The sequence below is a fragment of the Dromiciops gliroides genome, chromosome 5, assembly GCF_019393635.1.
Source record: "Dromiciops gliroides isolate mDroGli1 chromosome 5, mDroGli1.pri, whole genome shotgun sequence".
Taxonomy (NCBI): Eukaryota; Metazoa; Chordata; class Mammalia; order Microbiotheria; family Microbiotheriidae; genus Dromiciops; species Dromiciops gliroides.
This window is the reverse complement of record NC_057865.1, coordinates 144,744,430-144,816,518: the sequence shown is the minus strand read 5'-3', so window position 1 is coordinate 144,816,518 and position 72,089 is coordinate 144,744,430. Positions and strand designations below refer to the sequence as shown.

General features: G+C 38.0%; 1 protein-coding gene and 1 pseudogene across 1 annotated transcript; one reads left to right on the top strand and one right to left on the bottom strand.

Annotated features, from left to right (window-relative positions):
- Window positions 1–39,535: 39,535 nt before the first annotated feature.
- Window positions 39,536–40,050, bottom strand: LOC122729836 (60S ribosomal protein L21-like). Its single transcript, XM_043968926.1, has one exon. It carries the CDS (start codon window positions 40,016–40,018, stop codon window positions 39,536–39,538), a length of 483 nt encoding a protein of 160 aa, XP_043824861.1. The 5' UTR covers window positions 40,019–40,050.
- A 30,857-nt stretch (window positions 40,051–70,907) lies between these two features.
- On the top strand, window positions 70,908–71,345 carry LOC122728835 (annotated as a pseudogene).
- The last annotated feature ends 744 nt before the right edge of the window (window positions 71,346–72,089 follow it).

The following is a 72,089-nucleotide window of genomic DNA, read 5'->3' as shown; positions in this document are numbered from 1 at the left end:
TGCATTGTCCCTTGGGGTTTGGGGGTGGGACTGTAATTTCATTGACATAGGGAACTCCCAGTGAGGATTCTCCCTCTAGCAAGGAAGCCTGGCACCTCTTCTGTAATCTGTAATTTTAGAGGATTGCCTGAAGCATTGAGAAAGTTGATTTGCCCAAATGTCACAGTTGGCGTGTGTCAGACAGGCAAGAATTTAAACCAGGTCATCCTGATACCAAGGAGGAATTTTTATCCACTATGCTATATATTGCATGTAGTAGGCAATTAATAAATGTTTGCTCGGTTGAATTAATTGTAACTCTCTTGCTATCGTGCGGCCTCTTTATTTACTGCCCAGGACCCATTCATTTTTCCCCAATCTATGAACTTCCATTGATTCTTTTTTTTTTTTTTTTTAGTCTTACTTGGAATCCCTTTTGTCAAATGGTAAACCACATTCTCTTCTGGTTTCTAAAACACTTGTGGACTTCATCCCCAAGAGGTCATTAAATACATTACCCAGCCAGATTCTTTCCTCTCCTGTGAGCAAATAGGGTGGTATCAACCCCCTCTGTCATTTGCCTCTCCATCTCCTTCCCCTTTTTGAGCAAACACCATTTCATTTATGCCTCGTAGTAATTGTCTCATTGTTCCTGTGCCTTCTTGCGTGTAGCCAGGAGGTGGAAGATATATCAAGTCCTGCTCACAAAGCAGAGGTGGGGGAGGGGTAGTAGGCTTGTGGCCATCTGCACACCAGGGGAGCCAAAGAGGAAAGTGACTTCCTGTAAAGGACTAGTGACTTGTTCCTTTAAGGTTACTTTTGAAAAGGAAGCTTTGCATTCACTGATACAAATAGATCCATGTCTTTTTTATTTTTCATATGCACTGGATAAGGCAATATCTGCTCAGGGTAATTTTTATAGCTTTAGTTTTTAAGGAGATTGGTGTATATTGAGAGAGATTTGATGGGTTGATATGCATGCATATGTATTTATGTAAACAAGAATTCTTCAAATGTGAAGACACTACCTAGGGATGTGGATGTGTGTGCATGTATGCCCGGGCACTGTCTTCCAATATTTTAGGGTAGATTTTATATTTGAATGGACTCTTCACTATCCTATTATGAATGATGCTAACTAAGAAAAGTCTTTGAGAAAGGAAAGAGCATTTCTGGACACTGGATATAACAGAACAAGATGGAGATGCAACCCTCCATGCCAAATTTAGAAACTTATTCTTACAAATCTAAATTTTAAAATTATTAAGGACTATCATCATTCCTTATTTAATATATAACTATCCTTAAATAATAACAATATTTAATGACCCTTGACCCAGATGGCACAACCTGAAATGGCTTGTCACTAAATCAATTCAATTCAACAAAAATTTATTAACTGTCTACTCTTGGAGAGAGGAAACAGTCATGGATTTGGAATAGAGAGATCTGGGTTCAGATCTCAACTCTGCTCACTTTACTATGTGAACTTAAGGAAGTCACTTTACCTCTCACTTTTCTCATCTGTAGGATGAGAAGGTACTGAGTCATCTGAGTCACCAAGGTCACTTCTAGCTGAAAATTCTTGGTGCTATAAGCAAGATATATAGATATATCACAAAGTAAAAGCAAGAACAGTGCTAGGACCTGGGGGAATCACACAAGATTTTGCATAGGAAATGGTACCTGAGCTGAGACTTGAAGGTAAAGATTATAAGATGTGGTTGAGGAAGGAGAGCATTTCAGGCCTTTGCCTATATAAAGGAACAGAGACTATAGAGTATAGAGAACAGCTAGTAAGAGGTTAATTTGGTTGATGCATATGAATGTGTGAAGAAAAATAATTTGAAGTAACCCCTTCTGGGTTAGCATATCTCAATGAAACTATGATCTGTGCTGTGCAGGGTTACCCAAGATGAGCAAGTCATAATGGAGAGTTCTGACAGAAGGTGATCTACTGGAGAAGGAAATGGCAAAGCACTCTAGTATCTTTGCCAAGAAAACCCCATGGACAGTATTAAAATGCACAACATCAGAAGATAAGCCCCTCAGATTGAGGACCTGGTGTGCTATGATCCATGAGGTCATAAAGAGCCAAACAGGACTGAACAACTGAACAAAAATAAATACAAAAGTCTAGAACAAGGGTTCTCAACTTCTTGTGTGTCACAGACTCTTTGGGAATGTGATAAAACCTATGGAACCCTTAGAATAACACTTGTAAATACCTAAAGTAAAATACATAGGATTAAAAGGAAGCCAATTATATTGGAACATATTCTGTAGACAAGAACACTTCTACTCTAGCAGTGATCCTAATAACCATAGTAATTTCAAAATACTGATAAGCATAAACAACATTTTTGAGTTGTCTGCAACAACTCTAATATGTGAAAATAACTCTAATTTCTATTGGTGATGAAGTCATAGGTACTAATAACACTACTGTAGTTTATTGCCTACATTTACATTTGAAAAAGCATTCTAAATTTTAGTTAGTAGTTAGTGAAAACAAAGATGCAATTTTTTTTCCATCCAAGTTTGCTAATCGTTCCTTGATATAAAGTATTTGTGGACCCCAGGTTAAGAACCCTTCATCTGTAACGATTGGAATGACGCCACCTGCTGGAGACTTACTGTAGAAGAGTTCCGCCCATGAAGTGAAGGTCTTTGAGGGCAAGACCAGGAGTCTTTTCTTTGGCATCAGGAAGTGACGTTGGGTAGTGGGAGGAAGAAGGAAGAGACTAGCGCTCGGTCTGACTCTCTTTCCTGAGGACGCTGGTGGAGAGGGGAGCTAGAAATGTGCTCTCCCTTTAATAGATAGGAATCTAGGCCTTTCTCTCTCTCTTTACCAAATTCTTATTCTCCTTAATAAATGCTTAAAAGTCTAACTCTTGCTAAAGCTTATAATTTATTGGTGACCACTCATTAGATATTTTAGACAGACTAGCTAGAATTTTAGCCCTTAACACATCTAAAAGATTTGGTTGGAGCCAAGTTGTGTATGTGTTTCATATGTGTGTGTGATGTATTATATATGTGCATAAATATACATATATGAATATACACCTACACTGTGCCACCTAGCTGCCCTACATATACCCATATGTCTTATGTATGTAATGTGTGTATCTGTGTGTGTAGTACTGATCCATGTGTGTGTGTGTGTGTGTGTGTGTGTGTGTGTGTGTACTTTATATACATATAAGCTTTGATCTTTAGAACACAGATTTGGAGTTAAAGGAGACATCAGAGGTCATTTTAGTCTATCCTCATGTTACAGATTAGGACCCTGATACTCAAAGAATTTAATTTCATTGGTTACCCCATCTTGCCCAAGGTCACCCAGGTAGTAAGTAGTAGAGGCCACTGGACAAAAATAAAGGTACTAAATTATAACCTTTTTAAAGAACCCATTTATCTCCTTGACTCTGTTTCTACTCCAACCATCTATCATAATGCATTGCTCATAATAAGAAATTGGTAAATATTGTTTGACTTAATACATTTAGAAAAAAAACCAAAACAAACAACTTGCTCTTTCTAAATTTATTGTTGCCCATACCACTGAAAACCTTCTTAAAGGTTATAATGATCTAGCTTAAACTCCTTAGGATAGTTTTGATCATTTCTAGAATCCCTCTTTGAGAATGGTACTCCATAGCACCAATACCATTTTAGGTCTTAGCACCATGCTAGATCTTGCTTGTTTCAAATCATTACCTTATTTGTAAAGTAAACATTTAGTCTAATATCTGAGAGAAGACCATCAAGTCAAATGTAAGGCTGAGAACAGAAGGGAGAACAAGTATGTTAACTGATCATGTTCTGAAAGTAAGACCAGGAAATCCACAAAAAACAAAACAAAACAAAAGAATGTAGGGCAGGGCAAGAAAAGGAAGTCAAAGGAGTAGACACAAAGCATCAAGAACTAGGATCTTCTGAGGCAACTTTCTACCCCAGTCAGAAAGTTTGTTAATACAGTTTCTACTTAACTAACCCCAAGGCTTGAATGATCTATGAAAAGCTACTGGAATTTCACAATTTCTTATCCATCCTTCACCAGTCTGATCAACTATTTTGCATCTCTAACTACTCATTGGCACTGATATTTAATATACTCTTATTAACTAAAGATAACTATCTAGGAAAACATGAAGATCAAGGGAAAGTGAACTTAGATGATTCTAGTAGTTCAAAGCTTGTGAATAATGAGATTAGCATCTCTTGTAGGAAGGGTTTGGTGTTACCATTAATCTGGCCAGATGAATAGTCCCTTTCTTCTCTTTATTTTCTTTCTAAGACCAAGTTAAGTTATATATAATATTTTCCATATGAGTCTCTAGTGGCTAAATAGAAGTAACTTTAAAATAAGACAAATACTCTTCCTTATCACCCAATAATTCAAGAATTGTAAATGTGTCATTTATTAATTTTTTTTCCTTCCAAAAGATCCCTTAATTTTAAATAGGTTTGAAAACATAACCCTTAAAGGAAGATTTTTTTTTCATTCTGTGGAAAAACCTTATAATCTTATAATCCTTAAAAGAAGATTTTTTTTTCATTTACTGTGGAAAAACTAATACAAAGCTCTGTTGAAAACTTGGCTGTGCTCTTTTTAAATGTTTCAAAATGTCCAAAGGAAAGGGGACTTTTAAGAATTCAATTATTAAATTGGTGCCAATGGAGCTTAACTGAAGCTGTAACATATTTCCTAAACTACAGAAAATCTCAGCAATCATGTGTCTGTTGCAGGGCAACAGGGAACTATAAGCATAAGTTCTTATTAATGGAGCAATACTTCTCACATGGATATTGTTCTGTCATGCACAACAAAGAGAGGCTACCATCCTATCAACCTCCACACCTGGTACCCTAGGAAAAATAATTACCTATCTGAACTCATTCTTCCTTGATTAACACAATCCCACCCCTTCATACCCTTCCCATCTCAGATTCTAAACCTCCCAACTATCATTGTAAAAATGCTATTTTCCATCCTCCACTGCCTACCTCCTTATTCCTGTCCCCTTCAACCCAAGCTCTACAAAGTCCCAATCAATATCTACCCACCCCCTCCACTGTGCTCTATGGAATGCCTACTCCAGAGGTAACAAACTTTCTTTCATCTTTTTGTTTTGGTTTGGTTTTTTGAGGGGCAATGAGGGTTAAGTGACTTGCCCAGGGTCACACAGCTAGTAAGTGTCAAGTGTCCGAGGCTGGATTTGAACTCAGATCCTCCTGAATCCAGAGCCGGTGCTTTATCCACTGTGCCACCTAGCTGCCCCTTTCTTTCATCTTTAAAAGCTCTTTTTTTCTTGCTCCTATCTTCTGGCTCTCACTGAGACCTGGCTCCCTCCCAATAGCACAGATTCCCAGGCCATCCTTTCCATCATTGGTTGCACTTTCACTCATGCCCCTCACCTATTCACTGTACATAATAGTGGGGTTAGAATACTCCTTGATCACCATTGCCAATTCCATACTCTCCCCCTACCACTATCACTTAGGAACCTCTCCTTTGAGGTTCATTCAATTTATGTTTTTCACTAATCAAGATTCTGGGACATATTACCTACTGACTTCTAGGATAATCTGCTTCTTTCCTCAATGAGTTTTACTGCTTGGTTCATAGTTTTTCTGTGTTGTTGTTGTTGCTGAGTCATTTTCAGTCATGTCTCATTCTTTATGACCCCATTTGAGGTTTTCTTGGCAAAGATACTGAAATGGTTTGCCATAGAGGTTGGGTGACTTGTCCAAGGTCACACTGCTAGTAAGTATGTGAGGCTGGATTTGAATGGAGGTTTTCCTGACTAAAGGTTCAGTGCTCTATTCACTGAACCATGACCTGCCTCAGAACCAGGAAAATAATTCATACTTTAACAACAATATTGCAAAAATGAGCAACTCTGAAAGACTTTAAATTTTGATCAACAACAAAATCAACCATGATTCTAGAGAGTTGATGTTGGGATTCTAGCTTTACAACATCTCTCCTATTCATCCTCTTCAATCTCTTGTGATACCGCCCATCTCCTAACAAAGAGATGATGGACTAATTTGCAAAAACTAGATGTGGGTTAGAGGGTGTTGAATTAATTTTCTGAGTAATTTGTTGAATTCATGGATGAATTCTCTCACACTGACCTTGATAAACATCAATGAGTCTTGAAAGTGACAGTTCAATTGAATTCAATTATAGAAAAATTTATGAGATAAGTAATATGTTAAAAGCTTGGAGTGAGGATGGAGGAGAGATTCAGGAAAGACTTCATGGGGGATGGGCTATGGAGCTAGGACTTGAAGAAAGCAAATAAATTTTAAAAGTTAGAGATTTGACAAAAGTATATTTCAGGCATAGATGATGGCCTAGGCAGATGCAAGAAGTCATGGAAGGACAGGACAATATTGGAGGAATAGCTAGAAATCTAGTTTGACTAAATATAACATATGAAAAGTAATTATCATGATATAAGACTGGAGCTAGATCATGAAAGGCCTTAAATGCTGGACTAAAGAGTCTGTATTTTATCTCATAGGCAATAGGGAGGTCAAACCTGTTCATTAAAACTTATCTGTCAGTTATCAGTAAGATGAATTAGAAAGGAGAAAGACAGCCATAAGGAGATAATGACAATATTCCAGTCAAGAAATAATGATGGCGGGACAGCTAGGTGGCACAGTGGATAGAGCACTGGCCCTGGAGTCAGGAGGACCTGAGTTCAAATCCAGCCTCAGACACTTAATACTAGCTGTGTGACCCTGGGCAAGTCACTTAACCCCAACTGCCTCACCAAAAAAAAAAAAAATCATCTAAAATAATGAAGGCCTGAACCACAGTGACTAGATTGATGTTTTGGAGATAAAAAATTTTGTAGGGCTTAGGAAAATTCAAAGGCAATAGCATAGATTTGAGACTGATGATAGATAGAAAATAGGAGAATGGTAGAAATAATAGAAATAGTAGGAGAGGCAGATTTAGAGGAGAAAAGATAGATTTGCTGAATTTAAGGTGATAGATGACTTCCAAGTGACAGGATTGTGAGAAATAATTATAACCAATATCTTAAGGAAGACTTAGTGATTCTTCCCCTTCTTTCTTAGTCATTTCTTCCCACCTACCTCCTACTCCAAGGTCCAGTTCTCCTCGAAAGTAGTATTCATATGGGTTGAGGAGTCTTAGATGGAGACAAATCCATTTATCTAGATGGCTAAAGGACTTTTTACTGATGAAATTTAGCCTGTACCAAACCACACTAAGGTGGAAACCATTGTGTCCCCATCAGCTTGGGCAGGGTCTGCATTCTTTATATGATGTCTTTTTTATTACAAAAATTTGAGTGACCTAAGTCACATATCCCCAGACTTCATTTTAATATAACATACCTCCAATTATGTCAACCAATTAGATTTGATCTCTATATAGTTAGGAGGGTATATAAACTGTGACCCCATTGCCATTAGGGATTTTTGGTCTGAGAAAGATGGCCATAGACCACCCTTTTATTAATAACCTGCTGGCCTATTAATAAAATGATTAAATTACACAGAAACTATGTCTCTCATATTTTTAATCATTACAGGATCTAAAAGCCATTGATGACTGGTTTCCCTCTAAAATAGAGATCAAACTTATGATGAAATAAAATAGTGAAGAATTCTGGAAAGAAAATTATCAGGATATAGAAAGCTATTCTTTCCTTTAAGTCAGCAGGGACAAGATATCACCAAGGCTGGGGAATTATTAGGTAACTACAGTCTCCTTGGACATTAAGACCAACTATACCAGTTTGTCAGGTTTGCATTACTCAGATGTGAAATAACAAGTTAGAGGTGATGTAATGTGAGAATACCAGAGAGATAAATAATACAATAAACTTGAGAGCACTTTGAAAAGTTAAAAGCATTATGCAAATAGATTAGGGGAAGGGAAGGAAATAAGTCTTTATATAGTACCTACCATGTTCCAGGCACTGTGCTAAGTGCTTTTTACAAATATTATCTCAATTGGAAAATAGAATTGTATATCTAGAAGATATAGTAGAGATCATATAACTTGTTTGATAGATGTGGAAACTGATTACTAGAAAGTTGAAGCAATTTGCCTCATCTTGCACAACTACTTAGCAGAGTTGGGTTCAGTGTTCTTTCTATTATGCCATATGAGGTATAGGTATGGTCAGGGAGATCTCATTGTAAAGAGGAGGGAATAAATGAGAAAGATTTGATCAATAGAAGTTCTTGTAATGATTGGAATGACGCCACCTACTGGAGACTTGCTGTGGGAAAGCTCCACCATGAGGAAAATGCCTCAGAGGCATTGTGGCTTTTCCTTGGCATCAAGAAATGACGTTTGCTCCTGGGTGCTGTCTATCAAGGCTACCAGCCAATCCACTTGAGGAGCCTCCTATTTTCTGGGAGGGGACAGGAAGGAGGAAAGAGGGCCTGTGCCTGCATGGAGAGCTCGGTCTCTTTTGGGTTCCTGACTTGATGGTGGTGGTGGCGGCAGAGGACTTCACAAGAAATTTGAGGAAAGATAGGAATGCCAGGCTGTTGGAATTCTGTTCTCAATCTTTCTCTTTCTATTTTTCAATAAACCCATAAAAACCTAAACTTGTTTTTATCAGTGATTTTTAGTCAGTTTCCCCAAACTGGGGGAACAGATTAGAATCCACATTTAGAATCTTAAATTACACATTCTTTATATCATTCTAGAACAGCAGTTCCAAACTTTTTTGGTCTCAGGATTCCTTTATACTTTCTTTTGTTAATTTGATTTTTTTTGAGTCAAATTACAGTTATATAATTTTTCTGGAACTCATATTTTGCACCTATGCTATATTATTATTTTTTTAATTTTATATACTTTTTCCAATCGTATGTGTGATGTTTAAAATCTAAATGTGTGGTTGCCTTAAATTAGAAGCTTTACCATCAGTCTTTGGGCATTAAGCATTTATTAAAGCATACTAGGTATTAGAAACAAAAAAGAACACATGGAGTTAAGAAAAGGCCTATCTAGCCTAGAGTTCCAGCCTGGTCTGGTTCTTCCTCAAGTCCTCCTCCATGAGCCTGCTTCAACCAGGAACTCCTCTTAAACTGAGTGTGGAAGCTTTTTACAGGTCTGGAGCAGAGGCGGTTCTTACATTCTGCTTCAAGCTGATTGGTAGGCGTCATCCAAATCCATTGGTTCACTGGACTTGAAGGTGGTCTTGAGTTGAGTTCAAAGTCCTTAGCTTCTGAGAATAGTACCTTCTTAAGGGCTAGCAATGTATGGTTACAATCTAATCAACTTGAAGTAGGCTAATCGTGAAAGTAAATCACTCTCACTTAATTCAATCAGTTTAGATTAATCTCCAGGTGAGTCTTTGAGTATCTGCCAAATCCCATTATTTTCACACACATGTAATAACAATTTTTAACATTTGGGGTTTTTTTATTGAGTTCCAAATTCTCTTCCTCCTCCTCCATCCTTAAGAAGGCAAGCAATTTGATGTAAATTATATATGTGCAATAATGAAAAAAACATATTTCCATATTAGTTATGTTACAAAAGAAAACATATACCAAATTTTTTAAAGTATGTTTCAATTTGCATTCAGACTCCATCAGTTCTTTTTCTGGAAATGGATAGCATTTTTCATCATAAGTTCTTCAGAATTGTCTTGATTTATTGTATTGATCAGAGTAACTAAGTCATTCACTATTGAACATTGCACAATGTTTCTGTTACTGTGTTCAGTGTTCTCCTGGTTCTGCTGATTTCATTTTGTATTAGTTCATATAAGTCTTCTTGGGTTTTTCCAAAACCATCCTGCTCATCATTTCTTATAGCACAATAGTATTCTATTATATTCATATATCACAACTTGTTCAACCATTCCCCAATTGATGCACATTCTCTCAATTTCTAATTCTTTGCCACTACAAACTCCTTTATACTCTTACATATTACTGATGACCTGTGCCTCTAAGACTTTGTTTGTATCTGCTGATATTTACATCAGGATTTAAAATATCTTAGTATTATTATGAACATGGCTTTGATCTCAAAGATTCTCTAAAAGAATCTCAGAAATCCCTGAGAGCTGCTGCATTAGAGTTCAGGGATTATCAAACTAATTCTTTTTTTTTTTTTTGGCAGGGAGTTAAGTGACTTGCTTGAGGTCACACAGCTAGTGTCAAGTGTCTGAGTCCTGACTTAAACTCAGGTTCTCCTGAATCCAGGGCCAGTGCTTTATCCACTGAGCCACCCAGCTGCCCCCCAAACTAACTCTTGATTGTATAATTAATAGCTATGGGAGCCACTTCACAGGACATCACTGATAAAGAAAAAACAGGGTAGTGATCTCAATGATCTCTCAGGTTCTATTCAGTTCAAACTTTCTCTGTGAATTGATGGAACATGGTAACTGACTGAATATGAGAAGAAAGAGAGTCCTGGAGAAGTTAAAGGTTTCAAACATGGGAAACTAGATGAATGGTGGTTCCACTAACAGAAAGAATGCAATTGGAAGGAGGAATAGCTTTAAGACAAAATAATGATAATAAAAATAACTCAAATTTATATAATGCTTTAATGCTTACAAAGTGCTTTCCTAACAAGGAAAAGTTTATAGTACAATAATTATCCCATGTTATAAATGAAGAAACTGAGGTTCAGAGAGGTTATTTAACCCACAGGTTTATAGAGATAGTTAAATGGCACAGTGGATAGAGCACTGGGTCTCCATGAGGAAGACCTGAGTTCAAATCTAGCCTCAAATACTAGCTTCATGACCCCAGGCAAGTCACTTAAGCCTCAATTTCCCCAACTGTAATGAAATATATTTATGAGGTGCTTAGCATGCATAGTTCCTGGCACATAGTCAACACTTAATAGCTTGTTTCCTTCCTTCATAGAACATCAAGTGTTAAGAGTCAACATCTATAGTGGAAAGAGCCCTAAATCTGTAATCAGATTTGAATCTTGCCTTCCCTCCCCCACCAAAAATGTCAGCAAAGTAACCGTAGACAAGTCAACTAACCCTGCTAGTCTTGGTTTCCTCTTATTTAAAATGGGAACAAAAGTACCTTTAGTTCCTGCCTCACAGGGCCAGTGGAACAGATAAGATGTGTGTGAAGCATTATACAAAACTTAAAACATGACATCAAGATTAATTATTAAGTCTTGTAGACCAATTTTTAAATCCATGTCAAGATTTTTTAAAAAAGATATTGACAAGTAGAACAATGGGCTAAATGAAATAAGAAATTCAATAAAGAAAATGTAAAGTCCCACGCATGGGTACAAAAGTCAGCTCCAGGGGGCAGCTAGATGGCACAGTGAATAGAGCACCAGCCCTGGATTCAGGAGTACCTGAGTTCAAATCCGGCCTCAGACACTTAACACTTACTAGCTGTGTGACCCTGGGCAAGTCACTTAACCCCAATTGCCTTACTAAAAAAAAAAAAAGTCAGCTCTACAAGATACCGGAGGCATGGATAACCATTTGTTGGGGATTTTCTAAAAGGGAGTCCTAGTCGGGACTGAGTTTGACTAGATGACTGTTGAAGTCCCTTCCAACTTTGAAATTCTGTGATTCTATATATTCAGCCATATAGCCTCCAATTAAACATGTCCAATTCAACACTTATACAAAAATGCAAATCTCTGGGAATACAATGTCAAAAACTAAACTTCATCCTCCACAAGATGACATTCAACTGAAATTGTTATAAGAAAATATTATGGTGTCTAAGGTTCCTTCTAGATTTAAATTTATACCTTCCTATAGTTATGTGATCTACTTTATCATGATTTGATTTAAGGAAACTCAGGTGGTTTTAAGGAAGGCATTGCAAAAAAAAAATCATAGGAATTGTTTATAAAGTCATAGAGAGGTTGTGATACATGTGACACATATTAGTGTTGGAAGTTCCTATGTAGAATACCCCACATTGATAAAAATAATGGATTGTTTGCATATTTGCATATTGCAGGGTAAGGCATTATGTTCAAATAAGATTTAACCATAAAAAAAAATTGGATATAACCCCAGAGGGAAGGCACTAACAACGAGAAGAACCAGGAAAAGCTTCCTGAAGAAGGTGGGATTTCTCTGAGACTTGAAGGGGAGTAGTGAGAAGGGATAGAATTTCACATGTGGGGGACAGCCAGTAAAAATGCACAGTCAGGAGATGGAGTATCTTATGAGAAGAACAACAAGGAGACTAGAGTCCTTAAATCATAGAATAAGTGAAAGGGAGTAAGTGTAAGAGGATTAATCATTCAATCAACTAATAAACATTTATTAAGTGCCTACCATGTACCAGGCATTCCACCAAGCATGGAGATACAAAAAGAGGCAAAAGATAATCCTTGTCCTCAAGGAGCTTAGAATCTAATGGGGAAGACAACATACAAACAAATATATACAAAGCTGAATGCATATATATCACATGGCTGATAAGTGTCCAAGGTGGGATTTGAATCCAGGTCTTCTCTGATTTCCTTCATCTTCTATATTATGATGATTCTCTGGACTTTGTGATAGTGTAGAAAAAAGGGTGACAATATTTATCACACTGTGGAAGGCAAATAGAGATGATGAAAGAATTGATTTATTCATTCATTTGTGCCATAGACATTTATTTAACACCTACTGTGTGCAGAGCAAGCTCTCAACACTTAGAATCATTGTTGTTTTAGTTAAATATAGTTATCTGGTGATAAATTCCTATATTATTCAAATGGTTATTCTCCAAACTCCTGAGTTCAAAGTCTCAGACATTTACTAGCAGTGTGACCCTGGGCAAACCACTTAACCTGTTGGCTTCAATTTCTTCATCTGTAAAATGGGGATAATCATGGCACTTACCTCCCAATGAGGTTGTGAGAATCAAATGAGATATTTCTAAAAGGCTTTAGTGCAGTGCCTGGTACATAATAGGTAATTAATAAATACTAGTTTTGGGTGGCAGCTAGATGGCACAGTGGATAAAGCACTGTCTCTGGATTCAGGAGCACCTGAGTTCAAATGCGGCTTCAGACATTTGACACTTACTAGCTGTGTGACCCTAGACAAGTCACTTAATCCTTATTGCCCTGCAAAAAAAAAAATTAAAAATAAATGCTGGTTTTCTTCCCTTTCTTGATTCTTAAGACTAGTGCCTTCCCTCTGAAACTACCCCCAATTTATCCTAAATATATCTTGGTTAGACATATTTATTTGCATGTTGTCTTTCCCCATTAAATTATAAGCTCCCTGTTTTTTGCCTTTCTTTTTATTCCCTGCTCTTAACACAGTGCCTGGTATATAGTAGGTACTTGATAAATTCTGGTTGACTATGACTATGACTATGACAAGGATACATGGAAGTTTAGAGGGAGAAGGGCAGACAAATAATACAAGACAATTTTCACAATTGCATGGGGGGGAATCATCAGGATTAGCAGGAAAGAATGGATGAGGAAGAGAGGGCTGTAGACATCACAGATTCACTCTGGTTTTGATAGTCCCATCTCATTGTGAGAATGGTATCATGGTGTATGGCAGCATGTAGTTAATATCAAGCTGGAATTGGAGGCAGGAAGACCTGGGTTCAAATCTCTCCTCTTTTGTTTGTTTTTTTGTTTGTTTGTTTGGTGAGGCAATTGGGGTTAAGTGACTTGCCCAGGGTCACACAGCTAGTAAGTGTGTAAAGTGTCTAATGCTGGATTTGAACTCAGGTCCTCCTGAATCCAGGGCCGGTGCTCTATCCACTGTACCACCTAGCTGCCCCCTCTTATATTTGTTAATGTATGACCATGGATAAATCACTTAATCTCACTAAGCCTCAATTTTTTCATTTATAAAATAAGGAGTTTTTACTAGATGACCTCTCAGGTCTCTTCCAGCTTCAAATCTATGACCTTATGCTCCTTCTACTGAACCCTGTCTCCTCTCTACTCCCAGAAAGTTGATTTCACTATTCCTGCTTCCTTATTGTGGGCAGCTTGGTGGGGAAGTGGATAGAGTATTGGGCCTAGAGTCAGGAAGATTCATCTTCCTGAGTTCAAATTTGGCTTCAGACACTTACTAGCTGTGTGACCCTAGGCAAGTCACTTAACCCTGTTTGCCTCAGTTTCCTCATCTATATAATGAACTGGAAAAGAAAATGGAATACCATTCCTGTATCTTTACCAAGAAAACCCCAAATGAGGTGATAAAGAATCAGACATGACTGAAACAACACAACAACCTCCCTACTAAAGGTTTACCCTGATCTTTGTTATGGACTTTCTCCATTTTTCTTACTACATTTTCTCTTTTGATAATTTTAACAGCTCCCATGGATTTAACTATCATCACTTTGAAGATGACTCCCAGATTCATATATACATTTGTAAGGTTGAGAACCTATCTGCCTCTCAATTAATCACAGAAGGTCCAGACATCTTAATTGACTCAATCAATCAAAAGTGAACTGAATATGAATAAATTATTAATCAATTTTAAAGGATCATAGGGGATTTGAGCCTTTGGATAACTCCACATGAGAAATATATTATGATTAATTGAAGAAAATAATGTGGCGGTAAAGTAACATATTAAAAAGCACAGAATAGCTCAGAACTGGTTGGTTTAATGGTAATCAAATCTAGTGCTTAATGAATACTCAGAGAGAATGAGGTGGGGGAGGCTTGTTTGGGGTGGGGAGTGAAGAGAGAGAGAGACTTCACTCTTTTCTCCTTCCCCCCACCACCAGCGAGTAGGTGACAGCCTTGTAAATTTTTAAAAGGTCTAAAAATCCAGAGTTGTTCTCAGCATAGGTAGCAGTGTCCACAGGAGAAAGTAACATTGTCTTTAGTATAGCTGTATTCCTGGAGTAGCAATAGCTATCTGCATCAAGAGCGATAGACACATCGAGGACCAACAAGAAACATCAAGAAGATATAGCTTAGGGATTCTACAAGAGCACTGACTTTTAGATTTTAGCAGAGAGCTACATCTAAGTGGAACTTTATAAAGACTCCATAAATGGGGGAAAGGACATCTAGTAATCCAGAGCTATAAACCTTTGGTCACAGTGACCTTTAAGTTTGAGCCTTTGTTGTTGTTTAGTCATTTTTCAGTCATGTCCAATTCTTCATGACCCCATTTGGGGTTTTCTTGGCAAAGATACTGGAGAAGTTTTCCATTTCCTTCTCCAGTTCATTTTACAGATGAGAAACTGAGGCAAACAGGGTTAAGTGACTTGCAGAGGATCACATGGCTAGTAAGTGTCTAAAGCCAGATTTGAACTTGGGTCTTTCTGACTCCAGACTTGGTGTTCTATCCACTGTGCCACCTAGTTTCCCCAAAGACCCTGTATGTACAAGGGGAGAGTGCCTCTTTGGTCAGCGGGGAAGTTTCTGAAGTAACTGTGTTTGCTATACACTTGCTTAGAAAATACCAGTCCTAAAAGCAAATTGTCTGACTGATAATTAATAGTAAGCATATTGACTAGTAATCATACAGAGACAGTACAAATTACCCCATTAATCTTCAGGGTTACCTCTAATTTTATGAGGGACAAATGGTATCACCTTATAGAAATCCAATCTATTAATGTTAACATGAATTAGAGTTGGGAAAGTATCCTGGAGTAGATACTACACAGGCCTTGTCTGTCTCCTAAGCTACACTCCTATATCTGCAACTGACTATTACACATTTCAAACTGAAAGTTTATTAGGCATCTTAAATCGAACAGGTTAAAAACAAATTTCATCATCTTTCCCCAAACACTGCCATTTTCCTGACTTCCCTATTTCTGAGGACACCAACATCTTTCCATTTATCTAGGTTTTGAAACTTGGAACCATCACTGACTCTTCCTTCTCCCCCATTCCCCCTTCCCAATACCCAATTTGATTCCAAATAGTGTCAATTTTATAGACACAAGATCTTTTGTAAATGTTTCTGTCCTTCGCACCATCACCCTCAGATCAACCTCATCCCTTGCCAGCACCTCCAAACTGGCTCCCTAATTGAATCCTCTTTACAATCTCCCTTCCACCATATGCCAAACTGATATGCCAAAAGCACCAGTTTGACCTTGTCACTCTCTTGTCTAGAAGCTTCAGTGGGTCCACATTGCCTCTAAGATAAAATACAAACTCATCTGTTTGACATTTAAAACCACTCAGAATCTGGCTTGAGCCTACTGTTTTAGGCTTACTATATATTCCACTCCTTCACATGCTAAGCTCTAGACTTACTATTTCCTCACATATGACATTTCATTTCCTTTCTCCATGTCTTTTTCAATTTAATTTAAATTTTATAGTAAACATTTTTATTTAAAGTTTTGAGTTCCAAAATCTATCCCTCTTCCCTTCCCTGAAGCAGAAAGCAATCAGCTATAGGTTATACATGTGCAATCATGTAGAACAATTCCATATTAGACCTTTTGTACAAGAAAATTTAAATAAAAGGAAAAAATTAAATAAATAAAGTGAAAAATAGCATGCTTCGGTCTATGTTCAACCAATATCAGCTCTTTCTTTGGATATGGATAACATATTTCATCATAAATCCTTTGGGATTATCTTGAATCATTGTACTACCTAAAGTAGTTAAGTCATTCAAATATTGCTGTCTCTGTGCACAATATTCTCCTGGTTCTGCTTACTTCACTGTACATCAGTTCATGCAAGCCTTTCCAGGACTTTCTGAAATTATCCTGCTTGTCATTTCTTATAGCACAATAATATTACATTACAATTATTTAACAAAGTTTGTTTAGTCATTCCCCAATCGGTGGGCATTCCTTTGATTTCTAATTCTTAGCCATCACAAAAAAGAGTTACTATAAATATTTTTTGTACAAATAGGCCTTTTTCTCTTTTGGTGTTTGTCTTTGGGATATGAACCTAGCAGTGGTATTGCTGGATCAAAAGTTATGAATAGTTTTGTAGCCCTTTGGGCATAGTTCCAAATGGATTAGTGCCCCAGTTTTCCCACATCCCCTCCAACATCCAACATTTTACTTTTTTGTTATATTTGCCACTTTGATAGGTATGAGGTGGTACCTCAGAGTTCTTAAAATTTGCATTTCTCTGATGAATTGTGATTTAGAACATTTTTTCATATGACTATAGATAGCTTTGATTTCTTTGTCTGAAAGCTTCCTGTTCATATCTTTTGACCATTTATCAATTGGGGAATGACTTGTATTTTTTATAAATTTGACTCAGCTCTCTATATGTGTGAGAAACGGGCCCTTTGTCAGTGATACTTGTTGCAGAAATTCCTTCCCAGTTTCTGTTTTCCTTATAATTTTGGTTACATTGGTTTTGTTTGTGCAAAAACTTTTTAATTTTATATAATCAAAATTATCTGTTTTACATTTTGTAATGCTCTATATATCTTTGTTGGTCCTAAATTCTTCTCCTGTCCATAAATATGACAGATAAATTTTCCATGCTCTCTTTATTGCTTATGGTATCACCCTTTATGTGTAAATTGTGTACCTATTTTGACCTTATTTTAGGATATGGTAGGAGATGTTGGTCTACACCTAGTTTCTGCCATACTGTTTTCCAGTTTTCCCAGCAGTTTTTGTCAAAAAATGAGTTTTTATTCCAAAAGCTTGGATCTTTGTGTTTATCATATACCAGATTACTATAGTCATTTACAATAGTATAATTTTTGCCTATTCTATTCCACTGATCTACCTCTCTATTTCTTGGCCAGTACCAGATTGTTTTGATAATTACAACTTTATAATACAGTTTGAAATCAGGTACTGCTAGACCACCTTCTTTCACAATTTTTCATTGTTTGCCTTGATATCATTGATCTTTTGTTCTTCCCGATGAATTTTGTTATTATTTTTTCTAGATCTATAAGATATTTTTGATAGTTTGATTGGTATGGCACTAAATAAATGGATTAATTTAAGTAGGATTGTCATTTTTATTATATTGGCTCAGCCAACCAATGAGCAATTAATGGTTTTCCAGTTGTTTAGATCTAACTTTATTTGTGTGAAAAGTGTTTTAAAGTTGTATTCATAGAGTTCCTGGGTTTGTCTTGGCAGGTAGACTCCCAAGTATTTTATATTATCTACAGTTATTTTAAATGGTATTTCTCTTTCTATCTGTTGCTGCTGGATTTTGTTGGGTAATATATGGAAATACTAATGATTTATGTGGGTTTATTTTGTATCCTGAAACTTTGCTAAAGTTGTTAATTGTTTCAAGTAGTTTTTAGTTGATTTTCCAGGGTTTTCTAAGTATAATATCATATCACCTGCAAAGAATGATAGTTTCGTTTCCTCATTGTCCAGTCTGATTCCTTTAATTTCTTTTTCTTCTCTGATTACTATAGCCAATATTTCTAGTACAATATTAAATAATAGAGGTGATAAGGGGCATCCTTGTTTCATTCCTGATTGTACTGGGATGGCTTCTAGCTTATCTCCATTACAGATAATGCTTGCTGATGGTTTTAAATAAATATTTCTTATCATTTTAAGATAAGCTCCATTTATTCCTATATTCTCTAATGTTTTGTTTTGTTTTGTTTTTTTATGTGAAGCAATTGGGGTTAAGTGACTTGCCCAGGGTCACACAGCTAGTAAGTGTGTAAAGTGTCTGAGGCCAGATTTGAACTCAGGTCCTCCTGAATCCAGGGCCGGTGCTCTATCCACTGCACCACCTAGTTGCTCCTTCTTATTCTCTAATGTTTTAAGTAGGAATGGGTGCTGTATTTCACCAAAGGCTTTTTTTTTTTTGCATCTATTGAGATGACTGTATGATTTCTGTTGGTTTTGTTATTGATCTGGTCAATTATGCTGATAGTTTTCCTAATACTGAACTAGCCCTGCATCCCTGGTATAAATCCCACCTGGTCATAGTGTATGAGTCTTATGATATATTGCTGTAGCCTCTTTGGTAGTATTTTATTTAACATTTTTTTCATCAATATTCATTAGGGAAATTGGTCTATAATTTTCTTTCTCTGTTTTTTGGGTATCAGCATCATATTTGTCTCATAAAATGAATTTGTTAGGACTCCACCTATTTTCCCAAGTAGTTTTTATAGTACTGGGATTAATGATTCTTTAAATGTTTGGTAGAATTTGCTTGTGAATCCATCTGGTCCTGGGGATTTTTTCTTAGGAAGTTCATTTATGACTTGTTCAATTTCTTTTCCTAAGATTGGGTTATTTAAATATTATATTTCTTCTTCTGTTAATCTGGGTAATTTATATTTTTGTAGATATTCATTTAATTTAGATTGTCAAATTTATTGACATAAATGGGCAAAATAGTTCCTAATAATTGTCTTAATTTTTTCTTCATTGGTGGTGACTTCACCCCTTTCATTTTTGATACTAGTAATTTGGTTTTCTTCTTTCTTTTTTTTTTTATCAAATTAACCAATGATTTATCTATTTTATTGGTTTTTTTTTCATAAAACCAGCTTCTAGTTTTATTTGTTAGTTCAATTGTTTTCTTACTTTCATTTTTATTAATCTCTCCTTCAATTTTCAGGTTTTCCAATTTGGTATTTAATTTGGAATTTGTTCGTTTTATAGGGTTTTTTTTTTAGTTGCATGCCCAATTCATTGATTTGCTTTTTCTCTATTTTATTGATGTAAGCAGTTAGGGATATAAATTTTCCCCTAGTACTGCTTTGGCTGCATCCCATAATCTTTGATATGTTGTCTCATTGTCATTTTCTTTAGTGAAATTATTGATCATTTCTATGATTTGTTCTTTGATCTACTTGGGTTTTTTTATAAGATTATTTTATTTCCAATTAATTTTTAATTTCTCAATTGTCCATTATTGAATAGTATTTTTTGGCATTATGATCTGAAAAGGATGTGTTTTACTATTTCTGCTTTTCTGCTTTTGGTTGTAATGTTTTTTATGTCCTAATTGTCAGGTTTTTTTGTAGGTGCCATGTATTGCTGAGAAGAAGGTATATTTCTTTCTGTTCCCATTTAATTTTCTCCAGAGATCTATCATATCACCATGTATTTTTACAAGCTCTCTCCTCTACCTAGAATACATACATTCCTTGCCTCTGCCTCTTAAAATCTCTGGCTTCTTTCAAGGCTCTCAGCTCAAGTATCATCTATTATCTGAGCCAAACCTCATTTACTTCCAGCTGCTACTGTCTTATTGCTTCTCCCCACCTCATGGCATAGGGGATAGAAAACCAGCCTAAAAACCAAAAGGATATAGGTTCAAGGCCCATCTCTGAAAAATACTATGTGACCCTGGGACAGTCACTTAAACTCTGTTTGAGGCAACTCTCTATGACTATAAGTTTCAGAGAAGGTGCCAAGCTGCATTGGTAGAGATGGTTTTGTCACCCTAGAGTTCTCTAAACCAGTGAAATCAGGTCCTGTTCCCATCTATATCCCCTTATCTGACTTAGGCATTTACTACCTGTGTGATCCTGGGCAAGTTACTTAAGTTCTCTGGGCCTCAGTTACCTCATTTGTAAAATGAGGGGACTGAGCTAAATGAACTCTTAAGATTCCTTCAATCTCTATATCTATAATCCTGTGATCTGTGTTCTTCTTGGTTTTCCCCAACAGAATGTGTAAATCATTCTGACTGAGTTTGGACTGGTTACCCTATGAAAGGGGTCATAAATTTCTAAAGATCTCTGTTAATTGTATTTCTTCCCAATTCAAGGAGTGAGGGAACTCTCTTGGGAAAAGAAGTAAAAGACAGAGTTTTTCTGCCACAATAAAATGTCTTTGGAGAAGGACTTGGAGGAGAGCACAAGAGACAGAGAGGAGGCTCAAGAACTGAGCCTGAAAGAATGAGTGGCATGAGGGCAACAGGAGAAAGGAGAACAAAAAATAGGGCTGAATTGAGAAAGGGAGGGGTGAGATCAAGGAGGGCCTTTTGTCCAACAGGCACCATGTTCACAGCATGAAGATTTGTGCTGAAACCACCAGTTGTATCCATCTCTTCAAGGACTGATTCATGTCTAAGTCTGCTCTTTTTCAAATTTTCCCTCCCTCCAGTGCCTTCCCATTCATTTCACTTTTTTTTCTCTCAAAGAATACTTTTGCTTTATTATTACTGGCAGAGACAGCCAAGGGGCTAGGAAGGGAAAGGTACAACCATCTACATCCCAAAGGGGCAAAACAACTGAGCAAAATGGATAATGGAAGCCTTGCTCTCCCTACCCCACCCCAGAGGATAACCACTAACACTTTCAGTTCTTTAAGTAAAAGAAATAGGACCCCAAGAAGGAAGGAGAAGGTTGAGAGAAGGTATTTTACATAAGAGATATGGGATAAAGGGGCATCCCTAAATTCTTGTGAGTGGAACAGAGAGTGTCCTGATGCACCACATAGTCCTTACATTGTTGAGCCAGACTTGGCAGAATGAGAAGCCTCAGGGAGGAGAGAAGCTAGTGGCAAAGAAGCAGTGGAAGCTCACTTATTTGTAAAATTGATAGATTTTCTGATGACTACTCCCAGTAAAATCACTCTCAGTAAAAGGTATATCCTCAATTACTACAGCAGAATGGACATTTTAAAAATTGCAAGAAGGACCAATATGATCACCCTTCAGGCACTGACATTATCACAGCTGTCCAGTTTGGGCCACCACACAAGAGAGAATGCCATGGTGAGCCAGTGTTGGGGAGGACAGTGCAGGAGCTAAGGCAGAACATGTGTCCCAGTGAATCAAATCCTGGCTTCAGGTGCCTTCTGTACTCACTTCTCTACCTAAATATTTTGGTAACCCGAATCTTGCCAAGCTACAGATAAAAATATAAATAAGTGAGAAAGACAATCCTGACTGGGAGTAACTGTAATTGTACGCCTAACTTTTCATTTAATGTAAACTCCTTAAGTTAGCAGAAGAAGGGATCAGAAAGGTCATCAAATTGCTTCTAGGTTAAAAAAAAATAGCAAATTGTAATCAGGTGTGGGTGATTAATCTCCAGAGACAAGGGGTAGGAAGTGACTATAGGCAGGCCAGCTGCATCCTTCAAGAGACACCTGACACCTGTATCTACCATTGCTACAAAGCAATGTCCCAGAGGGCGGGGACTTCTTAATTTTTTTTGTCTTTATCTTCACTGCTTAGAACAGTGCCTAGCACATAATACTGCTTAATACAATTCTTGCTTGCTTTATGTATGATGCTATTATAAATTTATGGTGCATTGCCTCATTGGGGGGCCCTTACTGCTGCTCAATAATCCTTCAACTCTACTCTAATGGATTTTCTTTATTTTTCACCACAGCCATGGCTACACACTTTTTCCTCTATACAATTCTTTTACCTCTACTCCTATAGACTTCTTAGCCTCTTATTTCACTTAATGGAATTGAGGCTATTTGACATGATCTCTTCCAGTTCCCTTATTTCAGTCTGCCACAGTGCTCAGCCTCACTATCTGACTTTTTTCTTACTCAGGTTAATCCCCCTCCCAAAGTCCAATCCTTCTTAGATGATTCAGCAGTCATCTCTTTCTCTCATGAATCTCCAGTCTCTTCCTCTGTCATTCCTTTCCATTTAATGAAAAATACTGAGATTTCCTCAATCCTAAAAAATAAATAAGTAAAAATTCTCCTTTATCAGGAGGATCTGAGTTCAAATCCGGCCTCAGACATTTGACACTTACTAGCTGTGTGACCCTGGGCAAGTCACTTAACCCTCATTGCCCCCCCCCAAATAATAATTTTTTTAAAACTCTCCTTTGACCCTTCTATCCCATCCAGTTATTCTCTCCTTCCCTTTACTGCCAACTTCCTTAATAAAAAAAATTCTTATTTTGTCCTCTTCTTCCACCTCCACTTTCTCTTCACCCCTTCGAAATTGGGCTTCTGCACCTACCTTTGCTCAAAATGAAACCATTCTCTTAAAAGTTACCAAAAATCTCCCAATTGCCAAATCCCAATTTTCTCATCCTCCTAGAATTTTCTGTAGTATTTAATACCTGAACATTCCCATTGTTCCACATTGTTGTAGCATCTATCACAATGCTTGGCACATGGGAATTACTTAAGATTTGCTTGTTAACTTGACCTCCTCCTACAATATATTCTATTTCCTTGGCTTCAAATCTACTAAACTCTCCTGGTTCACTCTTCCTAACTCTTTAACCATCCAATATTCTTCTTTTGTTGATTTTGAATCTTTTCCCCATCACCTTCAGGTACACCATATCTTTCTCCTTTCACTCCTAGCTTCTTCTTTTCTCCCTAGCTTCTGACTTTCTTCTCCAAGACACCAAGAGCCACAATGGTGAGACTACACAAAGGATAGAGTGATCTACAATAAAGAAGGTAGACACTTACTAGCCTACAGAGTGGCTGACCTGGAGCACAGAACTTTTACATATTTTAGTGGTAGAATCTTCTAATTCTTATGATAGGTACTCATAGATAGAAATTTACTAGCACTAAAAATGGCAGTGAGGACTTAGAGTTGAACAAAAAATGTTTATCTTCCCTTCAAGATACTTACATGGCTGCTTCCCAGCTTCTACTAACCCTAGATGACCCCCTCATTCCAAATATAGTCAGTTCTTGATTCTCATGCCAACATTTCTTGTTGCCTCAGGGAATTTAGACAGAGATTCACAAACCATAAATCAAGCACAATCTTTCCTATCACCATGGCCAGTTGCCCCAGGGGAAAGTGTGACTATTCTTTGAATACATGGCTGCCACTACACACTATAGGATCACTATTGACACATCTGATTTTTATTGGAAAGATGAAAAGGTTTGTTACCCTAGGATCAAGTCACATTCTTGGTATGCCATTTTTTACATACCATGAACAGCATAGCTTCAAAAGTTAAAAATTATGGTAATCACTATCTGAGCTGACCTTCCTGACTCACTGGATCACTGGTTTAGAGCAGGCATGCTAAAGATTGGAATATGTTTAGACTGATATAGCTTGTTGTTTTTCAGTTATGTCCAACTCTATGTGATGCTATGGATATTGTCCATGGGGTTTTCTTGGCAAAGATACTGGAATGCTTTGTCATTTTCTTCTCCAGTGTGTCCTTATTCTACAGATGAGGAGCTGAAGCAAATAGGGGTTAAGTGACTTGCTCAGGGCCACACAGCTAGTAAGTGTTTGAGGCTGGATTTTAACTGAGATATTCCTAATTCCAGACCTAATGCTCTATCTACTGTTTCACCTTAATGCCTCCAACACTACTTAGGCCTTCAATAATTCAACTGAGCCTGCCTTCACTATTTATCACAAGCTGATTTCTTTAGTAACTGGTTTATTCTCAGGACTACTTCTACTGATAAGATTTGTAGATAATTGGTAAGATAACTGAGTCCCTGAGCCGGGATTATTTTTCTCTGAGAATCAGAAATGGTGGCAAACTTCCTGAATTGTAGACACTATGGCTTGAAACCCCCAGGAAGTCACAAAATCCACAAGCAATCCCAAGATCCCACAAGTGCAAGATTTCTCCAAATTCCACAATCTTCTATCATTACAATATGGAAATAACGAACCGTAATGGTATTGACTCTAGCTTACTTAGAATTGTGTGTATATTTATTTATTAAACTTTATATTTATGCTACCTATAGTTATATATGTATTTGTTGTCTTCCCTGTGGAATATAAGCTCCCTGAGAGTAGGAATTATTCCATTCTTTGAATTTGAATCACCATGGTCTAGTACAGTGCCTGGCCCAGAGTCAGCACTTCATAAATACCTATTGATTGACTCAGTTCTGAGAGTGTCAGAAGATGCTATCTTTTTTTTTTTTGGCGGGGCAATGGGAGTTAAGTGACTTGCCCAGGGTCACACAGCTAGTAAGTGTCAAGTGTCTGAGGCTGGATTTGAACTCAGGTCCTCCTGAATCCAGGGCTGTTGCTTTATCCACTGCACCACCTAGCTGCCCCCTAGAAGATGCTATCTTAAATAGTCTTGCCTTTGCTCCCCAGGACTGGAAAGGAATAGAAACAAGTGAACCTCCAGAACTTGTTGATCAGCTACTATGTCCATGCTCTATTGTGCCAGTCAACGAACGGTCATGGCTGTTATTGACTCCTTCAGCTGAGCTTATGACAAGAGTCATGTCATCTGCTATTGAATTCATTGTAGACGTAGGGTTGTCTCCTCTAAGCCAAAGCTTCTTAAACTGTGGGTCATGACCCCATATGGGGTAATTGAAATATTTGATTTGTATACCTATTTTATATACCTATATACCCAGGGTCACATAAAAATTTCTCAGGTGCAAAGGGGTGACAAGTGGGAAAAGTTTAAGAAGCTCTGCTCTAAGCTACCCTTTCTTAGAAGCAATTGCCTTTATCATAATAGCAACTATATAATGTGCAGCAGATCCTTTCCTCTGTGGCTGCATATGTGCTAGAAAGCATTTCCTTCCATGTTAACTTAGTGCAAAGTTCATTAGTATCCACTAAAATTGATTCCATATCTATCAAGTATGTTTCTCACATACATATACTGTGTTATCCCAGGGATTAACATTCCTGTCTAGTTGCTCTGACAAGGCTAATAATAGTCATAGTATTAAAGGGGGGAAGGGAACAAACATTTATTAAGAGATTACTATATGTCAGGCACTGTGCTTAGTGCTTTACCGATATTATCTTGATTCAACAGATCTGTATTCAGTTTAGTAATTTTTCAGTTGTGTCCAACTCTTCATGATCCTACTTGTGGTTTTCTTGCGAGAGATACTGAAGTGGTTTGCCAATTCTTTCTCCAGCTCCTTTTATAGATGAAGAAACTGAGGTAAACACAGTTAAGAGACTTGTCCAGGGTCACACAGCTAGTAAATACGTGAGGACAGATTTGAACTTAGGGAGATAAGTCTTCCTGACTCCAGGCCCAGAACTCTATCTACTGTGCCCCCTAGCTGCTCACTACAACCCTGTGAGGTAGGTTCTATTATATCCATTTTTCAAATAAGGAAACTGAGGCATAAAGTCAGTAAGTGGCTAGCCTAGCCTCCTAAAATTCAAGATGACAAATATTGATGAGTGCTTTTATTGTTGTTGTTTGTCTTTCATTCTCAAAGAGGACCATGACATCAGGAGGTGATGTCATGACTCGCAGTGAAATGGATCTGTGCAAAGTCACCAGCCTCACTCTCTCCTCCAGAGCCATTTGGGTCCAGTGACAAAATATATCTGAGGACAACTGGAGATGGTCCTGAATGTTTGAGGCAGTTGGGGTTAAGTGACTTGCCCAGGGTCACACAAATAGTAATTGTCAAGTGTCTGAGATCAGATTTGAATTCACATCCTCCAGAATCCAGGGACAATGCTCTATCCACTATACCACCTAGCTGCCCTAATTAATTGATTCTATATTGTATATCACTAGTTTTCATTGGATTAATTATAACTATTAATTACTGAGCATAATTGTGATGACAATTATAGTAGTGATGATGGTGATTGCTAAGAAACTCTATAGTTTGTACTCATGTACAAAAAAAGAGTCATGCTTATCTTAAAGGAGTATTATGGGGTAAACCATTACCTGAATTAAGCAAATCCAGGCACTTTGGAGAGCTTGTAGGTAATAGAAATAAGTAAAACTACAGGGGTAAAATGCTAAGTATTGAAAGTGAACTTCTATCTGAGAACAAAATTGCTTAACTTAGGAAAGTGGGAAATCAACACAGGGTGAGTGTCGCGAAAAAAATTTAAGTCCGACGGAAAAATGAAAATAACAAAGTTTCCAGGCTGAAGCAAATAGGTTTATTGAGAGAGGGCCAGTCCCTCAACAAAACCGGTCATCCAGGCTTTGGGCCTGAAAGACCCAGAAGTACAAACTACATAGGTTTATATACCCCGGAGGGGCATTATCTAAAATTAGGACATAGTCTTGAGTAATAACAAGGGATCAGCACTATGATATCAATAGGGTGGATCATTGTTAGTTCAGTGTAAAGCGGCATGAACAGTAGGCCAGTGTAAAGCCGCATGAACAGTATTACTGACCACCTACAGACCCTGTGACATTTCCTAGGGTGGATATCACAAGATCTACTACACTATGTCATAGGAAAATTGAGAAACATGGAAAAGGACTTGACCTGCTAACCTTATGCAATCTATATGAATCACAATTATTTTTTTTGTGTTAATATATTGAATATTATTTTAATTAAATCACTTAAAACTATAGTAAATCTGTTATAACTAAGGGACGGGGAAAATCTCACTCACAGTGAGAAATATGGGGGTCTTGGAGAAGGGAAGAGCTCTCTCTACATATATATCATCATTTATATATATATATATTATTTTGGCAGTTCATCTTGTCATACATACATACATATACATACATATATAATATATACATATACATATACACACACATGCACACACACATATATAAATATGATGAGATGAACTGCCCAAATTCTAAGATCCAAAATTATAAAACCAGAGACTGAGAACAACATTTATGACATAGAAAGAAGAGTGAACCAGGTATCCAGTAATTCCCAGAAGAAAAATACCAAGTGGGGCAGAAATAATATTTAGTGTCCTTAACTGCTTATCTATCCATAACAGAGTACTAGTATAACCAGAGCTCCAAAACCCACTGGTATGGGAATCTCTCCTTACTGGTGGAGATCCTACATGGGGGGCAAGCTTGACTTTAGAAGAGAAGAGATCTGCTCTTGGGTCTCTTTGATCTTGAGTCTCTTCCAGGTCTTCGGACTTTTATCTTTGAGAAAAAGATGGGCAATGTCAACCCTATTTCAGGTGAAAAAGGGAAGAGAAAAAAAGACTCTTGGAAGAAGCTGATATGTAGAACTTTGATCACATCTATATTCACATCTTTAGCATTAGAGACATAGAGGAATTCCCCTTTAGGTGACCTGAGACTCTCTCTTAGTTGAACTGAATTAGTTCCCTCTCAACTGGAGAGCTTCATCAATCTTTATTGTCTAATATATATTCTCATAATGTATATTTTCTCTGATTTTTGTTTTGCTAGAAATTTGAATAGACTTACTTGCTATTTGCTACTGTGGAACTGGCATTTTGTAGGAACAGAGTCAAACCTAGTATAAGGTCTAAAATTCTAGCTGTGATGTCTAAAATTTAATGAGTGGTCACCTTAAATTAGAAACTTTAGCAAGAGTTTAGACTTTTAAGTATTTATTAAAGTGTATTGGGGGCAGCTAGGTGGCACAGTGGATAAAGCACTGGCCCTAGATTCAGGAGTACCTGAGTTCAAATCCAGCCTCAGACACTTGACACTTACTAGCTGTGTGACCCTGGGCAAGTCACTTAACCCCCATTGCCCCACAAAAAAAAAAAAAAAGAATTGCCCTCTTTTATATCTATATGTATATGTATATAGATATATAGATATAACTTATATCAGATTACCTGCTGTCTAGGGGAGGGGGGAGGGAGGGGAGGGAGGGAGAAAAATCTGAAATTGTAAAGCTAGTATAAACAAAAGTTGAGAACTATCTTTACATGTAACGGAAAAAATAAAATACCTTATATGTAAAGTGTATTAGAAGTTAGTGAAGAGAATGAGAGAGGAAAACCCTAGTTTGGATCTATTCAGTATAGCCAGCGAGAAAAACTTGCCTTTCCCTAACAGCCCATGTGAAGTTCTCCCTATTCTGCCTCCCCTGCTGCCAAGCCGAAATCTGGAAACAAAAAAGACCCTCACTTCTCCCAGAAGCCTCCTGTGAAACAGGAAACAGGGCCATCCACACACACACACAGCTCCAAGCTAATTGGCTGGTAGCTCTGATTGACACAACCCACAGGGGGCAGACATTACTTCTTGACACAAATCGGACCTTCCAGATGCTGTCACATGTGTTCTTTTCATGGTGGAGCTTCCCTGTTTCTGTGGAAATTTATTTTGACTTGGGTACCCTGCCTTTTGGCTGAGATTAAAAAGCCTTAGGCTCTCAGGGGTTTTTTCTGTGTGAGGGGCTGGTGCCACTTCCCCTCCACTTCAGCTGAGCCAAAAAAGCCCCATGGGCTTTTCAGGATGCCAGGTCAGACAGCTGGGGGGGCAGGGGGAAGAAGCCCCAGCTCCCTACGCCCTGAGGGGAGCTGCCCCCGAGATCCCAGGCTTGTCTTGCCAGGCCCTAGCATAGCCCATGTGAAGGTCCCAGGTGCACAGCAGGGGGCACAGGCCCCTCGAGCCCTGATGGGCACAGCCCTAGTGTAGCCGGTGGATTAGCTTGGCGTGTGCAGGGGCACAGAGAACCCAAGGTTTGAGGGGAGAGAAGGAACACATATGTGAGGAGGACGCCAGAGGACTAGGAGGGCACAAGGAGGCCGGAAGATTAAGAAAAGAAGAGGGGCAGAGGATACAGGAGGTTGGAGAAGACAGAGGAAGAAGTAGTATGGAGTAAGGGGCTTTTTAGGGGTTCATCGCTAAGGTAGTGAGAGAGAAGTTAAAGAGTGAAAGCGCAGGGAAACTGGAGTGAAGGAGAAAAAGAGTGAAAGTTGGAGAAAGCTGGAGCATACCCTAAGGCAAGAGGCAGCAATGGGGCCCTTATTATATTAAAAGCAGACAGGTTGTATAATTTGCATTTCTTAACCCTTATTGTTTACATTGACTTTTATAAATAAATTCTGCTTTGATTATTTAAATTAAGAGACTTCTTTTTTTTTAATGTATGAGGTATTTTATTTTTTCCGTTACATGTAAAGATAGTTCTCAACTTTTGTTTATACATGCTTTACAATTTCAGATTTTTCTCCCTCCCTCCCCTCCCTCCCCCCTCCCCTAGACAGCAGGTAATCTGATATAAGTTATATCTATATCTGATATAGGTTATATCTATACATATAGATATAGATATATACACACACACATATATATATACACATAATAACATTAATCCTATTTCTGCATTAATCCTGTTACAAGAGAAAGAATCAGAGCAGTGATGCAAAACCTCAAAATAGGAAAAAAAAACCAACAGCACCCAAAACAAAAGAAATAATATGGTTCAATCAGCATCTATACTCCACAGTTCTTTCTTTCTTCTTTTTTTTCTTGGATTTGGAGATCCTCTTCTATCATGAGTTCCCTGGAACTCTTCTCTACCATTGCATTGGTGAGAAGAATATAGTCCATCACAGTAGGTCAACACTCAATGTTGATGATACTGTGTACAATGTTCTTCTGGTTCTGCTCATCTCACTCATCATCAGCTCACGTAAGACCCTCCAGGTTTCTCTGAACTCTTCCTGCTCATCATTTCTTACAGCACAATAGTATTCCATTGTATTCATATACCACAACTTGTCCAGCCATTCCCCAATTGATGGGCACCCCCTCAACTTCCAATTCCTTGCTACTACGTAAAGAGCAGCTATAAATATTTTTGTACATGTGGGTCCCTTTCCCCCTTCCATGATTTCTTTGGGCAAAAGACCTAAAAGTGGAATTGCTGGGTCAAAGGGTATGCACATTAAGAGACTTCTTAATCATTTGCTTATCAATTTGGGAGCAGTGTGGAGATATTTTTAAATGGCCCATATTAAATTAATAGCAGTCAGAAAGCCAGTTAGTCAAAAATCCCCAGATTAGTCCCCAGTCAGATTAGTCCCCCCAAATTAGGCCTAAGCTAGTCAATAAAATATTTTCACATTTGAATGGCAACTGTGGCAGGACTTATGGCCCAATTATAATTTTTCTAAAGTTATAATTTTTCATATACTTATAATTTTTCTAAGCACAGTTATATAATTTTCCAGATTAGTTATAGTTAATTTTTTTTACATTTCTCAGCAGGTTGGTAGCACTCTAATTCTCACACTAGTATTTAAAACTTGGGGTCCTCCTTTTCCATTAGGAAATAGAAATCAAGACAATCTATGTAAAACATGAATATTTACAAAGATATAAATTGCCCAGATTAACAGAAGAGGAATTAGATTAATTAAATAACCTTATTTTAGAAAAAGAATTTGAATAAGCCTTAACTGAGCTCCCTATGAAAAAATTCCCAGGAGCAGATGGATTCATAAGTGAATTCTACCAAATATTTAAAGAACAATTAATTCTAATACCATATAAACTATTTGGGAAAAAATAAGAAAATAAGGAGTCCTATCAGATTCATTTTGTGACATAAACATGGTGCTGATACCTAAAACAGGAAGGGCACAAACAGAGAATAAAACTATAGACAAATTTTCCTAATGAATATTGAAGAAAAAAATGTAAATAAAATACTAGCAAGGAAGAGATTACAGAAATATATTGCAAAGATTATACACTGTGACCAGGTGAGATTTATACCAGTAATGCAGGGCTGGTTCAATATTAGGTAAACTATCAGCATAATTGTCCATATCAATGACAAGATAACAAAAATCATACAATTATCTCAGTGGATCCAGAAAAGGTTTTTGACAAAATATAACACTCATCCCTTTGAAAAGCATTAGAAAAAGAAATTGAAGGATTTAGAATGGGCAATCAGGACACAAAACTATCATTCTTTGTGGACAATATGATGGTATACTTAGAGAATCCTGTACTATATGAACTGATGCAAAGTAAAATGAGAAATACCGGGAGAACAACGGACACAGTTACAGAGATATAGTACAATGATCAACTGTGAATGGCAGCTATTCTCAGCAATATAATGACCCAAGACAATTCTAAATCCACCTAACAATTATCATCTGGCCCATATATCCTCATTTTATCTACAAGTACAGTATGAAAGCCAAATATGTTGCTATAATCTAAGTATAAGCTATATTTATGGCATACCCCTCACTAACCAATCTAGTAACTCTGGGGAAAAAAAAGGAAATGAAGTTAGTTTGGCATGACCTGTAATAATATAGAAATGTTGACTTTTGGTGATATCTATTGCCTTTCTAAAATTTTCCTAATAGAAATCAAACTCATTGAGCTATCGCAAAAGGAACTCTTTCCTTTTTTTTTTTTTTGAGACCCACACCTTAATTTAGCAAAGGAAATGGAGGATTACCTATGTAACATTTCTTTGTTTTCCCCACACCAGCAACTTAATTGATATAATAACAGAGATAATGAGGTGTTAATATGCTAACAAGTTGTTAAGTCCCTCTATACCTTTAAGAGGCTTAAAACCAGTTCTCAGAGTGAATTAAAGGAAGAAATCTCAAACAAAAATTGCATGTGCCTTTCAGGACTTTAAATGTCTATGTCTTAAGGGTAATTCAGGAGTTCCAGAGCAGGTAGAGGCTTGGGGGCACTTTGTGAAGTACATCCCTTCGTGGGGGAGAAAGGTATTTCTCTATTGTCTATGGAGCAGTTATCTGCCTAGAGGGAGACACCCCATTCAGTCATTTAAAAGTTATTAAGGGGGGGGTAGCTAGGTGGCGAAATGGATAAGGCACTAGCCTTGGATTCAGGAGGACCTGAGTTCAAACCCAGCCTCAGACACTTACTAGCTGTGTGACCCTGGGCAAGTCACTTAAACCCCATTGCCCTGCAAAAAAAAAAAAAAAAAGTTATTAAGGGATTAGAGACACATATTACATTATCTCATTTGATCCTCTCAACAACACTGAAACATGGGTGTTAGTATTATGATCATATTATATTGTACTAGCTACCCTCAGCTAATCCATAAGAGGTCCTATACTTAACAAAAACACAAAATACCCATTAACAAAACAAAACCCCCCAAAATGGAGATCTTTAGCAAACTAATCCTAGAAAGTGAGATTGAATAAGCCAAATAGTAACTAACAAAGAAAAAAATAACTGATCCAGATGGATTTACAAATGAATTCTAGAAGACATTTAAAGAGCAACTATGATCTATGCTATAAAAATTATTCTCAATCATTGAGAAAAAAACAAACAAAAATTCCATCAGACTCTTTTTGTGGGAGAAATACTGTCCAAATAGTTAACAGGGAGAGATGGTGCAGTGAAAACTGGGACATTTGCACCACCTCTCATTTTCACCAACATCTTTTTTAGACCACCCAAGCCTCTTATTTCTGACTATTAAACATCTTTAATTGAACATCCCTTAGGCTTCTTAAATTCAGCATATCTAAAATGGAACTTACTAATTGTCTCTAAATGTTCCCTTCTTCCACACATTTCTAATTCTATTAAGGACCCCATCTTCCTATCCACCCAGACTGCAATCTCAGAGGCATTTATGACTCTTTCCTCTCCATCTCCCTCCAAATTAACATCACTCCATTAGAAACTACTCTTTGGATTCAGACTTTCAACCAGTTCTAAATCCACTTAACAACTAGCCCACATATCTCCACCTTATCTACAAGTACAGTATGAAAGACTTCGACAAATATGCTGCTATAATCTAAGTATAAACTATGTTTATGGCATCCCCCTCACTGACCAGTCTAGTAACCCTGGGGAAAAAGGAAATAAAGTTAGTTTGGCATGACCTATAATAATATAGAAATGCTGATTTTTTTTTTAGTAATAGCTATTTTTATTTGAAAATGTGGTTTGTATTCCCAAGGAGATCAAAGAGAAAAGAAAAGGACCCACTGGGTTGAAAATATTTATAGTTTCTCTTTTTGTAGTGGAAAAGATCTGAGGACTAGAAAAGTTTCCATCAATTAAACAAATTGTGGCATGTGCATGGAATGGAATATTACTGCCTCATAAGAAATGATGAAAGAGATGGTTTCAGAGAGACCAAGGAAAATTTGTCTGAACTGATATATAATGAAATAAGTAGAATCTGGAGAACAATTTATACAATAACTAACTAGGATTCCTAGAACCAATGATCATGCATGCTTCTCAACAGGGAATAATATATTCAAAATGTAGAATAAGACATACAATTTCAACATGATCAATGTGAGAATGTGTTTTCCCTGAGTATGAATATTTGTTATAAGGAATTTGTTTTTTTTTCTAATGGGAAGAAAATATTGGAGGGCAAGGGAGTACAAGGATAGGGGGAAATGTTAAAGGAAAAGAAAAGAGAGTGATTGAGATATCTTTTAAAAATACATGAAAGAGGGGGTACAGTGGATAGAGCACTGTCCCTGGAGTCAGGAGGACCTGAGTTCAAATCCATCCTCAAACACTTGACACTTACTAGCTGTGTGACCCTGGGCAAGTCACATAACCCCAATCACCTCACCAAAAATAAATAAATAAACAAACAAACAAATAAATAAATAAAATACATGAAAGAAGATAGAAATAAGGACATAAAGAGTCACAGACAAGTAGTCTTTTTTAAATCATAAAAGTATTTTATTATTTTCCAGTTACATGTAAAAATAGTTATCAACATTTGTTTTCATAAGATTTGTGAGATTTAAAAATGGATATTAGATCATAAATCTCCCCTACTTAACCTTTCCCTTAATTTATCTCCCAGACTAGTAAATGGAAGAAGCTTCTGGTTTTCTAGTTAGAGCTTTTATTGTATGGTAGTTACAAGGTGATGTTGATTAGAAGGATAGGAAAGTAGAAATACAATACAAATCGTCTTAAGTCTAGGCTTAGTCTATATTCTGTATAAAACTCACCAAAAGCCGAAGGCCACCTTTGGGGACAGAGAGAGACCGTGTCAAGCGTGTGCTGCTGCTAACCACGAGCCGGGCCCAGTTGAACTCTCATCAGCATCAGCCTGTGCAGCACAGTCAGGAGACCAGCAAAGCAGGAAAAAGTCCCTACTTCGGTTCTCTCCTTGCCTTTTAAGCTCGCACCCCGGAAGTCGAGTGCTCAGCAGGCAATCTGGCATGCGTTGCAGGCGGACTGGTGTGCGTAGCTCATGCTGTTGGTCTCCTCCCCAAAAGGGTGGTCCTAAAAAAAAAAACTGGCGTCTCTCCATTATCTAACCAACTGTTAAAACTTTTTACCACAGATTCTTAGGTCTAAATTTTTCTCCCTCCCTCCCTTCTTCCCTTCCCTCCCCTCTCCCCAATACAGAAAGCAATCTGATATATGTACAATCACATTAAACATATTTCTGCATTAGTCATGTTATGAAAGAAGAATCAGAACACAAGGGGAAAACCTCAAAAAAGAAAAAAAAAACAACAACCAAAAAGTAGAAACAGTATAGTTCAATCCACATTCATAATCCACAGTTCTTTTTTTTTTTTTTTTGGATGTGAAGAACATTTTCCATCATGAGTTCTTTGGAATTTATAGACAAGCAATATTGAGCCTTGAATGCTATAGAGATGTGATAAAGGGTCAAGGGACTCAAGAAAAGAGGACAGTGTAGAGTTGAACTGGTTCACGAAAGGGTTAAGACACAGGAAAGAGAAAATTGTGACTACTGCAGGTTATTCAAATTATTTTGGAGCTATTTACCAGAAGCTTTCCAAATGAGAAAAAATAGTAGATTATTAGCTGCTATTATCTTGGCTCTAGAACTATATTAAAGGAGAAGGAAATCTATAATGCTCACTATGTTTAAATATCACTCTAAGATCTTATAATTATAGATCTCAGAAATTTCTTTGACATTGCTGCATAGTGGAAAGTGAAATGAATTGAGAATGAAAAGACCTTGCTTTTAATCCTTGTTCTGCTGCTAAATAGGGTTAGGTTATCACTTACTGTGTGACCCTGGGCAAGTCACTTAACCCCAATTGCCTCACTAAAAAAAAAGAAAGAAAATGTAAACGGGTCCTTGCAACAAAAGATCTCAATCTATACTACAAAGCTATAAACATTAAAACAATGTGGTACTGGTAGAAATGTTGATCAGTGGTATGGATTAGGCATACAATATACAGAAACAAATGAGCACAGTAACCCAGTGTTTGATGAAATCAAAGATTCCAGCTATTGAGGCAAGAATTCACTATTCAACAAAAGCTGTTGGGAAAACTCAAAATTAGTATAGCAGAAATTTGATATAGATTAACATCTCATACTATAGATGAAGACAAGCTCAAAATGGGAACATGATTTAGACATAAAGGGTGACATCATAAGGAGATTAGTGGAATGTGGAAGAAATTGCCTGTTACATCTATAGATGGGGAAGAGTTTGTGACCAAACAGGAGACAGAGATGTTCAGAGGAAGTAAAATGGATCATTTTTATTACATAAAATTGACAAATTTCTGCACAAACCAAACTAACACAGCTAAAATTAGAAGAAAAGTAGTAAACAGGGGAAAGTCTTTGCAACAACTTTCTCTGATAAAGGTCTCATTTCTAATATATAGGGAATTAAATTAATTTGCAAGAAAAAGAACTATTCCCCAATTGATAAATTATAAACAACAGCAAAAGATGAAGACTTGCAAGCTATCAATGATGATGAAAAATGCTTTCAATCATTAATGATTAGAGAAATGCACATTAAAACCATGCTGCGGTACTACCCCATATCCATTGGATTAGCCAAAATGGCCAAAACAAAAAAAAAGGAAATGACAAATGCTGGAGGAGTGGTGGGGAAATAGGTACACTAATGCCTAGCTTCTTAATCTGTACGTTGTGACCCCATATGGGGTCATGTAACTGAATGTGGGGGAGGGGTCACAAAAAAGTTGGCAACAATAAAAGGCTATATAAACCTATTTTATATACCTTTATACCAAGGGTCATGTAAAAATTTCTCAGGTGAAAAGGGGTCACGAGTGGAAAAAGTTTAAGAAGCCCTGTTGGTAGAGCTCTGACCTAGCCTAACCATATTGGAAAAGCAATTTTTAACTATGTCCAAAAAGCTATTAAACTTAGTGTACCTTCTGACCCAGCAATACAGCTACAGGGTCCGTACCCAAAAAAATATCAAAGAAAGAGGAAAAGGACCCCTCTTTTCAAAAATATTTACAGCAGGGCAACTAGGTGGTGCAGTGGATAGAGCACTGACTCTGGATTCAGGAGGATCTGAGTTCAGATCCGGCCTCAGACACTTGACACTTGCTGGCTATGTGACGCTGGGCAAGTCACTTAACCCTCATTAAAAAAATATTTACAGCAACTCTTTTTTTGTGATAAAGAATTGGAAACTGAGGGGGCAGCTAGGTGGCCCAGTGTATAAAGCACCAGCCCTGGATTTAGGAGGGCCTGAGTTCAAATCTGACCTCAAACACTTGACATTTACTAGCTGTGTGACCCTTGGCAAGTCACTTACCCTTCATTGCTCTGCAAAAATATAATAATAATAAAAGTTTAAATTTTTAAAAAAATAATTAATTGGAAACTGAGAGGATTACTATCAACTGGGGAATGGCTGAACAAATTATGGTATATGAATATGATAGAGTACTATTGTATTGTAAGAAATGATAAAAGGGATGTTTCAGAAAAACTTGGGAAGACTTGTAGCAACTGGTACAAAGTATAGTTAGCAGAATTAGGAGAAAAAATTATACAATAATAATATTATAAAGATAATTAGCACTGGCCCTGGATTCTGGAGGACTTGAGTTCAAATCCAGCTTCAGAAACTTGACACTTACTAGCTGTGTGACCCTGGGCAACTCACTTAACCCTTATTGCCCTCCCCCCAAAGATAATTGACCTTTAAAGGCTTAGTAACCCTGATACAACGACCAATCACAATTCCAAAAGACTCATGATGGAACGTTTTTTCCACATCTATATAAAGAGCTGATTGATTCAGAGTGAAAACTGAAACATGGTTTCTTCCCTTTTTTCTCATTTTCTTTATATTTTTTTGGACATGGCTAATGAGGACATTTGTTTTTCATGACTCTATACACTTGTAAAGTGTTTTGTTTTTCTTGCCTTCTCAATGGGTAGGGAGAGAATTTGAAATTGAAATTTATTTGAAAATAAAATTGAATTTTAAAAAATTACTTCAGTTCCTACATAGTATTAATCATGTCAATTTCAAATTCAAAGACCCCACTTGCTCCTCAGGGATTCCCCCCCTGGGCTAGCATTCAGCCTGGATTCATACATTCCTTGATCCCCTTGTTTCAAGCTCCCAGGTTGGGCATTCGACTCCTTTCATCTAGAATTGAAAAGAACAAATGAAACAGACTCTAGGGATATTTCTTGAGGCCACCTAGCCTAAGGTGAGGGGAAAAGTGGGGAGGAGAAAGTGGCCCTCAGGCCCTACCTCCTTAACATAAGGAGTCAACTGCTATAAGTAAGGTAAACCTTTACCCTTAGACAAGAATGCTAGAAAGTAATTGTGCTATGTCAGGTAGTTTTAAAGATATATACAGCTCTGGCTTCACAGTCAGTGAAGAAAAGGCTATTCCCAACCATGTTAGGCCAATAAATGATGTCTATGTATATCCCAGTTCTCCTGTCTCCCAAGAACAGGTCCCAAGCATCTCCCACATGTTGGGCACATGCCAATCCCTGTTACATAAGGAAGATTTTCATCTGGATCATGGAATTCAGGAAAGTTTCTTTAGAGAGGTTTCAATAGGCAATTTTAAGGAAACTTTGGGAACAATGACCATTTAATGGCTTTTTTTGGAAAATGATCCAGGGATGTCTATTTTTCTGCTCTCTTCTTATTGTAAAATTTATCTACACTAAGTATAGGCATGAGAGAATAAGTTAGTCTTTCTGTTTTTGAAAGCAAAAAATATTTCTGTTTTCTTAAGCATCCATCTCATCATCCCCAAAAGCTTTGCCTTGTACCCTGATGCTATAGAAAGCATACCTGCCTCTAACAAGCGTATACCAACCCTTACTTCCACTAATTTTTTTCATCTTTTGATCTCATACAACATTACAAATTAATGGTGTCCAAGAGCCTCAAAAGCTTTGGCTTGAATAGGCATCCAAACTCAAAGGCACATAGTGCTGAGTTGGGCCTTGAATTCACAAAATCAAAAGTCTTTCCATCCCAGCAACCAGTTCTTCACACTGACATATAACAGTGAATTGCAGCTATCTGGTGAACCCTATTTCCCCCTCTCATTAGTCATCTCTCAGGTTTGTGGGGCCTGAAGCTGAAGTTTAACTATGGGGTCATGTTATAAAATGCCAGCATCCAAATGAATTTTGTCCTTCAAAGAAGCCTCTCAGTCAGTAGATAGATAATTTGATGGATGGATGGATGGATGGATGGATGGATGGATGGATGGATGGATGGATGGATGGATGGATGGATGGATGGATGGATGGATGTTATTGATGTCAAATCATTTCAGTTGTGTCCAACACTGCATAACACCATTTGGGGTTTTTCTAGCAAAGGTACTGGAATAGTTCGCCATTTTCTTCTCTAGGTCATTTTACAAATGAGGAAAATGAGGCAAACAGGGTTAAGTGACTTGCCCAGTTATACAACTAGTAAGTGTCTGAAACTGAATTTAAACTCAGGTCCTCCTGACTCCAGGGCCAGCATTCTATCTACTGTACCACATAGACTGATAAATAGTTGAATATTAATTAAGTATTTACTGTGTGCCAAATACCATGCTAATTGCCAGGAATATAATTACAAGCAAAAAGATAGTCTTTATCCTCAAGGAATTTACATTGTAGTGGGAGAAGACAATACATAATATGGAGGGAAGGGCATGGAGGGGAAGGTGCAGATGTGACCTGGGGCACCATGGGCTGGTCAGAGTTTTGTTTGTTTTTTTTCATAATCCAAGAATCTTTCTATTATGTTTTTTAGTCATTTATGCCATTAATTCATAGGGGATTGGTTCCAGCAGCTCGGGTTCCTTGCCATTGGTCCTCACAAAGTGTGCTTCTCTGGGTGGAGCAGGCTGACATTTCAATTGAACCCACGTGCCTTTTTCTTTGGCTTCCTTCTTCTTCTGGTCATTTTCTTTTACCCTCTTCAGGAAGCTATCTCTGCTCTTAGAATGCTTAATATGCTCAATACGCACATTAATTCTTTTGGCTAGAATCTTGCCCTTAACCTGTTTGTTTACAACAATGCCTACAGCATGTTGAGTAACATTATAGACCCGTCCAGTCTTGCCATGGTAACATTTGTGGGGCATTCCTTGCTGAACTGTGCCTATACCCTTGATATCTACAATATCACCTTTCTTGTATATTCGCATATACGTAGCCAAAAGGACAACGCCATGTTTTCTAAAGGGCCTAGAAAACATGTAACGTGTTCCTCTCCTTTTTCCTTTTGTGTTCGTCATTTTGGCAACTCACTGGAATATGGCGGAGCCGGCGGAAAGCTGGTCAGGGTTTTAAGAAAGCATGATGGCGGATGTGATGGCTAAACTCTCCTCTCTCCTTCCTTCCTGTCCTGCCCTTGGCTACCTAAGCACATGACACCCCTTCATAACTATGGCATAGATTAGTAAGACAGTGGGGAAAGTCTGAGGCTAAACACAGGGATAAAATCTTTAGGTAGAACTCATCTGACTAAGTTCACAGGTATGCGGTCTACCTGGGCATAAATATAGCTTGTGAGAAATTGAATCACTAAAAGCCGAGGATCGTCTGTGATGTGAGGATACCTTCTAAAAAGCAAACAAGTCAGTCTTCTTGCCCAGGTGTTCCTTACTTACTCCTTCTGATGTTTATAGGTTTTTTTCTTTTCTATTGTTATTCTCTTGGGCCTTGAGCAGAATTTGATCACTTATGAAATTTAACTGTAAGGATGCAAAAGCTTTGCTGTCAGAGGTGGCCAGCTTGTGGGTATTCTCCCTCCCACCTAAACTTTTTCTAGTAACTTTTTGAGGCTAGCTTCCAAATAACTTATTTTGCTAGGTATCAATAGGATAAGAACTGAAAAGGCAAATGGATGTGTACACCTGTGGTAGGTGTATGTATATGTGTGTGTTTGTGTCTCAGAAAAATTCATTGGAAGGTACTGATCATGTAGAACAATGGCATGGACCTTTCCAATAGAAGGGGCAAGTCCAGGAATTCTTACAGCTTCCTGAGCAGTCCATATGAGTACCAAATAAGCAGACTGTGAAACCTATTAACAACAGAACCAAAGATTTTAACTAGCCCAAAGCATCTAACCTGTGTGGTCTTGGTCTGAAGGACTGATAACATCCCCCCAGGCAGTAGCAGCAGGAATACAGCAGCAGCTGCTGTAAGAAGCCCAAAGGGCAGTAGCGGAGGCAGAAACATGTCTATGTATGAGCCAAAGCTGAGAGTAGGAAGTCCACAAATAATAGCAACAGAAGCAGAAGACCACAGTAGAGCACAAGCACAAGCTCCAAAATAGGATATGTAGGGTCACCAACATGCACACAAGAGTCCCTGGACCAAGCCAAGGTACTTCCAGAGTTAGTGCCAGTAAATTTTTAATAATTAACTCATTACAAAGTACTCATTGGGGCGGCTAGGTGGCGCAGTGGATAAAGCACCAGCCCTGGATTCAGGAGTACCTGAGTTCAAATCCTGCCTCAGACACTTAACACTAGCTGTGTGACCCTGGGCAAGTCACTTGACCCCCACTGCCCTGCAAAAAACAAAACAAAACAAAAAAAACTTTCGTAAGTCTAGACTATCAACAAAACATAAAATGAAGCCCTGGTTTGTAGGGCTTGCTGACTTCTGTGGTTTCAATGCTCACACTAAAAATTTAACAGTTGGCTTGCAGGTTGGAACTAGCTCTAGCACACCCCCTGAGGCATCCCCAGCTGTGCTAAAAGGCAGAATCTAAAACTGTTCTCTATCTCAGAGCATGAGTTTTCTGGGAAATTGCTCACTCTCCCACCAGCACATGGAAGAGTTTGTGGGAGATCGTATCCATTTGTGCATGGGGTATAGAGTGGAGCTGAGAATGATTCCATTGCTTGATTTTTCCCCTGTTACTTATTTTACTGTTCTGTTGCCAGTTAAATATTTTGCTATTTAATTTATGGTCCCTGCCTGGTCTGTTGGTAGAGGAAGTATGAGCTGAATATTACACTCACATGAGCTCAAGTAACATTGTGATTTTAGAGAAGAGACCCATTAAGGAATGAGATTGAATTTAATTATGATCATTCTTTGTTGTTACTAATTACAATTAATAATAGCCTAAATCAAAGGAGAATGGACTTCATAAAGATCAGAAATAAGACTTTAAAAAAGAACACAAGAGTAACTTGTAAAGATGAAATAAATGTGAAAGTAGAGTAGAACACAAAACTAACAGAATTTGAATGCACAATATACATTGAACAGTCACATATTTGCACAGATGGATTCCAGTATAAAAGTGCATTCTGAACACCCTTTTAACCATACTAGGTACTTACATGAAACCTACTTAACATATACAAAAATTTACCAGACCACAATTTTGCCAACTCACTTCCTCCCAAGAAGTTCACATCTATTTTGCAAGCAATAAAGTAGTTAACTAGCAAAGATATAAGGCTTTAAGTTTTTGTAAATATTTTCTCATTTTATCTTCACAACAACCATGAAAGGCAGGTGCTATTATTATTCCCCATTTACAGATGAAGAAACTGAGACCACTAAGGGTGAAATGACCTGCCCAGAATCATAAAGCTAGTGTCTGAGGTCAGATTTGAACTCAGAACTTCCTAAATCTAGGTTCAACACTCCATCAATTGTATAGTCTAAAAGCATTGTGTATATTATGTAAATGTTATATAAATGTTTATTATTGTTATTTAAGTAATAAATGAAAGGTACCATTCCATAATGTATACAGAGACTGGCCCTGGAAGAATCAGGGAGACCTGGGTTCAAGTTTAATTTCTGATCCACACTAGTTCTGTGATCACAGGCAAGTCTTCTTCAATTTTTTTTTTGCAGGGCAATGAGGGTTAAGTGACTTGCCCAGGGTCACATAACTAGTAAGTATCAAGTGGTTTTTGAGGTCGGATTTGAACTCAGGTCCTCCTGAATCCAGAGCCAGTGTTTTATCCACTGCATCACCTATCTGCCCCCCTTTCTACAATTTTTTGACACTGATTCTCAAGACCAAAAAAAAAAAAAAAAGCAATAAATGAATTTTAAAAGGATGCTTTACTATAGACCCAATCTAATGTTGATAATGAATGGTGCTAGTAGCAGCAGCTTAAATATATAGCAATTTATAGTTAGAATGAATGAATGATGTATTTATTGAAATTTGTGGAGAAATGGCTATTTGCCAAACTAATAGAAATAGAAGACCTAGGAGAGTTCATTGCTGCAAGATCCAAGTTTAATGGGCCACCTTATTCTTGTTTTTAATGGAAAATGAAATCTGCATTTGAAAAACTACTTTGATTATTTTTGCCTAGTGTTTTTTAAAGAGCTAATTTTCTTCTTAACCCAATCCTCTTATAGAACCTTTCCTTGTGACACAGCAAACATTTAAGCAAAGCCAATGAACATAGCAACCATGTCTGCTGATGTATATCTCATCCCAGATCCATAGTCTGCACCTCTTTATTAGGAGATGGAAAGTAAGGAAAATTTGCACTATTAAGAGCATATTTAAAATACTCATTTAGTAGTAAAGCATATATAAGATAAAAAATCACATACAAAGAATTCACATAGACACATAGTATAGGTTTTCTGTTTAGAATTTTATTTTCCAAATTACATGAAAAAACAAATTTTGACATCACTTTTTAAAAACTTTGCATTTCAACTTCTTTCTCCCTTACTTCCCACCCCACCCCCAAGAACTCAAGCAATTCAATATAATTCAATATACATGAGTAGTCATGGAAAACATCTCTACATTAGCCAAGTTGTGAGTGAAAACAGAAAAAAACAAAACTTCAGATTAAGGAACTATAAAAAAATTATACTTCAATCTGTTTTCAGATACTATCAGTTCTTTCTCTGTAGATGGATTGCAATTTTCATAAGTCCTTCAGAGTTATATTGGATCATTGCATTGCTGAAAATAACCACATCCTTCCCAGCAGATCATTGCACACTGCTGCATTGTACACTGCTGCATACAGTACATTTCACTCTGCTTCAGTTCATGTAGGTCTTTCCAGGTTTTTCTGATAGCATCCTGTTCATCATAACCTTTATATAGTACCTTAAACTTGACAAAGGATTTTCTTCACAATAGCCCAGCAAAGTAGGTAGCATACATTTTGCCATTATGATCAATCATCATAACTATTTCCCTCCATCCTATTCCCTTCCCAGGATATTTACTCTATTTTCTATCTTATTTTACCCTATTCCTCCTCAAAAGTGTTTTGCTTCTGACTGTCCCCTCCCCCAATCTCCCCTCCCTTCTTTCACCCTTCCTTCCTTATCCTCTTCCCCTCCAACTTTCCTGAAGGGTTAGATAGATTACTCCTCTCAATTGTGTGTGTATGTTATTCCATCCTTGAGCCAACTCTAATGAGATTAAGGTCTTTGAGCTAATTCTGTGTTCTAAATTTTCTTCATCCCTCCCTGTAAAATCAAGCAATTCAATATAAGTCATACATGTGCAGTTATGCAGAACATCTTCACCTTCCTAGATAATGTTTTGCTTTTTACTGTTCCCTACCCCAATCTGCCCTTTACTCCTTCCACTCTCCCCCACTCCAACCCCCACCATCTCTTTCCCCTCCTACTTTCCCTCAGGGCAAAATATATTACCATACCCACTTGAGTATGTATGTTATTCCCTCTTTTAGCCAATTCTGATTATAGTAAGGTTCACTCACTCCCCCACTCCTTCCCCCTCTTCCCCTCCCCTCCATAAGCTTTTTCTTGTTACTTTTATGTGAGCTGCTTTTCCCCAGTCTACCTCTCCCTTTCCCTTTTTTCCTGTACATTCCTTTTACCCCTTAACTTTATTTTAAAGATGTCATCGTGGGTCAGCTATGTGACACAGTGGACAAAGCACCAGCCCTGGACCCTGGAGTCCCTGAGCCCAAATCCTACCCCAAACATAAGCCACTCCACCCTGCTTGCCCCACAAAGAACAAGGATAAACAAAAAATAAATGCTTTACAGATATCATCCCTTCATAATCAGTTCGTACCTATGTCTTTTGTCTAAGTATATTCCTTTCAGCTGCCCTAATACTAAGAAAGTTCTTATGAGTTAGAAGTATTATCTTCCCATGTAGGAAAGTAAACAGTTGAATCTTAATATCCCTCATGATTTCTTTTTCCTGTTTACCTTTTTATGCTTCTCTAGGGTCTTGTATTTGAAAGTCAAATTTTCTATTCAGTTCAGGTCTTTTTATCATTGAAGTCCCATTTTTTCCTCTGAAAGATTATAATTAGTTTTGCTGGGCAGGTGATTTTTGGCTGTAGTCCTAATTCCTTTGTCCTCCAGAATATCATATTCTATGCCCTCCAGTCCTTTAATGTAGATGCTGCTAGATCTTGTGTTATCCTTACTGTTGTGATGTTTAAAATCTAAATTGTGGTCGCCTTAAATTAGAAGCTTCAGCACCAGTCTTTGGGCATTAAACATTTATTAAGCATACAGATATTTACAAGGAGTTCAGAAAGTTAAGAAAAAGAAGTCCTACCTAGCCTAGAGTTCTAGCCTGGTCGGGTTCTTCCTGAAATCCTCCTCCACAAGCCTGCTTTAATCAGGAACTCTCTAGCAAACTGATTGTGGAAGCTTTTTATAGGTCTGGAACAGAGGTCTAAGCACTGCTTCAAGCTGATTGGCATCATCCAAATCCATTGGTTTTGAAGGTGTTCTGAAGTTGAGTTCACAATCTAGCTTCTGAGAAAAATACCTTCTTAAGGGATAGCCAGGTGTGATTATAATCCAATTAATTTGAAGTAGGCTTAATCAGTAGTCAATCACTCTCACTTGATTCAATCAGTCTAGATTAATCTCCAGGTGGGTCTTTGAGTATCTGCCAAATCCCATTATTTCATCACACTATAGCTCCACAGTATTTGAATTCCTTTTTTCTAGTTGCTTGCAATATTTACTCCTTGACCTCTGATCTCTGGAATTTGGCTATAATATTCCTGGAAGGTTTTCTTTTGTGCTCTCTTTCAGGAGGTGACCAGTGGATGCTTTCAATAATTTCTATTTTACCTTCTGCTTCTAGAATATCAGGGCAATTTTCCCTAACAATTTCTTGAAAGATGGTGTCTAAACTCTTATTTTGGTCATGGTTTTCTGGTAGCCCAATGATTTTCAAATTATCTCTCCTGGATCTATTTTCCAGGTCAACTGTTATTCCAAGGAGATATTTCATATTTCCCTCTATTATTTTATTCATTTGGATTTGCTTTACTGTGTATTGCTTTCTCATAAAGTCACTAGTTTCCATTTGTTCAATCCTAATTCTTAGGCAATTATTTTCTTCTGTGAGCTTCTGTATCTCCTTTTCCATTTGGCTTTTCAAGTTGTTGACTTTTTTCTCATTACTTTCCTGCATCACTCTTATTTGTCTTTCCATTTTTTTCCTCTACCTCTCTAAATCTTCCTTCTATCTCTCCTACTTTCTCTTCAAAGTCCCTTTTTAGCACTTCAGTGGCCTGAGACCAATTCCTATTTTTCTTGGAAGCTTTGTATGTAGGGGCCCTGAGGTTGCTATCCTCTTCTGAGGGTGCACCTCAATCTTCTTTATCACTAAAGAAACTTTCAATAATTCTCAGCTTTCTTTGCTTGTTCATCTTGTCATCTTTTACTTGACTTTTTTTTTGGGGGGGGGCAATGGGGGTTAAGTGACTTGACCAGAGTCACACAGCTAGTAAGTGTCAAGTATCTGAGGCCAGATTTGAACTCAGGTCTTCCTGAATCCAGGGCCTGTGCTTTATCTACTGTGCCACATAGCTGCCCCTTTACTTGACTTTTAACTCCCTCTTACAGTGGGGCCCTACTTCCAAGCTACACTGTCTCAAGCTTCAGAGGGTCCAAGGTGTTTATGTTTGAGGGAGGGCAGGCTTTTCTCTTGCCTGGCCTGTTCTGTTGTCTGAAGATAACCTCAAGTCAACTTTCAAATTAACCAGCCAGAAAAACTTTGTGTGCTGTGGTTTTTAGCTCTGATGACCCTATGCACATCCCCCGATTGGGCCCTGTGCCACTCAAGATTTCTTCCTAGTTCCCTGCTGGGGTGAGATAGCCAAATTCCTCCTTAGGTCCCATAGATACCCTTGTATTTTACACTACCCCTCCCACCCCCACCTGCCAGCTGTTCAGGCCTCTTACCTGATCATAAGCTTAGTTCTAGAAGATGCTGGTACTGAAACTGATTCAGAGGCTGGGAATAAGTTCCTCTGGCACAGTGTGCCTGGGGTCTTTGTTGGTGTGATTGCAGGGTCGGACTCTTCTTACAGCCCAGCATGGGCCCCCTCTATACTGTCTTTGGCTGGAAAATATTCTCAGTCCTTCTTTTTGTGGGTTTTGCTGCTTCAGGCATTGTTTTATGGCTGTTTGGGGGGTAATTGTGTCAGGAGCTCTGTGCCTTTAATATCTTTTCTCTGCCATCTTGGATCATAATGTAGTTTTGCCACCTTTAATTAGCTAGGTCCCTTGGAATAGGTTATAAGTTATATCCATTTGGTTAGAGCACAAACCTGAGTTCTGAACCTGAAAATGAGTCATCAGGTTCTCTATTTGTGCCATTTAGATTTTCTTTGTCCCATGGGCACAGACCACACACCCAACTCCAGCCATGTGTGGTAGGACTAATATTTCTTAGTGGTATTCTGATGCAACTTCTTTCCCCCCTCCCACAACTTGGGGTAGGCTAAGGCTATGCCATCTTTCCTCCTCTCACAGAAGACTTCCATTTCCTGGGATTTGATTAGCATCAGCTTTTTGGTCATTTAAAATCCCAGTCCTGTCCAGATCAGGAGCCTTTTTTGACCTGGTGGATTTCTGAAACCCATAGAGGTGCCCATATTGCCCTTCACCATAGTTTGCCTAATGACCAGATTCATTTACATAATGAGATAAGAGAAGTTGAGGGCCATTATGTCATTTTCATCATCATCTTCTCCTCCTCCTTCTCCTTTCCTAGCTGTGTTAGTGGAAAATAAACCTCTTTTTAAAAAATAAATCAATAAACCTCTTTCAGTTAACTGTTCATGACTTGCATGTGCCTCATTTCATTTCAACATTGAACCTGAACCAAGAGAGTGCTGATGTTAGAGTCACCTTCAGCATGATGGCAGGAGGGAGACTGCAGATGGAACAATTCAAATCCATTACCAGACCAGATGAGGAATTGTTTTAAGTAGCCTCATCATATAAAAAGAACAAGATGCTATCATTAACCTTAAGTTTACAGTAAATGGGCATTATGCCCTCCAAAGCATGGCACCTGAACAAACATTAAGTCTGACCTTAAACCCTTCAAAGAATAGAGCCAACCTAAATAAGGATATACTCCAAGTTGATTACCAAAGGGTGAGATCAATCTATAATGAGGCTGGCAGAAAATTCTAAACATGTTCAAACACCTAGTTGTTTCATTTCTCCACCTTCCCTCCACCCCACCAAGCACAGGTGCAGATATGTGAGCATACACACATGTTTTTTTGTGGGTGGGTACTTTTTTTAAAGGCCATTAACACATAATAACAACAATCAATAACCACAGTCAAATAAAAAGCAATATACTTTAGGGGTCTGAAGGAATTGTAAAATATTCAACTGGCTTAATTTCCAAACTTTATTGGGGAAATACAATTTTGAAATATGCCTCAATTCCAGTTACATTTTATGTTAAGGAAGAGAAAAGGAATGAATAAAAGAAGGAAAACATAGAAGGAAAGAAAGGACAGATACAAATAAGGAATATGAGGTAAAAAGACTGAAGGGGAAAGAAAAAGAATATTTTCTCCCCTCCTACCCAAAGGGCTACTACTTCTCACAATTTTATCCTGTTGTTTCAAAACTCTGTATCATGAAGGTGGGGGATGGTTAGATCAAATATATGACAATCCCTATGTGGGGCCAAGATTGAATTAAGACATAGGTTATGGAAGTTGAAGAGTGTATTTGAGGGGGAAATACACATACATACACATACACACATATATAATATGTGTATTATATATCACACACATATGTGTATGTATCATATACATATACATACACATGTGTGCATATGTGCATATTAAATAAGGTTATGGGTTGAGGTAAAGAGGAAAACTGTGAACCAGATGGACATGTGAGCTTAGCCTTGAAGGCACCAAGGATGCTAAGAGGTGGAGGTGAAGAGAGTACTCTTCAGGTGTCTGGGAAAGCCTGTGCAAGAATTAAAACACAAAATTTGGAACAGTAAACAGGCCAGTTTTTTTTTTTTTTGGAATGTAGCATTTGTGAGGAAGCTTATGTCCCCAGAAAATAGATTGGATTATGAAGAATTTAAAATGTCAAACCAAGTACTTTATATTTCATGCAAGAGGTAATAGAAAGCCATTGAAGATTCTTGGGCAGGAAAGTAACATGGTCAGACTTGTGCTTATCAAAGCTTATTTAAGCAATTAGCTAAAAATACCACCCTCTTCCCTCTCCCATCCTGGGTTGCTTCTTATTTAAGCAGCTAGATGGTACAGTGGATAGAGGGCAATGTGGCAACTTAGATTCAGGAAGACCTGAATTCAATAGACAGCTCTTATGTGTGACCCAGAACAAGTCATTTAGCCTCTTTAGTAAAATGAAGATAATAATAACATCTACTTCAAAGGGTGGTTGTGATGATCAAGTGAATTAACACGTGTAAGCCCTTTGGAAACCTTAAAGCACTATATAAATATTCACTAATTATTCTTACAATTACTACCATCAAAGACTGTTATGTCAACAATATTCCAAGCCCACTTCCCAAGTCCCTGTCTGGATCAACAGTACTCACACACCTTTATTCTAACAAAACAGTCCCTATTTCCCCTCCAGCCAAAATCTCCGTTTTCCAACTTGTCCATTTCTATGGAAAATACCTCCATCATTCTAACCACCCAGGTTCATGGCTTAAGCGTCATGCTACCCTTGGGGTTAAGTGACTTGACCTGGGTCACACAGCTAGCAAGTGTCTGAGGCCTGATTTAAACTCAAGTCCTCCTGATTTCAGGGCTGGTGCTCTATCCACTGTACCACCCAGCTGCCCCTGCACCCCTCTTTTCTATTCCATATCCAAACAGTTGAAAAATCTTGCTGATTGTACCTTCAGAACACATTTCACATCTGAATTGTACTATTAGGTGACGGGACAGTAACTAAGATCTCTTGTCCTTTCCCACCAGCATTTAGCAGCAAATAGTTTCAAAATGAGTGTCATTTGTGGTAAGCCTATGACCACATCAGAAAATGAAACACAACTCATTCACAAAATTTAATGGAGGTTATTTTGAGGTGTACTTCTCACATAGGGAGGGTGCTTGTTCTCAAATGGGTAGGAATACTGTTACTCATGAGCTACTTGGTGATTTACAGGTGATGTATGTGCCCCTTCCCCCACTTCTCAGAAGTGTCTGGTTTGGGGCCCACTGCTGATCCCAGTAGTGAGAACATTTCAGCTGGGATATAAATACCCTAAGTTTGTAGCATCCTGAGATAGGGCTTTGTTTCTTTGTTTGTTCCTTAAATACAAGAAGAAATCTTACTTTCTCACCTGGACTGTGAAGTATCTATCAGTTCTCTTCTCATCTGACATCTTTACCACGTGAGTTTTGTGGTGTCAGGGGCCAGACTTAGCAGTCTGGGGGCTTGACTCTATTTAGGGACATTTCTATCCAGTGCTGCCTTTAGACTTAGGCAAGCTAGGCCCCTACTCCAGGCTGTGCTTCAGGCCCCTCCCCCCACTTTGAGGACCTCTCCACACACATCCCAGGCACACAAAATGACTAAGATAAAAATGAAATGTGCAGAATAAAGCAAAATAATAACGAATGACTTGCACAACCTTGCCAACATTAGCTTATTTGTATTGTATGGGATACAGGAACATCTGAATGTACATCTAAATTAAGCCAGTTGATTGTCCTGGATTATGTGGCCTGACAGTGAAGCAGAGGCTGAGGGAGTGTGAGGAATACAGCCCAACAGAAGATGAAAAGCAGCTGTGAGTTCAGCTCCAGATGGGAGGCTCTCCATACCCCGCTCCATCAGGATGAATGGCTGGGGCCAATTCCAGCCACCACTGCCCCGCCCCCACGCCCAAGCTGCTGGTGCTGGAGGGGAGGGAATTCTCAGGCAGTCCTCAGAACACTCAGGCCAGATTGGGCCAGACTGGGCCGGACTGGACTGGACTTAGGCCCTACTAGTGTGACAAAGGGCCAAGCCAGAAGTGGAGCATTTGCTGGGAACAAGGGCATGCTTCCTCAGCATGACTTTTCTGCCCTGCAGAACCTCCCCATGGTCAGGGATTGCCTTGCCCCCCGTCCCAGGACACTGTGGACATCATGAAGCTGACCTTTAGAGGCATTCAAGACGTCCTCTGAGTGACAGTGAAAAATGGATGCAGCCAAAGACAATCAAGAGCTTTTCTCCACCAGCAGGATTAAGTGGGTAAGGGCAGAAGTGGCCCATTGATGTTGTGTTCCTTTCCCTAGTGCTTCTCTCCCTTCCACCCCTAAATGCCATGTTATGGTGCCAAGTATACAGGGGAGACCCACCAATAACAACAATATTTACATGGCACTTTAAAGCTTCTCTCATTTGATCTTCACAATAACCTATCCGGTACTGGGAGGTGGGTGCTATCATCATATTCATTTTTGCAGGACACTGAGAAAGAGAAATGCAAAGTGTCCGGGGTCACACAGCCAAGAGTGTCTGAGGCAGGATTTGAATTTAGGTCTTTCTAACTCCAATTCCAGCACCCTCACCATTTGGTCACCGTGACTAGATGATATCTCAGGCACTATCTTTAAAACCTTAGAAATCAAATTTGGATTTGGAAACATACTTTTTGGTTATCTGTAGGGGGGTTTTGGGGGTGGTCAGGGGGACTAGATGTAGTGGGTATAATCTGCAAGGAGGCAAATTTTAGTTCAGTGGAAAGAAATACAAGGAGCAGATTGTCTTAGAGCAGGTGGTCCTTGATACATGCTGGCCCATGCAACTGTAGGTAAGTCATTTAAAGTCTCACTGACATAGGCCGGTGTTCTCCAATCTATTTTGATAGCTTATCTTTATCAGTAAATATTTTTGTTTATGTATAAATTATTTACTACTACTGTACTAAGATGTCATTTTCTAAAAGATACACAAAAATAGACATTAAAAAGGTGATAAAGGTGAAACAATTTTAAAATATTTTATTTTTTAATAGTGCAAAAAGTTTTTGTTCTCACTAAAATTTTATTTTTTTTTGAGTATGAACACTGTGATTAAATATGCTGTATTAAAAAAACCCCATGTATGTGGTAGCAAATAGGGAAGATATAAATAATTATATTATATTAATTATATTAGCCATTAATTACTCAGTTAATTTGACCTCTATAGTCATCCAAGCATGTGATTTTTTATGGCTACTTAACTGAAACAATGACAAACAATAATAATATCATAAGTCAGTGAGCTTCTTCTATTAATTAGAAATTAATTAATTAAAATTAAATTACTGACTGAATGAACCTGTGAGTTCATTGGCATAGGGGACTCAAAGAGGGAAAATTCCCTCTACCAATGTAGGCCTGCATTTTCTCTGTAATTTATGGACTTAGAGGGTTACCTAGAGGAGGGCTTCTTAAACTTTTTGACCCCTTTTCACCTAAGAAATTTTCACATGACCCCAGGTATATAGGTATATAAAATAGGCATAGATAACCTTGTGCTGTTGCCAAATTTTCCATGATCCCCATATTCAGTTATGTGACCCCTTATGGGGTCTCAACCCCCAGTTTAAGAAGCCTTAGCTTCTCTCTTTCTTTTCTTTTTTTTTTTTTTGGTGAGGCAATTGGGGTTAAGTGACTTGCCCAGGGTCGTAGTAAGTGTCAAGCGTCTGAGGCCGGATTTGAACTCAGGTACTCCTGATTCCAGGGCTGGCACTCTATCCACTGTGCCACCTAGCTGCCCCTAGCTTCTCTCTTTTTACTGTCATACTGCTTTTTATGTGGCTTCTTTGGTGGAGTTATTTCATTCCATACTTTATCATCCTCACTCTCTCCTCTGGTCATCAGAGTCCAGTTGCAAGACAAAAGTCAAGACAACTGGTGAGGGACCAGTATGTCAGCCTAGAATGATAGGCTGGAACCAAAGAGAAAAACGCTTTAAATGCCAAATAGAGGATTTTGTATTTGATCCTAAAGGCCATGGAGAGGAACTGAAGCTTTTTGAGGAAAAGAATGATGCAATTAGGCCTGTACTTTGTGAAAAACAATTTAGCAGCTATATGAAGGATGAACTGGAGCAAGGTAGAGTTGGGTGCTTCCTTGAATTGTAACATGAGTGGTCAAGTGGACTATAGTAGTAATGCAAATTTAGGAAGTCATTTCAGCTCTGTGTGGTTCACTATTTTAAATCACAATACTGGTGCAGCTAGGTAGAGCAGTGGATAAAGCGCTGGTCCTGGATTCAGGAGGACCTGAGTTCAAATGCAGCCTCAGACACTTGATACTTACTAGCTGTGTGACCCTGGGCAAGTCGCTTAACCCCAGTTGCCTCACAAAAAAAAAAGAAAGAAAGAAAGAAAGAAAATCACAACATTTCTTAGGAGAAGGTAAATGTTATAAAACTACTTACCATAATATATCATCAGCAATTATTATATGTCACATAGTGCCATTTTACAATATATTTTAAAATTTGTTTGTATTGACAAGTGACCCATAAAAATATTTTCAGGGTTCCTACATTCTCTAGGAGTGAACCTGTTCCTATCTGTCCAAGTCAAGGATGGGAAAGGAGACCTTTATGAGTTATTAATTTGTGAACTTGTAGCTTTTGTTAAACATTGGGGTAAGAAGAAACTGGATCGAGTTTAAAAATTCTAGGCCACTAATAAAGTAAGAAGTCACAGAAGAATACAAAAAAGCCTTATAAAGTAATGTTCAGTTTTTTCAGTAGTATCTGACTTTCCATGACCCCATCTGGCATTTTATTGGCACAGAAACTAGAATGGTTCACCACTTTGCTCTCCAGCTCATTTTACAAATGAGGAAACTGAGGCAAACAGGGTTAAATGATTGCCCAAGGTTATATAATTATTATGTGTCTGAGGCAAGATTTGAACTCATCTTCCTGACTCCAGGCCTGGTATCATACAAATAGTAAAACAGATACAAGTTCAGGAAATTCATCAATATCATATTTAGTAGTGAATCTCATCTGTTTTTTGTAACTGCTAGTAAATAGATCGTTTAAGGTCCAAAATGGAAGGAGGACAACAAACTGAAGAAATATGGAGAATATGTTTATAGCAAATTGTTCTCACCACCAAGGAAAATAGAGCCACTACATTAAGATTCTAATACTATGTTCATTTTTTGCTGATTGTTAGAAAAGCATATTGATTCAGCAGAGCAAAATACCACCTTAAAAAGCTATCTTCTAACAAAGTCATTTATTTATATATTAACATCATGAATGATGCCTTGAAAGATATAATAACAAAAATAACCTTGTTCAACAATCTCCTGAGCCCATAAATCAGGCAAGAGAGAAGGGAAAAATACACAGGCCATCAGTATTCTTTTTTCACTCTTGTGGAATTCATCTAGTACCTAGTCAAAATTGAAGATTTTGAAGTCATGCAGAGATGTTCCTCTTTGCAAATTGTTCTGTTTGTATCAAGCTCAAGGACAGAAAAGAACCTCCTGGAAGGTATCTGTAACCAGTCAAAAATCTTGGCCTTATAATCCACATGGGAAAAAAATAGTGGATAAAGAAATCTGTTTTCTAGATTATGATGCACAGATAGGTAAGCAATGAATAGAATTTGTCTGTCCTTATGTGTGTGTAATTGTGTATATACGCATATATATGTATGCATATACATATGAGAATGGACATCCAGAAATTGCAAAGTTCCTCTTTAATAATCCCAAACATCTCTATGAAATAGTCAACCATCTTTTTAAGATAAAAATTCTACCAGTGCTTTTATATGGCTATGAGATTTGCAACATATAACAATCTCTGAAAAATTGAAAATGAGTCCCACAGAGCAGGCGGCAATCTATAACAAGTGATCAAAGAAGAGCAGGAGTAAAGAATGTCATCGGGGAGATGTATGATAGAAAAAGATGACCCGGTCACAGAGCAAGGGCAAAGGAGAGTAGGAAGGTAGACCAAGTATTCTACTGGTGACTTTAGAAATGCAAGGTGAAGTGAAGAAGAGCTCTAATATGTTGGATGGATTCCTTATGGGAAATTAGTAGGAGAAAATATGCAAGAGTTGCACAGGATAGGCATCCATGGATGCTATGGCAATTTGCACAGTTGAAGAAAATGCACAAATTGTTGATATTGTAGATCCGTTTGAGCATTTGAATTAATGAATGAATGATAAAACATTTATTAAGTTCTTGTTATGGGTCAAGCAATGGGAAATGAAATAGAAAAGATACTCTACACACATACACACACACACACTCACACACACACACACACACACACTTTTAAATAAATAAATAAAGGGGCAGCTAGGTGTCTCAGTGGATAGAGCACCAGCCCTGGAGTCAGGAGGACCTGAGTTCAAATCTGGCCTCAGACACTTGACACTTACTAGCTGTGTGACCCTGTGCAAGTCATTTAACCCCAACTGACTCACAAAAAAAATAAAGAAGATACTCACATAGAAGATGGTGTACTTGAAGGGAAGATGGAAAGGCCTAGTTGTCCTTAGGGTACAGTAACAAGGCAGATAGTAATGCATCGTCTTTAGAGGCATTTTTTATGTAAAAAAAAATTATACTTCACTTCACAATCAGACTTCATCAATTCTCTCTCAGAAGGTAGATTACATTTTTCATCACGAGGCCTTTGGAATTGTCTTGGATCTGCTCACTTCACTTTGCATAAATTCATATAAGTCTTCACAGATTTTTCTGAAAGCATTCTGCTCATCATTTCTTTTAGGACACTAGTACTCTATCACAATGATGCCACAACTTTTTCAGCCATTCCTTAATTGATGGGCCTCCCCTCGATTTCTAATTCTTAGCCATCACGAAAAAGAGGTGCTATGAATATTTTTGTACATATAGGTTCTTCTCCTTTTACTTTGATCTTTTTAGGGTCAAACCTAGGAGTAGTATTTCTGGGTCAAAGGCTACGCACAGTTTTATAGCCTTTTAGGCATAGTTCAGTGTCATTTTTGTTGATAAAACCTTATCTGTCTTTTTCTTTTAACCATTTGAGAGTGCCTTTAACTTTGGGGGCAATAACTTTCTTTTCAGTCTTTAGTAGCAGAAGTTGATGAGGAACCAGGAAAGTTGCAACTGCAGAGGTAGTCCTAGAGTCCCTTCTTCACAAGGACTGTTCCCCTGGATAATGGCTACAGAGCCAGGTTGGAAGTAGGACCAGTGGCCTGAGTGGGCACTGCTATTCCTAGGTGCTGTGCTATCTCTACTGGGATCTGCAGAAAAGCGCTAGTCAAGACCTACCTTACTATGAGGCCTCCTATAACTCCTGGAGAGGATTTTGTAGCTTTAGCTACATTGGCTTGCCTTCCCTTTGGAGGAAGTTAGTTGGTGGTTGGCATTAGTGATAGCAAGAATGATGAGGGTCCTGCCTTCCCATGGATTGCTCCCCTGTGTAATAATTTTGGAGAGACTAGAAGCAGAGCCAGAGTCCTGGGTAGTACTGCTATTCCAAGTGTTTTGGGGTTCTGGGATGCCTCTATGGTTTTGAGGTAAAGTGATAGTTGACGGGGCAGCTAGGTGGCCCAGTAGATAAAGCACCAGCCCTGGATTCAGGAGGACTGAGTTCAAATCTGACCTCAGACACTTGATACTTACTAGCTGCGTGACCCTGGGCAAGTCACTTAACCCTCATTGCCCTGCCAAAAAAAAATTTTTAATTAAAAAAATAAAGTGATAGTCGAGGTGGTCTAAAGTCCCTTCCAATTATAAGTAAAAAAAAAATTAAGTAAAACTATGTTCACATTGCCATGTGCTAGAATTGTGGGACACTCTCACTGGAGGTAAGGGAGGAAGACAGAAATATCCCTTTTCCTTCCTTGTTGAAAGTCTAAGAGAGAGTTGCAAATGATGGGCTCCTTTGAGAGGAAACAGGTTTCTGAGTAAGAGGAATGATCGGTTTGTGTACCTCTTTCTTTAAATTTAGACTAGAGTAACAGAAAGAAAAAAAATCCTATTAAAACAAATTGGACAAGCACAAAGATTTTTATTTTTCCTTTCAGGGAACATAAAGAGGACGAAGTAATATTCCCTCTTACATTGTTCAGCAAAAGAAAAAGAACCTCTTGGTCAGATAGATATGGTATAACATATGTTGTATGAACATTTGTAATAATGGGTATTGAATTACGAAAGTTATGCTAACTATTGATTTCCCTGTAAAATGAGTAAAAACTGTGTTGAAACTATTCTCATCTGCTATTTAATGGTTATCTTAGAAAGGGGGAAAAGCTATGGATAACAATTTCTTTAATTGATTGTCTTAGATAACAGTAAGACAATTTTCAACCAGAACCTCAAAATTATTATCTTAAACAATTGAAAACAATATGCAAAGAGAGAAGAAAAGTCTCATTGGGTCTTTTTTCAAAGTACCTCAGTGTGTCCAGAGGACATGGGAGTTACTTTGAAAATGGATTCTCATTCCAGAAAAGGGATTAATTGCTGGAATATTTATTTATTAACAAATTACGTAAGACTTTTTCCAATGTTTCTTATATTGGGATAATAATGATAGCTAGCATTTATATAGCACTTTAAGGTTTGCAGAGGTTTTTTTCTTTTTCTTTTTCTTTCTTTTTTTTTTTTTTTTACAAATATCTCATTTTATTCTCACAACAGTTCTGGGGAAGGCAGGCGCTATTATTATTCCCATTTTGCAGGTGTTGAAATGGAAGCAGAGAAGTTAAATGATTTGCCAGGTCAAACATCAATAAGTGCCTGAGGCCAAATTTGCATCCATGAGATGGATTGGAAAATACATTTTTAAAATCTAGAAAAAGGCCAAACTAATCCAACATCTATCCCCCTCATATTTCAAATCTCCCCTTTCCTTCTGAATGATTTACCATCAAATGGTCAAAAGAATGTAAATGCTATCTGTGCTCTTCGGTCTTCTTGTGGTTTTTTTTCCCCATTTGAGGAATAAATTGGGGATTAACAATGCTTCCTAGATGGCTTCTACAGCTATTATTGATTCCTACGTGAATAATCAGGATTAAGTAGGATATTGTCATTTTTGACAAACCTAGGGAGTTTCTCTGCCATATACCAGGAAGAAAGCAGACATCTCTATTTTTATGTAAAGTCAACCAATTAGTCTAGGTACCCTTCAGCAAGCAGTCACCAACCATTGCTAGGTTGTTTTTTTCACTTATTTAGAATTTTATTTTCCCCCCAATTACATGTAAAACAATTTTAATGTCCATTTTTAAAACTTTGTGTTCTCAATTCTCTTCCTCTCTAACCAATTCAATATGTTATATGTGTGTAGTCATGCAAAACATTTCTGCATTAGTTGAGTTATGAAAGAAAACAGACAAAAAATTAAGAAAAAGAAACTAAAAAAATATGCTTCAATTTGTATTCAGACACCATCAGATCTTTCTCTGAAGATGGATCGCATTTTTCATAAGTCCTTCAGAGTCGTCTTGGATCATCGCATTGCTGAGAATATCCAAGTCATTCATAGCTGATCAGCTTACAATATTGCTGTTACTATGTATATAGTACATAACACTTTGTATCAGCTCATGTAAGTCTTTCCAGGTTTTTCTGAGAGCATCCTATTTACAATTACTATTGCTAATCGAATTTCTCTCCATCCTACTTCCTCCCTATGTCATTTACTCTATTCTCTATCTCATTTTGCCCTTTCACTCTTCAAAGGTGTTTTGCTTCTGACTGCCCCCTTCCCCAGTGTGCCCTCCCTTCTATCACCACCCCTGTTTATCTACTTCTCCTCCTACTTTTCTGCAGGGTAAAATAGATTACCATACCCAACTGAGTATGTATGTTATTCTCTCTTTGATGAGAGTAAGGTTCACTCACTCCCCAGCACCTCCCCCAACTTCCCCTCCACTCCATAAGCTTTTTTTTGCTTCTTTTATATGAGATACTTTACTTCATTCCACCTCTCCTCTTCCCTTTCTCCCAGTGCATTCCTTTCTCTACCCTTAATTTTAGTTTTTAAAAGATATCATCCCTTCATATTCAACTCACATCTGTGCCCTCTGTCAAAATATACTCCATAAACAGTTTAACCTTTTAATATCCCTTATGGTTTCTTTTTCCTGTTTACCTTTTTATATTTCCCTTGAGTCTTGTATTTGAATGTCAAATTTTCTATTCAGCTCAGGTATTTTCATCAAGAGTGCCTGAAAGTCCTCTCTTTCATTGAATGCCCATTTTTCCCCTGAAGGATTATACTCAGTTTTGTTGGGCAGGTGATTCTTGGTTATAATCTCAGTTCCTTTGCCCTCCAAAATATCATATTCCAAGCTCTATGATCCTTTAATGTAGAAGCTGCTAAATTTTGGGTTAGCCTGACTGTGGCTCCATAATACTTGAATTGTTTCTTTCTGGCTGCTTACTGTATCTTCTCCTTGACCTGGGAGCTCTGTAATTTGGCTATAATATTCCTGGGAGGTTTCATTTTAGGATCTCTTTCATGACATGATCAGTGGACTCTTTCAATTTCTATTTTACCTTCTGTTTCTAGAATATCAGGGCAGTGTTCCCTGACAATTTCTTGGAAGATGATGTCTAGGTTTTTGTGTTTTTTTTTTTATCATGGAATTCAGGTAGTCAAATAATTTTCAAATTATCTCTCCTGGATCTATTGTCCAAATCAGTTGTTTTTCCAAAGAGATATTGCACATTGACTTCTATTTTTCAATCTTTTGATTTTGCTTTATTGTTTCTTGATTTCTCACAAAGTAATTAGCTTCTATTTGTTCAATCCTAATGTTTAAGGAGTTATTTTCTTCAGAGAGCTTTTGAACCTCCTTTTCCATTTGGCTAACTTGTTTTTTCAAGGCATTCTTTTCCTCACTGGCTTTTTGTATCTCTTTTACCATTTGGCTTAGTCTGTTTTTGTTTTTATTTTTGTTTTGCAGAGCAATGAGGGTTAAGTGACTTGCTCAGGGTCACACAGCTAGCAAATGTGAAGTGTCTGAGACCAAATGTGAACTCAGGTCCTTCTGAATCCAGGGTTAGTGCTTTATTCACTGCACCACCTAGCTGTCCCTGGTCTGTTTTTTTTTTTTTAAGGTGTTATTTTCTTCAGTATTTTTTTGCCTGTCTCATTTACCAAGCTGTGGACTTTTTTTTTCATGATTTTCTTGCATCATTTTCATTTTTCTTTCTATTTTTCCTCTATTTTTCCTCTATTTTTCTTACAATACTTTCAAAGTCCTTTTTGAGCCCTTTTATGGCCTGAGGCCAATTCATATTTTTCTTGAAAGCTTTGTATGTAGTAACTTTGACTTTTTTATCTTCTTCTGAGGGCATATTTGATCTTCCTTGTCACCATAGAAACTTTCTATGGTCAGCTTTTTTTTCTACTTGCTCATTTTCCCAGCCTATTTCTTGACTTTTAACTCTTTGTTAAAGTGTGGCACTGCTTCCAAGGTGGAGGGCACAGTATCCTAAGTTTTAGGGGGTTTGTTCAGCTGTTTTCAGAGATTCTTCTAGGAATTTTTAAGTTTTTAGTCCTGCTAAGATGGTATGATTTAAAAAGAGAGATATGTTTACTACTCTCCTGGTCTATGTTCTTGTCTGAAAGCAATCACAGGCCTTCTTTTCTGCCCTGGACCTATGAACAGAGTCCCACTCCACTGTGGCTGCAAGCTCTTATGTGTTTGTGCTCCTCCACTGCCTGGGACCACCACCAAAGACTGTGACCTGGATCTGAGTATGGGCAAAACAACAGAGTCTTGCCTCAGTGCTAGCAAAGAGATCCCTATAAACTCCTTCTAGACAATTTTTCTACCCCCTTGCTGTCTGTGGGCTGAGTTACAGAAGCAGTTCCTGCTGGTGCTGATTCAGTGGCTCTAAAAAGGCATGCTCCTGGTTTGCTGGGGCTGGGGCTGGGTCTGTGCTGGGGCTGGATATGCGCTGGTGCCACCTGAGCTGGGCCATGCTCCACTCTTACCCTGGTACAACAGACCCTTCCTGCCAACCTCCTAAGTTGTCTTTGTCTGGAAAATTATTTCACCCTGTCTTTTTGTGGTTTCTGCTTCTCCAGGAATTGTCTTTTTTTTTTTTGAGGCAACTGGGGTTAAGTGACTTGCCCAGGGTCACACAGCTAATAAGTGTCAAGTGTCTGAGACTGGATTTGAACTCAGGTCCTCCTGACTCCAGGGCCGGTGCTCTATCCACTGCGCCACCTAGCTGCCCCTCCGGGAATTTTCTTATGGCATTATTTAAAGGTATTTGGAGGCGTCTTGGGAAGAACTCAGTCAAGTCACTGTCTCTCATTTGCCATCTTGGTTCCTCCCATACAACTGCCCAACTACTGCTTTTTTTTCCCTCTATGACTAGATGCCATCTCTCCTGCTACCATTTAAGAGATCCACATCAGACTTTTTCTTAGAGCAAAAGAGGCTACTCCCTCCTGAGATAATCTAGTTCTCCACTCAATAGGATATTTCTCAGACCAATTACTTTACCACAAATATTTTATTTTCTCCCCTTGCTTCTTTGGTTCAAAATCTTCTTCCCTCCAACCTCCTAATTCAGTTGAAAACTCATGTGTACTTCTTCAAATCCCTTTTCTTCTTTTCTCCCTCTTTAAAGCACTTCTTCAGTTTTATTAAAGAATATAGATTCTCCCTGACAACCTCAAAAATAAAGCTCTGTTCTTCTAGCCCTTTCCACTTTCTTATCTAGGGTGGAGATCAAATTATACTTTGTATTATTTGGTACTAGCAAGAAGGTAAACATGGTACTTTCTGGCAGGTTACCACAAAAATTGTCCTGGCCCTCACTATTTGCTTGAAAAAGATTGAGTTCTTTGTCATCTTTGTTAATCTCTTGGTCAAATGTTGTGGACAATAACTGCAGCACACTGCCAGTTGTAAGATTCTAAGGGCAAGATGTGAGATGTGAGAGACTGGAATTTTACTAGATTTACCCACCTCATTTAGCAAAACATCTAACTTTAATACCATGGACATTACTCTTTCTGTTCTGAATGAGGGTGGGGGAGAAATGAAACTGAATATATTCCATAGAAAGACATAATCAGACAAGAAACTGGCTTTCAATCAATGTACGTATTATGTGCCAGACATGATACTGCACTAGGTACTAGGAATATGGAGATTAAAATGAAAAAGTCTCTGTTCTCAAGGAGCTTACATTGTAATGTGGGAGACAGTATTACAAATATAAGTATACACAGAATAAATGGAAGTCCAATCAGCAAGTATCGTTAAACAGTCTCTGCTTTCACTGAAACTATATTCTAATGTGGAAGATCATATGTATATATGATACATATATACATACATACACATGTAACAGTGATTACTACTCTAGCCTCTGTTGCATGAAGGTCAGGTATGTTATATTTTACCCCTCTCCCAGGGTTCTCCAGTACCTAAAAGTGTCTAGTCTTTCTGCTGTTGGCTGCAGCACCTACTGATGCCATTCTCTCAACTTATATGGGATCCCCTGTACCCTGATTTCATTAACTACTTAATAGATTAGCTTTTAGAATGGAATATTTACTTCAAGGGTATAATAAAAACTATACAAACATATTCCCCACCACATGGACATTAATCTCCCCCCATATCATCTCAGCCTCAAGAGAAGGGAGGGGTGTTAGATTCACAGCTTATCTGTTCCTACCTAGCACAGCCACAAGCTCCAAGTCCAACACACTGCCTTGGGCTTGACTCCCAAGTATCCTGGCTTCTCTGGCCTCTTTCCTGGGACTGACTGCACATTCCACCTGGAATCTGACCTCCAAGGATGCCATGGCTTGGTTCTTAATCCACTAGGGTTTCCACTTCATATACCTGAAACTGAAAAGGACAAGTGAAACAAAACAAATACAACCCTATTTTTCAAGGTCATGGGCCCTAAAGGGTTTCCCCCTTTAGGGGAGAGGAAATTAACCCTCCCCCCTCACTGGTTCAGTTCATTGCACCTGTACTGAAAACTTCACACACTCTGGACACCATGTGGGAAAAAGAGAGTGAGTGTCCCACACTGACAGATTCTAAAGAAACAGCCTATTCTAGCTACATGGTCAACAGAAAGAGGCTCTCCCACTCATTTGGTAGGGAAAAGATGTCTTTTCCAGAGCTTGGTGTCTCCACATTAGGTAATCTAGACTTGCTCCCAGGTCTCCATTACATGCAAAATAAATATAATTTTACTTAACAAGCATTTATTAAGCACCTATTATGGGACAGACACTTCTACACTTGGTGCTGGGAATGCAAAAGCAAAAAGTAATTCGGCCTTCCTCTTAAGGAGCTTACATTCTAATGTGGAAAACAGTTTGTATATATATATATATATATACATATATATATATACATACATATATATACATATATATATAAGTATGTGCAGAATAAATACAAGTTAAGTCAGAAATCCTTTATTAAACACCTACTATGTGTCAGGTACTGTGCTAAGAATACAAAGAAAGGCAAAAAATAGCCCTCAAGGAGCTTACCATCTAATGGGAGAGATAGCATGTAAACAACAATCTACAAACAAGATCTATACAGGGTAAATTGGAGAATATCACAGAAGAAAAACACTGACATTAAGGGGGACTGTGAAAGGCTTTTTATAGGAGGTGGGATTTTAGCAGAGAATCGAAGGAAGCAAGGAAAACCAGGAGGCAGAGACAGGTAGGGTATTGTAGAGATGGGAGACAGCTGGTGAAAATGCATGGAGTAGGAGCACCTTATACCAGAAACAGTGAGAAGCCCATTGTTATTGTATCAAAGAATAAATGGAGAAGACAAAGGAGTAAGAAGACAGAAAAGATAAGAATGGGCCAAGTTGTAAAGAGACCTTTAAAAGATGGAAGATTTTTACATTTTATCCTAGAGTTAACAGGGATCCCCATGAGTTTATTGAATAGAGAGGGGGGTCAGCTCTACACTTTGGGAACATCACTTTGATAGCTGAGTGAAAGATAGACTGGAGTAGGAAGAGACTTGAGGCATCAAGACTAATCAACAGGTTGTTTCAGTGGTCCAGTGGTGATAGTTCCAGAGGAGAGAAAGGGTTGTATATGAGAAATATTGTGAAGGTCAAATCAATAGGACTTGGAAGATAAATGGATATAGAGGGTGAGAAAAAGTGAAGAGTTGAGGATGACACCTAAATTATGACCCTAGGTGACTGAGACAGTGGTGGTGCCATTGATAGTAATAGAAAAGCTTAAGAAGAAGGGGAAAAAATGAATTTAGGTGTTTTTTTTTTAGTGAGGCAATTGGGGTTAAGTGACTTGCCCAGGGTCACACAGCTAGTAAGTGTTAAGTGTCTGAGGCTGGATTTGAACTCGGGTACTCCTGACTCCAGGGGCAGTGCTCTATCCACTGCACCACCTAGCTGCCCATGAATTTAGTTTTGGACGTGTTGAAGTTAACATATCTCCAGGACATCTTCTCTGAGATATCTAATAATTGAAACTGTGACCAGAGGTCAGGAAAGAGGTTAGGGTTGTGTAAAAAGACCTGAGAATCATCTACATAGAGATGACCGTTGAATCCATGGGATTTGATGAGATCACTAAGCAAAATAGTATAGAGGAAGAAGAGAAAATTACCTTGGACAGAGCCTTGGTACCCATGGTTAATGGGAAGATCCAGGAAATAAGACTGAGAAGAAACAAGTAGGAGAAAAACCAGTTTGGAGTAAAACCTAGAAAGAAAGAAAACCTAGAGAGAAGAGAATATCAGGAAGAATGTAATAGTTTTAAAAGATCAAGAAGGATGAAAATTGAGAAAAGATTATTAGATTTGGTAATAAAAACAATCGTAAATTTGGAGATGCATGTTTCAGTTGCATGAAAGGTTGAAAGGTAGATTGCAGAAAGTTAAGAGAATGAAAAGAACTAAAGATACCATTGTAGATAAAGGACTATACCTACCAAGGGTGAATGAATAAAGTAAGGTTTTTTGAGACTGGGAGAGACATAGACATGTGTGAAGAATTAATTGTGATTTGATGTTTTTATGACCCCATCTTTTGGCTAAAATTAAAAGCCTCTGCTCGCACTGGCTGGGGCTCAGGGACTGCACCTCCACACCAGCATGGTGCTCCACCCACCGGCTGTAGCTGTCGCCATGGTACTGGCAGCTCACGTCATCACCAGGAACCAACACCTACATGGGCCTGGCAAAATTATAATGACTGGAAGCCCAGTGAGGGCAGTCATGTGACTGTCAATCAGGGCTGCCATACAATTAGCTTAGGACTGTGTGTGTGTGTGTGTGTGTGTGTGTGTGTGTGTGTGTGTGTGTATGGCCTGGGGTTTCCTGTGAAGGAGAAGGGAGGAGATTTGACATTCTGGCATGTGAGCTGGAGAGAGAGACTGGGCACAGCCATTTTGCTCTTTGGGAATAGCTGCATCTAGTTGGTGTGTTTTTTCAGGTCATATTATTTTCCTTCCCCTTTTCCCCATTTCCACTTTTCCCTTATCCCTAGTTCTACTAATCTTACTTGTGTTTTAAATTCATTCTTGTTAATAAACTCTGTTTTGTTTCATTTTTGAAAGAGGCTGATAATCTCCTTCTTTACCTCAATATTACAGCAACCTGCCTAACACTCCCCAATTAAAATTTGGCCCTTACACATGTTTGTAGGCATCAGGGAAGCAGCCAATAGACAGGAATTGAAGATTAGTAGAGGAGGCAGAGCCAAGATGGCTCAGGAAAGGCAGTGACTAGCCTGAGCTCTCCCCAAGACCTGTCTAAATACCTTCAAATAATTCCATAAGACAATTACTGGAGCAGCAGAATCCACAAAAGAACAGGGTGAAATAATTTTCCAGACAAAGACAACTTAGAAGGTCATCAGGAAAGGTGTGTTGCACCAGGGTGAGAGTGGAGAATAGACCAGCTTAGACCATACAAGCATAGACCCAGCCCCAGCCCAGCCCCAGCCCAGCCCCATCAAACCAGGAGCAAGCCTTGGGAGCCACAACATCAGCAGCAGCTGCAACTATTTCTGGAACTCAGCCCATGAGGGTAAGGGGGTTGAACAATTGGCCAGGAGATTACAGAGGACTTTTTGCTAACACTGAGGCAGGACTCTGTTGTTTTGCTCATACTCAGGTGCAGGTTAGAGATTTGGGTGGCTATCCCAGGGTGATGAGGAGCACTGGCACATGGGAGCTTGGCTGCCACAGTGGAGTGGGACTTTTCTTATACTTTCAGGGCAGAAAAGCAAGCTTGTGGTTACTTGCAGAACAAAGCACAGGCCAGGAGGGTAGTAAACGTACATCTTCTTAAATCATAAGAAGAATCAAGCCTATCACAGTTGATCAACACACCATGTTATTGCTACTGTGTACAATGTTCTCCTGGTTCTGCTCATCTCACTTAGCATCAGTTCATGTAAGTCCTTCCAGGTTTCTCTGATACATGCCTGCTCATTGTTTCTTAAAGCACAATAGTATTCCATTACATTCATATACCACAACTTGTTCAGCCATTCCCCCATTGATGGGCATCCCCATAATTTCCAATTCCTTGCCACCACAAAAAGAACAGCTATAAATATTTTTGGACATGTGGGTCCTTTTTTGTTTTTTATGATCCCTTTGGGGAAAAGACCTAATAATGGTATTTCTGGGTCAAAGGGTATACACAGTCTTATAGTCCTTTGGGAATAGTCCCAAATTACTCTCTAGAATGGTTGGATCAGTTCACAGTTCCACCAACAATGCATTCATGTTACAATTTTTCCACAGCTCCAACATTTATTTTTTTCCTTTTTTGTCATATCAGCCAATCTGATACTTGTGAGGTGGTACCTCAGAGTAGTTTTAATGAAGCAATACTAACTTTTTTACCTGTTTAGAATTTTATTTTCCAAATTACATGTAAAAACAAATTTTGACATTAATTTTTGAAAACTTTGTGTTCCAACTTCTCTTCCTCCCTTCCTTCCCACCCCCCAAACCCAAGATCTCAATCAATTCAACATGTGTAGTCATGGAAAACATCACATTAGCTAGGTTGTGAGAGAAAACAGATAAAACAAAAACCAAAAAACTTTAGATTAAGGAATTGTGGGGGGGAAAATGTGTTTCAATCTGTTTTCAGATACCATCAATTCTTTCTCTGTGGATGGATTGCAATTTTCATAAGTCCTTCACAGTTATATTGGATCATTACATTGCTGAAAATAACCATGTCCTTCCTAGCAGATCATTTTGCACTACTGCTGTTATTTTGTATACAGTACATTTCACTCTGCTTCAGTTCCTGTAGGTCTTTCCAGGTTTTTCTGTTAGCATTCTGTTCATCATAATTTTTATATAGTACCTTAAACTTGACAAAGAATTTTCTTCACAATAGCCCAGCAAAATAGGTACCATGCATTTCTGAGAACAATACCTTCTTAATGGCTGGCAAGGTGTGGTTACGATCTAATCAACTTTAAGTAGGCTAATCAGCAAAGTCAATCATTCTCACTTAATTTAATCAGTTTAGATTAATCTCCAGGTGGGCCTTTGAGTAGCTGCCAAATCCCATGATTTTCTCACAAAATAGAATCCTAGGATTCTATGTACAGGAATTTGTTTCAATAACTGGATTTATCTTGTGTCTTCTGTTCTCTTATTCTTCTCAGGAGCTAAATATTTTGAACACAACTTGAGACCACCTTCAAGTCCAGTGAACCAATGGATTTGGATGACACTAACCAATCAGTTTGAAGCAGTGTGTAAGGACTTCCTATGCTCCAGACCTATAAAAGCTTCCACATTCAGTTTGCTAGCAGTTTGTGGTTGAAGCAGGCTCATGGTGGAGGACTTGAGGAAGAACTTGACCAGGCTGGAACTCTAGACTAGATAGGCCTTTTCTTAACTTTCTGAACTCTATGCGTTCTCTTTTTTCTAATACCTAGTATGCTTAATGCCCAAAGACCAGTGCTAAAGCTTCTAATTTAAGGCGACCACACATTAAATTTTAAACATCAAAATTTTTAAATCTGAAAAGGTCTTACTTGTTCTTGTCTATCCAAATTATTTAAAAGTTAAACAAACTGAAGCACAGAAAGATTAAATGACTAGACCAAAGTCACATAGATAGTAAGAGGCAGAACCAGTATTGGAACCCTAGTGTTCTGACTTCCAGTTCATTCCTCTTTTCACTGAACAATAACACAAAGGTGCCTTTTAAAATACTGGATTGTTTTTAGTCAAAAAGGTGGCTAGAGAGCCAATCATATGTATTTTTAAATTTTAATTAAATGCTTTTTACCATAAGGATAGGAAGAAAGTTTAATTTCAAACTGTAGGATTCTGCCACTGAAGAAAGTTTGAGAACCACTGTCTTAAAGACATTTATACTTCAGAAATATGAAATCAGATTTTTCTGGTGTCAGAGACTTGAATTCATATGTGGCACAATGAAAACAACAATGTACTTGGTTGGGGAGGGGGGACCCCTAACAACGACTGGCAAACCTGAATTTGGATTTTGGATTTTGGATTTTGACTTTGCAACCTACAAATAGGGATAGTGATAATTGCTCTACTTATAGTATTACCTAAAATATCAAATGAGATGAGAGGTAGTAGTAATTTGAAAAGAAAAAACTTATTTTCCCAGTTCATAAGATGCTTTACAACCAAAATGATGTAGAAAAGAAGTTTCAAAAACAGTCCTGCAGTGCTCAACATTTCTGAGTGCTACCCAAACCAGAGTAAAATGTAATTTTAATAGATTTATTTATACATTTAAATAAATAAAATATAATAAAAAAGATGTTAATATGTGGTTTTCTAAGTTAATATGTTGCCCTCAGGGCTCCTTATGAGTGGTTTTGCGACCTCTTTTTATTTGAGTTTGACACCACTAGTGTAGTGGGCTAAGTGGGGTTTCAAGTAACTAAAGGTTCCTCTTAGGCACTATGACCATAACCAGTTATTCCCTTACCAAATCTTCATTCCTCTTCCAACATTTTAATCACAACCTTAAACAATAGAAGGAACACCATCTGTGTCTTCAGTTTTTATTCAGAACTTTAAAACAGATTTCTTCTGTTCCAAAAGCATAGAATTTTAGTCCCTGACGAGACTTTAGTGATCCAACCCTTGTAAAGGGGAAACTTAGACCCATAAAGGTGAAATGACTTGCTCAACATCACATGGATAGCTAGAATGAAGACTAGACTCCAAATTTCATGAATCAGAATCCACTTCTTTTTTTTCAAATACTCCATGAAGATATTTCTTTTCTTCCACAGTGTGACACAGCAGAAGGCAGTAATACATGTATCCACTAAATTTTGGAAAGATCTCTGTCAAATCCTGGATAGATACACCAGGAGTGTGTGTGTATCTGGATCCGATGTGTCAAGTCTACATTTATCCACGCTCAAACCACTCCTATATACCAAATGGTGATTCTTATACATCCGTATTGCCCATTTTATAGTGGTCACTTTACATGGGCTACCAAAGATTTCTGAGAATTTTGGACAAGCATTGTACATGGGTTTAAGATCACATCAAATGAAGATAATACTTGGCTCATTATCTTCAAATGTGTATTGAATGGCAGCCTACTAGTTGCTAGAGACTTTAGAAAATTTTAGCTAGAAACAATCTCTGACCTCAAGGAACTTACATTCTGAGAATTTAGTAAGACAGAGTGGAAAAGAAATCTTCCAAATGGTAATACTTTTCAGAAAGATATCTATAAAAACATGGTGCTCTCAGGTGAGGGGTGTGTGTGTGTGTGTGTGTGTGTGTGTGTGTGTGTGTGTGAGAATAAATATCAATAGGTATCAATTATTTTCCCACCTGCCCAGTAGGTGTCAGTGTAAGACAATGCTATCAGATATGGTCAAAATTTAATTAGGAAACAAAAATAAAGGAAAACAATTGCAAAAAGAAGTGTACTCCTTTTGGTTATTTAAATAATAAGCTGTCCTTAATAAAGAAAACATTTGGAATGGAAAAGAGTTCTGAACTTGAAGTAAAGAAAGATCTTATTTCTGATAGTAACTTTGTGACTGTAAGGAAGTCATTTCACCTGAGTCTCAGTTTTTCCATCTGAGAAGTGGAGTCATAATACTTGCATTATTTTACTGGGCTGTCATGAGGTAATTATTTTGTAAGCCTTACAGAGCAATATGAATGTGAATTATTATTATTATTATTTATCATAATGACCTACTTACTGAACAATTAAATGTAGAAGACAAACAGAACCAGCACTAAGGGTAAGCTAAGGAGATGATACAAGCAACAGTGCTGGCACAAGACACAGAGAGGCAAAAGTAGGTACGTTTAAAAAATATTACTTTTCACAAATTCACCTGGACCTATCTCTTGTTTTTCTTTCTTTTCTTTATTTCTTTCTTTCTTTTTTTTTGTTTGTTTGTTTTATTTTGGGTTTTTTTTTGCAATGAGAGTTAAGTGACTTCTCCAGGGTCACACAGCTAGTAAGTATGTCAAGTATCTAAGGTAGGATTTGAACTCAGATACTCCTGAATCTAGGGCTGATGCTTTATCCACTGTAATGCCTAGCCCTGGGCCTATCTCTTCTTGAATGAATACTCACTGTATAGGTAGTTTTTTGTTGTGTTGTGTTTTGGTTTGGTTTGGGGATTTTTGTGGAGTTTTGGGGGGGTTTTGGTTTGTTTTTTGTTTTTTGCTTTAAAAGACAGTGTTAATTAATGCTTTCATTCTACAGATTAGCATTTCCCACCATGGACAAAAAGATTCACAATGCATTTTTTTCAGCATATGTTTAATAATTCCATCTTTCTGACATTCAACTGTACTCATGGTCTTATGTCTTAGATTCATCTTCATAAACATCCATCTTTTAAAAAAATGGCTCTTCTCTTCTGTGGTGGCTTTGAGGTCAAAATGAAGTTGAATCCTTTTGTGACATCTGACCAGAGCAGGAACTGCAAGAGGCATTTCAATGCCCCTTCCCACATACGGAGGAAAATTATATCTTCTTCTCTTTTGAAGGAGCTGAGTCAGAAGTGCAATGTCTGCTCCATGCCCATTTGAAAAGATGAAGTCCAGGTAGTTCGAGGACACTACAAAGGATAGCAGATTGGCAAGGTAGTCCAGGTTTACAGAAAGAAGTATGTGATCTATGTTGAGCGTGTGCAGCGGGAGAAGGCTAATGGCACAACTGTCCATGTGGGGATTCATCCCAGCAAAGTGGTTAGCACAAGGCTAAAACTGAAAAAATATCACAAAAAGATCCTTGAACAGAGAGCCAAATCTCGCCAAGTAGGAAAGGAAAATGGTAAATATAAGGAAGAAACAATTGAGAAAATGAAAGGGTAAAAATTACATGTCTGTAATTAAATTGCTGGAATGGAAAAAAAATGTCCCCACTCTGCCTTATTGGTTCATGACTGAGGCATTTATTAACATGATATGCTCCTTTTTTCTTTCCTGAATCCTGATGTCAAGGTGAAGTGGGGCCTTGGCCAATTCATTCCAATAAACATTTGTTCTGAATCAAATGGAATTTCTAAAATTATTCTTTCTCTCTTTCCCAGCCTTCTAATTTTATCAATTCTCCCCTTGCTCCTAATTCTTTCCCCAGATAGGGCCATATAAGCAAGCATTGGTGGATAAAGAGAAGAAATGAAGGGTAGAGGCCAGTGGGGACCTTTCTAGACCCTTCTAGTGCTGCCAATGAAGAGCAACATAACTAACTGGTTGCTGTATTCTCCATAATCAAATCTCTCCATTAGAGAAGATGCCAAGAAACAAGGTCAATTCAACCTCAACTGGGTCCAGGAATGGGACCAGGGGATCAGGTGTTTCTACTAAAGTAGCCATGGCCACTTGGAATGGATGATCTGGATGAATACTTGTAACCACAACCTGGATACAAGCAGCAGTTGTAAGCTCTCCATTGTGAGCTCTCCATTCATCCTCTCTCTCTCTCTCTCTCTCTCTCTCAATCTCAATCTCTCCCAGTTTAAGCATATGCTACTCCCCAGCTCATGTCAGTGGCAGGTATCCAAAAGAGAGATGGAACTGTGTTTAAGGAATATCCTATTGCAAAGATAGGATATA

Excerpts from the sequence above, each read along its gene's own strand:
- LOC122729836 (XM_043968926.1), bottom strand. The coding sequence starts at position 40,018 with ATGACGAACACAAAAGGAAAAAGGAGAGGAACACGTTACATGTTTTCT.